Below are 72089 nucleotides of genomic sequence, written 5' to 3'. Positions count from 1 at the left end.
AGATTAAATATTTAAATAAATTAATATGTATTTAATTATTTTTATATATATAAGTGATTATATATATATATAATTATATATTAATATATTTAAATTTGTTTTTAAATAATTAAAATCTGGTTTTACCGGTTGGTCCTTTCAAACCGAAGTTGCTCACAAAACCGGGTGGATGACCGGAATGATTTTCAAAACAATGCTTAAAATATAACCAAAATATTATAGACTATTTTTAACCCTGAGACAAATAACAAGGTGATTTCTTACAAATAACCAAAACTGGAAATACTAATGAATTTCTTTTTCGATAACCTTATAGTTTTCATGCCAATTTTTTATTTTAAAATTTTATGATAAAAATTAGGTAGAAATGTTAGCACAAAACTGGGTTAGCCTTATGATTTAATTTAATTTAATTCAAAATATTCTAATAGTGATTTATATTTTATTTTATATTTATTTTAAATCAACCTAGTTTTGAGATAAAGGGATCATAGTTACGAGGTGAGGAATAACACCGAGCTATTTTAGTGTGGACTAAAATGTATATAGGTATGTTTGTTCATTTATTTTTATTAATGGATGGGCCTAAAACACATTTTGATTAATGTGCCTAAAACACATTTTCATTAATGGGCTAGAGTACAAATGTTGTCTTAGAAATTCAATTGATTTTATAATGTAAAATGTTATATTTAAAGTTTGATGAATTTTACAACTTTAAAATGTATTTTTAAAGTTTAAATCTTTTAGTAAAATTTATAATTTATAAAAAAAATTAAGGTTCAAATGATTTTGTAAACCTTAAATTGTAATAAACTTGATTTTATTTGTCAACCACAAAATTAAAAAAAACATTTTTTTAATCCAAGTGGTTTTATTAGTTTAAAATTTTATAATTTGGTATTTTAAAGTCTAACTATGTTAATAAATTTAAAATATTAAAAAATATTATTTTAAAATCCAAATGATTTTGTCAATTATAAAAAAAATGATATTTTAGTACAATTAATTTAATCAACCCTAAAATTATGGAAATGATTTTGTAAATTTTAAAATTGTTGAAAAACTATATTTTAAATTTTAAGGAATTAATCAATTTTAAATTAATTAATTGTAACTTTAGTTAATGAATTAATTAATTAATTATGAAAATGAGGTTATAAATTAATTATTTTTATAAATGAGGTTTATGAATTAATTTTTATCAAATAGATTTATAATTTAAATGAGCCAAGATGGACATGAGCTTAATGGCAAGAGTGGGTTAAGGAGTATAGTTAATAAGAAGATTTTAATGCAAGTGGACCCACATCAATAGATGTGTTGCATTTGCATGCGATTGAAGTCAAGCATGCAACAAGTGGTTGGCCCCATACTAGAGCTCGTTACATGATACAAAATACATTACAGTGTGAATACTAATGGAAGAAAAAAAATAATATAAAGTATGAGATATGAAAATGACCTAAGTTAAGTATACACAAAACCTATTTTCTCTACAATAAAGCCTAATATTATATAAATGCAAGAATGAGTAAATAAGCCTAAATTGTTATTGTTTTTTAACCAAATTTCTTGTTGACCACGGTGTCGTGTTCATCAGTCGGCGTGCCCAATTTCACTGCATAAAATATTTAATATTTAAAATATTATTTGCACGAGTGTCAAATTCACCTGAACTTATGATAGATATTCTCATATACCATACTTGTCAAAACTATATCCTTAAAACTTACTAACATATTTCATGAAGGGTGAAATCAAATATTCTGTGTAATACCATTAAGATCTTAAGAAATGTTTTTTCTTTCATTCTATGATTTAAGTAATTATGACATAGATTTATTGTTTAGGAACATATAAGAATAATATTCACTCATCTAATATAATTTTTCAATAACTTATTTATTTATTAAAAATATAAACATTTATGTTTCTATTTCATATCATTTATTGTGTGTTGTATACAACCAAACTCTATTAATCAACATTATTTTACTTTTGGAGCATTATTTTCAAAAAAGAATATTATGACACATGTCCAACTAAATTTTCTTACAAAGACAAAGTTTCTCGAAAATAAAAATAACATGACACATGGCGAAATAACTCTTATCATGTAAAGTTAAATATTATGCATGTATATCTTATCATTTCAAATTTCAAATTTCAAATTTCAAATTTCAAATTTCAAATTTTAAATTTCAAATTTCAAATTTGGAGGTATACTTGCCTCTCATTTTATTTTTATTACATTCTTTTTTTTTTAAATTAAAACTGAAATTTAAAATATTTAATTTGTAAAACATTTATAGTTTAAGATGGAATGTCAAATCCATACATGAACTTGTGCTGGGAATACAAATATTGGAAGCCTATTACTATTAATATTTAGTCACTTTAACTATTTTTTTTCTTTAGTGAGTTGTAAATAATAACTTAATAATACAATAATAAAATTACCAAAGTTAAAATTATTAAATACAAATTTGTAAAAACATTGGGAAATATTTAAAACCAATATATATATATATATTTTAAATAATTAAATAAAAATATTATATTTTTTAAAATGAAAAGATGTTCATACGTACAATAGTTTGTTTGTGCATGTCATATTGTTACTGAGTTTTTTTTTTAAGGGATTTATATTCTATATAATTAGATTTAAAATATTTAATTTGCATGATATTGTTTTAGTGAGCATCGGATTGTCAAATCCAATTCATGAATTTGTGCAAGATATTCCATATCAACTTATCATCAAACTTAAACTAACATAACTCTTGTAGGGTGAAATCAAACATTCTATAATCCCACTCAGAATCTTAAGAAAAGTTTTTATCTTTCTTTCTATGATTTAAGTAATTAGGACATAGATTTGCTCTTTAGAAACATTTAAGAATAATACTCACTAACTAATATAACTTCTTAATAACTTATTTATATATTATAGAAACATATATTTATGTTTATATTTGATATCATTTATTGTGTGTTATATACCACCAAACTCTGCAACATTGTTTTCTAGAAGAGAATAATACATCTTTAAAAAAAAATAAAAGTAACACAACACATATTAGTTAAATATTTATTATTATAATGTATCTTATAATTTGAAATTTGAAATTTGGATGTAAATTTGTATCTTATTTTGTTTTTTTACATTCTTTCTAAAAAATATTAAAATTTTATCAGAATTTTAAATTTTTTGATTTGTAAAACATTAATGGTTTAAGAAGTCATGTCAAATCCTCATATGAACAACAAAACTATATCCTTATACTTAACTTGAATACACCTACATAGCTTACTCTTTAACGTTTTTGGCACATCTAACCATTCAAACCATTTCATGTTTCATTGATTTTTTTTAATAATGTTTTGAATTTAATATGTTTACAAATATACTCAACTTTCTGATTAAAATTTAAAATTCAGGAGATAACTAAAATAAAAATGTTCAACATTGAAATACATTACCAGACTTAATTCAAATTTCAAATCCCTTCATAATGCCATACTACTAAACATAAAATTTTCAAAAGACTTAGACAACATAGACTTAAAAACTCACAGACTTGAAAACTCATACAACTTAAACTTGAAAACTCGATAAATCATACTTAAAGACTCACACAACTTAGACTTAAAAACTCGATAAATCAGACTTAAAGACACAGACAACTTAGACTTTAAAACTCGGTAAATCATACTTAAAGACTCAAACAACTTAGACTTTAAAACTCGATAAATCAAACTTAAAGACTCAGACAACTTAGACTTGAAAACTCACACAACTTAGACTTGAAAACTCGATAAACCAGACTTGAAAACTCGATAATTCTAGATTGGAGTTCCGCACGAACGCCTGCACAATGGGCATGAATCCTTATCTAACACCCACTCAATCAAGCATTTGCGGTGAAACTTGTGTGAACATCGCATAACCATGGCCACCTTATCAGTCATGTATCCTTCGAAACAAATGGAACATTCATCTTCATTTTGGTTATCATCTCCGCCACAGATCTCCACCTTCATGCACGGTTCAACACGTTCGATCGACCCTATAGTTCCTTTAACATGACTTGGGTTCAAGTTCATTACAGAGTCACCAATTACAATCAATAAATCATTTATCAAATCAATAAAGTGGTTAGTATCACCATAATATGACCTGAGACTGTCGACATCAGTTCCAACTTCATTAGGAGGACAGAAGACATCTATCACCACAACATGTGTGATGTTTTTGTCCACGTTTAAGGAATTGTACAACCAGAAGCAACTGAATAGAAAATCCGCAGCTTCTTTAGCCACACTCTCTGCGATTTCACCCTCCAAAAAATGTGCGCATTCATAGATTAATTCTTCCGTTTCCTCGCGGTCGTAGAAGAAGGAGAGGGAGTCCATCTGGTCGGTGACGATGGATTCAGTTGAATACTGCCCGAGATGTTCAAATTGATTCATGATCAAAAGACACTGAGTCTCCTTATCACTGGTTAGAATTTTGTTCCACTTGAAAAGACGAATTCGATGAAACATTGGTTTCTCCGTCGACACCGGATTCAGTGTAACCGGACGCATAAGCGAACGTCTCAGTATCACCGGCTGATAAATAAGACCATTCCTATCATTAGAATTTCTCATCCCGATAATAGGCGCAAACTCGTTCCTATTGTGTTCAGTCAACACTATAGTCGGAATAGACAACTCCACAGTCGGAATAGTCGGAGTTGTCGGAATAGTCGGAATCTCAGGCATGTTTGAATTTGATCAACAGTAAGAAAGCTGGATTAGGAATAGGGATGGAGAGAGAACAAGGTGCGGCAATAAAAAAACGGTGTTTTCTCGAAAATGTCATATTAGGTCTACGGAAGAATACATGGATATATACCAAGAGGCTCGGTTTGAAATTTAGGGTTTTTTAGGAATTGTCGCCCACAACCCAAACACCTGTCACATCTTATTTTCTCTTTTATTATTTTATTTTTAGGATCGGGTCGGGTACAAGTAATTTTAATCGGAAATGGTTGATCTCCGTCCTTAAAAAAATTAATATACTTTTTTTTCAAAAATAAAATTCAATCTTATCCTCTGATCTTAATTATAATTTGGGATGAATGTACAATTACTATCCTCTGATCTTAATTATAATTTGGGATGAATGTACTATTATATATCTTTCTAGAAAAAAAATTATAATTAAATCAATTTTATATTTAAATTTAATTTTTTTTTACCTTCCTCTTTAACTATATAATTTTAGGCCTTGTTTTCTTTGGGTTATTTAAAAAACCCAAACCAAATTACTTTTCTAATCAATTATTTCTCAATAATCACATCACTCATTTCATTAACTAAAATACTAAAATACTCTCTAATTTAAATTATTATTTTATATTTTATTTATATATATCAATACCCTTTAAGTCTTTTTACTCAAAATAATCATTACCTCCTCAAAATCATCACCCATCAATCAATTTTTCTCTCTCTTGGTTTTTAAAAAACCCCTACCTGAACAAGGCCTTAGTGTTTTTTTCTTATAATTTTTAAATATTTTTTATTTATTCTCTTTTATATATTTATTTTTCCTTTTAATCATTATATTTATTTTTATATATTTAATATATTTCTAATTATTTTATTTATTTTTCTGATCTATATCATTTATTTTAATCATTTATCATCAATTACATCTTTTTTAAATTATTTTATAATTATCTCTTAAATATTTTTATTTTTTTTATATATTAATATAAAATTATTATAATAATAATAAAACATAAATTTAAATATAAATATCTAATTTTTATCTCACGTTCTAAATTTATTATTATTAATATATATAATGTAATTTAATATAATGAATGTTGAATGGTAAAATTTAAATTATGAATATTTTGATAATAATTATTAATAATATTATGTTTTTATAAAATATTATTATTATTATTTAAATCACTGGCAACACATTTTTATAATATATAATTTTGCGTTATATATTTAAATTTTATTTCCTAAATATGAATATAAATAAATCATAATAAAAGTTTGCACAAATAGACACAAGAATTGTGCTTGCTTATTGTGTACTTGTGCTCCATTATAAATTTGTCAAGTCGCTTGTACCATTGTCTCGACGATTGCTTCAATCCGTACAATAATTTGTTCAACTTGTAAACTCAATTTTCTTTATCAGCAACTTTGAATTCATTTGGTTGATAAATGTGGATTTCTTCGTTCAAATGATTGTGTATGTCTACAGTCTTCACATCTAATTGATCTAGCTCCAAATTTATCTACGCTACTAAGGCCAACAAAATTCAATGGAAGAGTGTTTAATAACAAGAGAAAGTACATCATTATAATCAACTTCTTCCTTCTGAGCGTAGTCTTTAGCTACAAAATTTGCCTTACAGCGAACATCAAATTTTCCGGGATATCCTTCTTTCTTAGCAAAAATCCATTTACAACTAATAGCCTTCTTCCCTTTTGGTAGATGCGTCAACTAGCATATCTCATTCTTTTGAAGATATTGCATCTCATCTTCCATAACACCTTTTATTTTTCTATTTTCAGTACTTTGACTAACATCTGAAAAAGTGATGGAACATCATCTACGACTAGAAGTGCATAGGCCGTCATGTCAACAAACCGACCTGATTTTTGAATAACTTGTCTTGGTCTGTTCACAATAATTGATTCACGTTGTTGTGAAAGTTCTTGGGTCGGAACCTCTTCCTCATTTGACTATTCGTCTTTCGTCGGAAAGTCACTTGTAGGTGGGCTTATTTTTATCTGCTCAAACTCCACTTATTGCAGAGTACAATCAGTTTTGTCTAGTGTTACCTTATTCAACATTGAATAATCATCAAAAGTAACATTTATATTGATAATGGTTTTCTTTGCATCCAAACACCATAGACGATATTCTTTAACTCCCGTAGTAAATCCCATAAAAAAAGTCTTCTTTCCTCGTGCGTCTAACTTTGATTCAACTACAAGATAATATGCAGTAGAACCAAAAATATGCAAAAAATCATAATCAGTTGTAGGTTTTCCAAACCATGTCTCTAATGGAGTTTTGCTACCAAGTGTAGATGATGGTAGACGATTTACCAAATGTTGAGTGTATGACACAACTTCTGTCCAAAACTTTCTATCTAACCCAACATTAGACAACATACATCGAACTTTCTCCACCAATGTTTTGTTCATTTGTTCCGATACTCCATTCTGTTGTGGTGTTTTCTGACTGTGAAGTGTCAAACTATGTCACACTTTTGGCATAACTTCTAGAATGAATCATTCTTCTATTCTCCACTGTTATCAGTCTAGAGAATTTTGATCTTTCTTACTGTCTCGCTTTTAACTTGAGTTTTCCATTTAAGAAAAATCTCAAACACTTCACATTTGTTCTTCATAGTATACACCCATACTCTTCTGGAAAAATCATCAACAAAAATAACAAAATAATGTCTACCTCCAAAAGATGGAGTCTTGGCAGGTCCCCAGACATCTGAGTGCACATAGTCCAAAATACTCTTTGTGTTATGGATAGTAGTGTCAAATTTTACTCGCCTTTATTTTCCCAAAACACAATGTTCACAAAAATTTAATTTACAAACTTTTGTACCTTTCAACAATCCTTGTTTGACAAGAGTTTGCATAAATTTCTCACCAGCATGTCCCAATCGTATATACCATAGCTTTGTTGTCTATAATTCCTTACTACTCCCAGAAGTTGATACACTTATTGTCCCAATAACTATACTACCTTGATAGTAATACAAATTATTACTTTTCTTGATAGTTTTCAACATCACCAGCACTCAAGAGATTACCTTAAGAATTTCATTTTCCAATTTCATATGTAGGCCTTTTGACTCTAAGGTCCCCAAAGAAATGAGATTCTTTCTAATATTCGGTATGTACCAAACATCTCTGATAATTATGGTAAAACCGTTATCATTTCTTAGCTTGATTGAACCTATCTCTTTTATTTAAATGTATTGGCATCTTCTATATAAACAACTTCATCATCTAGTTCATTAAAGTCAAAGAACCACTTTCGAATTAGTGTCATATGATAAGTGCAGGATGAGTCCAATATCCACGCATCAAGATGTGATGTTGTGTGTGACATCAATAAAGAGTATTCTGAATCTGCATCATCTTTGTTTTCAACAACATCTGCATCTTCAGGATCATTCTCTTTCTTCTTCAACTTTGGGTAGTTAATCTTCCAATGTTCTTTCTCATGACAAAAATCACATTCATCTTTGGCAACTCTACTTTCGGATCTTCCTCATTTCCCTTTTGATTTACTTTGTTGATGACCCCTGACCATCAATGCTTCGTCTATTGTAGCTATTTTGTTTTTTCTTTTGTAATGTTTCTCAATTCATGACTATATAAAGCAAAACTTACATCATCAAAAGAAAAATTTCTCTTCCCATGAAGTAACGTTGTTTCTAAGTTTTCAAATTCATCAAGAAGGGACAATAACAACATCAAAACAAAATCTTCATCCTCAAACTTAACATCAAGGTTTAACAAATCTGCTACTAGTTTATTAAACTTAGTGATATGTCCATTCATAGTAGTACAGACTAGTAATCAAACCAGAACAACCGCTTTTTCATAATGAGCTTATTCAGACCATTATTTTTCAGAAATTTGTCCTCCAATGCTTGTCACAGTTTCTATGCAGAAGTTTCGTTCTTCACAGCATACTTCAACTCTCTAGACAGGCATGATCAAATTGTTCCGCAAGTCAATCGATTCATGATACTCTATTAATTTTCTTCTATACAATCTGGCTTTCCGACCTCAATAACAACATCTAGACCCTGTTGAAAAAGACAATTTAGAATCTCACATTGCCACATGCCGAAATGCTTAGTTCCATCAAAGAATTCCACCGCAAACTTCAAATTCGACATCGATGTCCTAGTCTAGGATGACGAAGGAGTTGAGGCCCCTTTTAAAAACTTAACTGCCATGCCAAGGACAAACCTTCGGCTCTAATATCACTTGTTGGAAAAACCTGATAGAAACAAAAAAAAATAAACAAAAGAACACACTAACATAATTTGATAACGGAGTTCGGCCAAAATGTTGTCTACGTCTCCGAGCACTAAAGCTATCAATTAATATGGAAGAAGAGATAAAAATATTAGGTGCAATAAACCAAAGAGGGGAGAGTATCTTTTATACACTAAGAAACTTCTCCAACTCCCATCATCTTTCAATGTGGGATTCTATTCTAATTGTGAAAAAAGTTTCTTTTATATACTAAGAAACTCCTCTCACTCCAATCATCTTTCGATGTGGGATTCTAATTATGTCAAAAACAATAAAGGATCCATCCTCAAGTGCGGAAGCCAAACACTTAAGCCAAGAGAGACTAGACCTGGGAGCGTACATGTGAAGAGCTTTAGGAATTGCTAAGTTGACCCAAGAGAGCTAGAGCAGGTTGGGGCGGTTCGACTCGGCGTCATCTTCTTCAAGCAAACTGGAGTAGTGAACACGAAGACAATTACAATGGTTAGTTTTGAAAAGAAAACTAATTTTCTCTAAGATACACCAAAAAATGGTGAATGATATATCAAAATTATCGAGGCAAGATAATGATTAGTTTATGACTATCCCGAAGCATTAACTCTCAGCGGAAATGTTTAATTTTTCCCAATGGTTTTAAAACCGAAAGGGAAAATTTGAAACTAGAGCTTCTTTTTTAGATTTAAATAGGGTAGTTAGTCTGATAAGATAGAGATTGGTTTTCTATAACTAAAGGGAGAGAAAAGAGTGCTTTTGAGAGGCCTTTAGATGAAACCATCAATTTTTTCTTAGAGGAGCTAGCCGGAATTTGGTAATTCATGACCAAACCTATAAAATTAGCATTTGACTGATAGAAAATATCCTTAGGTCCAGTACAAGCATTTCTAAGTATATGTAAGCCTCTATTTAGTTTGTAACATCAATTTATAATAAATTTTGATTTCGAACAATTTAAGTTTGTGTAATCTAATTTAGTTACTTATTCTTCGATTTCATTTGATATTTAAGTTCTCTAACTTGTTTACAAGATTATTGTCAAGTTAAATTTGATTGATTCGATCTAAATAGGAAACACCTAATTTCTATTTGAAGATTTTGGAATGTTGAGTTGTTTTTATTGAGCTTTAGCTCAAGAATGACTTGTGGATAATTAGACATAACGTATAATTGATTAGATTTATTTCTAAATGAAATCATCCCATAATGATTGATGTTTGAGAAAAAATGATCAAATTTTAGTTCACATTAGGTGATAGGTTGGTTTATGATGGTTCTATCTAGGGTAGAATAATTCATGCAAGCTTTAGGAAGATTTTGGTAGACTTCGTTTCCAATTTTGGTTCGAAATAGGCAAAATCATGATTTTCGGAATATGCTTCAACTCTCTAGCGTTATACCGTCGAGGACTTCCAAGTGATATTATCATAGTGAGAAGACATGTAAATGATCTATTCTCAATGATGAATGTTTGTGTCCATTTAGAATGATGAAATGTGGACAAGTTCAACTTGGCTAAAATTCCTGACCAATAGTCGAAAATCCTCTAGAGGTTGAAGACGATTGTGGCTTCATATTCGATCGAGGATAGCTACCTCATATTCCATCCGAGATGGCCTCAATTATGACAGAGGCATTGACACTGGTCATCATTCGAATCCCACGACCGAGGCGAGTAAGGGTGTAGCTCCCTTCCCGACCGAAATAACTTCTTTCGTGACCGAAGTACCTAATAAGATAAAGAGAAAGGCTATGGTTTCTTATTAGCAAACATGAATGTAAAGAAATACAATGAAAGAGTATATATAGTTACTAATTACAATAAACTACAAAAGACTAAAATATATTTAAGTGTTAATAGACTAAAATACTCTTACGCGCTAAGTATGATAATAAAAGTACTATATCTAACATCTCCTCTCAAACTCATGATGCAACAACAATAAGAATTAAGAGTTTGTTAGTCAAAAAACGAAAGCGCGAAGCCTAGTGCGTTTTTGTAAATATATCAGCAATTTATATCAATAAATAATGGGCGTAACTAAACAATTTCACAAGCAACAACAGCAAAAACAACAAGAAGGTACTCATCATTCTTAATCTTCTTCTCTTCCTTCTCTTCTCTTTTATGCCCAATCCATTGACCATCCACCTATAAAGCAACTCTTCTTCTATTTAGACTAACCAAATTCAACAACCCATAACAACCAAACCAAACTCATTAAACCATCCACCTTCTCCTCCAAAAACTAAATTAAATTCAACTCCTTATTCTCAACAACAACAACCAAAACCAATCAAACCAAGATTCACAAACTCACTTATGATTTCCTCTCCTCCAAGACTAGTAATAAATCAACATTCTTCTAAACCATCTAATTTAACCAAATCAACATTTGATCTGTCCAAGTTACCCTCCTCACCTAAGAACAAAACAACCAAACTCATTTCCAGTAAGCTACAAAAATCCTCAATCCAATTAGACAAAAACAAAATCCAAGACCCCGGATAAGCTACTTAAGACCACCGAAAAGAAACTCATTCCGATTAAATCACATAAAAAAGTACAACCTAGTTAGATTGATGAAGACGACATTATTTCGGGTCTTACATATCTACATTCCAAATTTCAAGAAACTATATACCCCGATTTTCAGAAAATCTCTTCAACAATATCCAAAGATGATCTAACGAAAGCAAATAAAGAGATCACAAAAGGAATGAAACCATTAGTTGAGAAGAAAATACGCACCATCAATTGCTTTCGCAATCTCCTTTTCCATAATTCATCCCGTTTTAGTGTTCTTTATTTGCAATTGCATCAAATCCTACTAATCCCTCTAGTCTAGAAATACAAATACAGCATCACGAATGTGCCACAACGTGACACAAATATAAATCTTCAAACAAAAATCAACTAGAACAACAACTAATCAAAAGGAAGTGAAAGCGAAAAATACCATTGACGATTGCAAACTCTAATACCAAATCCAATCGAAAGTTGTATATTGTAAGTTTTATGTTAAACAAAGAGAATCAATAAATGAAGGCTCTGATACCAAGAGAAGATAAAGAGAAAGACTAAGGTTTTTTTTATTAACAAGCATGGATGTAAATGAATACAATGAAAGAATATATACAGTTAGTGATTACAATAAACTACAAAGAGACTAAAATACCCTTAAATGCTTAAAGACTAAAATATTTTAAGTGTTAATTAAGATAATTTGTTGAGTTGTCTTGAATTGATGGTGCAAAGAAAGAGAATATTTAACAAAAGGAAAGTAAATACTTTTATGTATAATCTTAATTTAAAAGAAATAAGATTAACACAAAAAGAAACTTGATATTTTGTTTTGGTAATATAACTAGGAAAGTATTGTGATAATATTTTAGAGATTCTTTATAAAAATATTAGTCTTGACCTAGTTGAAACTTATTTAAATATGCATATATAGGAACATATTAGTAAAATCTTTAAATCTATGATAGTAATTAAATTACTACCTTACCTTAGACATGAAAATCATTTGGACAAAATTCAAAAAAAAGTGTAAAAATTATATTTTTCATAAAATGGTCAATCGTTTATAGTAGAGACCATTCATTCGAGTGAGCATGTGAGACATATCGTCGATGCTTTTTTGTAATGCGATAAAAAACGTTAAGATTTTTCTAGGAATTGGACTTCGCTTAAAGAATTTATTCTTGTTTGATAAATTGAATTATCAAAATTTGAAAAGTCTTATAAGGTTAATAAGTTAGACTTTATAGTCAAACCATATAACCTACATTTATGTCAAATCCCAATCAAGATTGATAATTAATGGTGGATTTAACATATGTCTTTTATCTTTTTAAATTTTTTTTAGAATAAATCTCACGACAAAGTGTCACCACCTAATTTTTCTTGCAAAATTGAGAAAATGTAATTTTGGTACATGAGCACCATGAATCGGAGATTCTATTTATGGGTTTGGTGTTTTGTTACGTATGAAAAAGGGAATATACGAAATACCTTACGCTTGTCTAATTAGATTGTCTTTATTAATATAATTTTGGTCTTTTTAGACAATGTTATTTTACACCTTACTTTTTATGCATTTTTAATTCTTGTTAAAATTTATTCTGACGTGTTAATCTTAGTGCTAAGGTTGATTCTCATGTATGCGGTCAGTCTTTTAACAAAGACGCTGATTAATTCCGAAATTCCTTGATAAAATGATTCAACTTCAGCATGGCTCTAGTGAGTATTTGTGAAACATTATAATATATATTGTTGAAATTTTAAACTAATTCATATATTTCATTAATGAATGTAAATAAGAATTTGGGTAGATAAAATTAAATGAAATTCAAACAAAATTCATACAAAATTCAAATGTAAATTAAAGTGAAATTTGATCCAAATAATTAAATTATTATAATTAATTTGTTAATTATTTAATTAACATTTAAAAGTTTAAGAATAAATTAACAAATTGAATGTATTTAATTTTATTAATTATCATTATAACCTTCATTAGATTATTGTTATCAATTTTTAGCAATTTAGAAAAAATATTGTAATGTATTTTTTCTAAACAAGAGGAAATGCGAAGGCAATGAAGAGACAATCAATGTCAAACGTTGGATCAATAATTAATGATTGATTTATTTTTATGACATTTTATTATTTCAATAGTATAAAGCTCTTATATCTAATTCTGGCATCTCAAAACACACATCATTTTATCATTTTCACTCTAAATTTCCAAAAGTTCTTTCCTTATCTTTTTTTTGTGTGTGTTTTCAAGTTTTTTGCTCAATATTTTTCGTTAAAACCTAGTGATAGTTCAGGTACGTTGGTCAAGTTCGATGCATAGTGATTTCAGTGTAGAATCATTACTATATTCGTTGTATTTTGGGAGACAGTCATATGTGATAAACTCCAATACAAACGGAGACGATAGAACTATTTTAAGGAAATATGTTTAACACATATTTCAAATCAACATCTCAAATCTGTGATTTTGTTCTGCGTATAATTTGTTTATAGTATTGTATTTTTTCTATTTTTTATTATTCAAGACAAGAATATCATACATATATAACAATATAAATATGAATGAAAATTACAAGAATAATGATACATAAAATTATATAAGCATGACAATTATGGATAATGAGTTTAATCAAATAAAAACCATGCCAAAAGATAGAAGCATAAGTAAAGATAGAAGCATAAGTAAATATCATGTGGGCATGCATGGACAAATATTTAAACATTCCAAACTATCATCGAGAAACATAAAATAATATCAAAAAGTGCCAAGATGTTTAGAGAAACATGAGATGCCGATTTCAAATTTCAAATATTTTGATGATCGTAAATATATCGATCTCATTTTTTTTGGACAAATAGTTTGAAAGTTATGACCAATAAAGTTAGGAATTTCGGCTAAACGAACCTTACTAGAAAATGTTTTTGATTTTTTGTAAAAATATTATTTTCAAGTGTGTATATTTTTTAATTTTTTAAAAAATAATTAAAACAAATAAATAAATGAAATACATAAAATAAATAAAATTACACGAAGCATGCAAACAAACCGACCTAAGAAAATAAAATCAGACCGGTTGAATCGTCTCGAATCGGGTTCATGGTTCTTGGCAGACCGACTGACAATTTTTGGTCTTTAAGATGTTTTTCGACCGTATGGGCTGAATTCCAGGTCGAAAACCATGTCATGAATGTTTTTCTTGGTCAAAGACTAAGAAAATACTGAAAAACTCGGTCGGATGTGAGGCCTGGCTAAAAAATATAGTCAGATTAGTTTGACTAATTTTCTTGGTCAAAATTTTAATTAAGCTAGTTTTCTCGGCTGACCTTCTAAAAATATGGTCAGAAATCTAGCCAGGTTAATTTTCTCTTTCGAAAACTTAGTAATGATTAATATTTTTGATCACTCCTTCATCAAAAACCTAGCCATGAGTCATGACTTTTTTTTTTGAAAACCAGGCCATGGCTACAAAAATCAATCCCTAACTATTTTTGTGGCCGAATGTTCTTGACTAAGAACAACAAGAACACTTACTATTCAAAATACCCTACAATCGAAATCTTTTTCACACAAACGTTAATATATATTATATAAACAATAATTCATAATCAAACTATCATTCATAACCTCAATAATAATAATAATAAAATTAAAGATCAGTATGATATTCTTTGAATAATTTTTTACTGTTTTAAAATAGATCTAGATGACATTTTTAGGGGCAATAAGCACCCCATTTACATAATGTATAACAACATACATGTTCTTAGCCCCTGTCCTCGAACAAAGCCCTAAGAACACGATTTTATCAAATCAAATATATTTCTTCAAATTGGCCATTTTTTTGGAAAACGATTAAAACCATTTTATTAAAATTTCAAAAGTGGAAGGGTCAAAATCAAAGCTAGACAAACCCTAGATATAGTTACAGAATAACAATCAAACGACCTTAAAGAACCTAATTGGTAGCAATCAAACATACAAATAGAATCCACTCTTCTAGCCTAGTGACAATAAAAGGTGGAACTCACCCTAAGGCCCTAGGTTCGAGTCCGTTAGGTGACAAGTTTTGCGCCTAGTTAAATGAATGTGTTTGTGGTCGGGAAATTTGATGAAATGGCCCCCATAACAGGCTAAAATCCAAAAATGGACCGTGCCTGCTAATGTTGGCAAAAAGGGCCCTTTTGCCCTACAAAATGTCAGAAATACCCCTCGCGCGCCAGATTTTACGCTCAATGACGCGAATTGCCATTCACGCGATTTAATCTAAATCGCTTGATTTCATTAACGCGTTTTAGATGAAACGCGTGAATGGCAATTCGCGTTTTTCAATTAACGTGAATTCCCATCCACGCGTTTCATCTAAATCGCGTTAATGAAATCACGCGATTTAGATTAAATCGCGTGAATGGCAATTCGCGTCTTTAGTCCTATATATAACTTTTTGGCCCTAATTTAAAACAAAACCTCCCCGATTCTCCCTCCCACCCCGACTTCCAAAACCACGTCTTCTCAACTGCCGACTTCCTTCAACATCGATCAAGATCATCGTTCCTCGTCCAACATCATCGACTTTCCACCGTCTATTCGACATCATCGTCTTTCCACCGTCTCTTCGACATATTCCGGTGAGTTTAGGGATTAAGGGTTAGGGTTAGGTTTTGATGTGTATTATGCCGTTTATATTGATTTATATTGATGTATTTAGGGTTTAGGGTTTGGTTCTGGTTTCGTTTATGTGTGTAAATGATTTTAGGGTATATGACGAGTATTGTATCAGTGTTCTTATTCTGCATGCATGCATTTCACGTTTATTCATTCATTTCTCGTTTAAGAAATGACATTTTCGTGTTTGTTATATGCTTGTGAAGAAATGGTATTTTTGTGTTTTCTTTGACTGTGTAGGCTTAGGTTTAACTTTTGCTGCTCTACTGCACCTTAATAGAATACTAATGAGACAGGTTTCGATGTTATATTAAGAAATTTAGAACTGTCCAATGAGAAATATATTTTACTGCACCTTTATTGTATTACTGTCCATTACTGCACCTTAATGTATTAAGAAATTTGCAAGCATTTCTCAATGGTTAATTCGATTTGCTTACTCCCATGTTGTTTCTTGTTTTATAGATGGAGTCCACTATAATACCCTAGTTTGTTGGGAGGGTATCTTGGAAAACCAATATGGGAAATATTGCGGCCAAGTTTGCGAAGATGAATCTAACTAAAAGGGTAGAGGAAACCCAATTCAGATTCTTATTCAAAGGGCACCCGTTACTGCGGTTCTTAGGAACGATTATACACCACATACTCCTCAGGAAGTCCAGCTCAAATTCTATGGAGATGAAGTTCCTTGTGAATGGAGAAGAGCTGTGCTTCGGGATGAGGGAGTTTGCATTGGTTACATGTCTCAATTTTGGAAGATTCCCTGTGGAGCAAACGATTTTCAATCAGGTTGAAGAATCTCCAACTTTGGTTCTTAAATATTTTAAAAGTATTTCACTTATTAGAATAGCAGACCTTCATTCAAAATTCCTGTCCTGCTTTGATAGGGAAGATGCATGGAAATTGGGGCTGGTATACCTTGTTTCCCATTATCTATTTGCCCTTGACCCGAAGAGGATAATAAATATGAAACTCTTCAGCATGGTCGATGACATCGACACCTTCCTCAATTTTCCATGGGGAAAGGTGTCCTTTAGAGCAACCTTGAAGGGTTTGACCAAGGACCTTAATCGCTACAGGAACCTATATTTGCAGAAGAAGAATGTCGCCTCGAGGAAGAAGAACAAAGACAAAGACAAAGATGTCGATGTTTCTTATACCGTATATGGGTTCGCACTAGCCTTACAAGTGTGGACTTATGAGGTGATCCAAACGTTTGACCCCAATCTTGCAATTAAAACGACGCTTCAAACGGAAGAGCCTGTCTGTCCAAGGATAATACAATACAAATCAAAGAGGAAGAGCACCGCCTCTGATCTTCACACTGCCCTGCAAGGCAAGATTGTTAAGAAAATGGAATTGTCTGAAGAAGAGAAGATCTTATATGCTGGGAATGACTTTGAAGATATGGGAGGTAATGTTTATGATGTCTTTTTTGATCTTGACTGCAGAAAGAGGAAATTTGGAGATATTGACGATGGAGTTCATCATAAAAAAACTGTCATGAGGAAGAAAAGACAAATTACTCCAGCCAAAGCCAAACCTTCCACGAGAAGAATAACCCGCAACCCTACCCCCAGCACCAGCACCAGCACCAGCAGCTCTTATTCTGTCGAGAACGCCACGAGTAGAAAAGACGAAGACGAAGAATCCTCTCCCCCGACTCCAACAACAACAACTCCCCATGATAGATGTAGATTGGATGAACTTTCGAAGGAGCTAAATGAATTCAAAACTGAAATGAGAAATGAAATAATTCTCATTAAATGGATGTTAAACCAACTACAACGAGAGTTTGACATATTATCAGCCACACTAGGGGTGAAAAAGAAGGAGAATAATGAAGAAAAGGACAAGGAAGATTTTGAGGTGAACACTGAGGTATGAGTTTAAATGATGATAAATTTCGTGCATTTGGCATATCTTGCATTTGACATTTCTTGCATTTGGTGCATTTCTTGCATTTGGTCTAATTAAAGGATTTTTTGTTTTTTGTAGGATGGGCAGGAAGACAATGTTGTGCTGATTTTGGAGAAAGACAATGTTGGGCTTGTGGAGGAGAATGAAGTTGAGGTATGTATTTCTTGCATTTTGGTGCATTTCTTGCATTTGGTGCATTTCTTGCATTTGGTGCATTTCTCGCAGTTTGCCTATTTCTTGCATTTGGACTAATTGAAGACTTTTCTGTTTTTGTAGGATGGACAGGAAGACATTGTTGGGCTATTGGAGAAAGACAAATTTGGGCTTGGGGAGGACAATGAAAATGAAGATCATGATTTGTTGAACGAACAAAATATTGAGGTATGCATTTCTTGCATTTGGACTAATTGAAGTCTTTTCTATTTTTTGTAGAATGGGACGTTGTTGGAGATAGACAATGTTGGGCCTGTGGAGGAGAAGACAGATGAAGATGGTGAATTGAATATTGAGGTATGCATTTGGTGCATTTCTCGCACTTTGCCTATTTCTTGCATTTGGACTAATTGAAGGCTTTTATGCTTTTTTTAGGATGGGCCATTGTTGGAGATAGAAAATGTTGGGCCTGTGGAGGAGAAGACAGATGAAGATGGTGAATTGAATATCGAGGTATGCATTTCTTGCATTTGGTGCATTTCTCGCACTTTGCCTATTTCTTGCATTTGGACTAATTGAAGGCTTTTCTGTTTTTTGTAGGATGGGCCGTTGTTGGAGATAGACAATGTTGGGCCTGTGGAGGAGAAGACAGTTGAAGATGGTGAATTGAATATTGAGGATGAGCTTTTGTTGGAGATAGACCTTGGGAATGTTGAGGAGGCTGATGTGGTTGATGGGAAATCCGATGGTGGGAATGTTGAGGAAGCTGTGGAGGAGAAGGTGGAAGATAATGAATATGAGGTATGCATTTCTTGCATTTGGTGCATTTCTCGCAGTTTGCCTATTTCTTGCATTTGGACTAATTGAAGACTTTTCTGTTTTTTGTAGGATGGGCTTTTGTTGGAGAAAGACCCTGGGAATGTTAAGGAGGCTGATGTGGTTGATGGGAAATCCGATGGTGGGAATGTTGAGGAAGTTGTGGAGGAGAAGGTGGAAGAGAAGGTGGAAGATAATGAAGATGAGGTATGCATTTCTTGCATTTGGTGCATTTCTCGCAGTTTGCCTATTTCTTGCATTTGGACTAATTGAAGACTTTTCTGTTTTTTGTAGGATGGAATTTTGTTGGAGAAAAACCCTGGGAATGTTGAGGAGGTTGATGGGAAATCCGATGTTGGGAATGTTGAGGAAGCTGTGGAGGAGAAGGTGGAAGAGAAGGAAGATGAGGTATGCATTTCTTGCATTTCTTGCATTTGGCCTATTTCTCGAGTCGCGAAGGGGCCTAATTCAATGATTTCGTTGTGCAGAGGGGTAGGAAGGGGGTGTAGAGGGGTAGGAAAACGGTGCAGAGGGGTAGGAAGGTGGTGCAGAAGAAGGTGGACGATCATTTCGTTGTGCAGAAGAAGGAAGAGAAGAAGGAGGACAAGAAGATAGATGAGGATGTGGTGGTACTGGAAGATGCATCCCACATCCAATTTAAGAGAAAGAGGACGGCGTCGAAAGCTGTACTTAGTCCCTACATCGTCCCTCGTCCAAGAAAGAAGACGATTGTTGTCGATTCTATGTCGAATTGTAATCAGCAACTAAGGATAGAGTTCAGGAAAGAATGTGCGAAAGGGGCTAAATTTGAGAACATCCAACTCTCTGACTGCACTAGAGACCTTAAGTTCTTCACTACAATTCTGAGGTTAAATAGGTGGCTAACTGATGTGGAGATGAATGCCGCAATTTGTCTACTAAGAGCAAGAGCATTCGCCTACCCTAAGGCGTACCCGCCGGATTTCACCATCTTAGATTGCTAGTTTGCCCCTCTAATTACTTCATACTATGATGATTTTGTTGCTGACTCGGTTGATCCAGAAAAACCAGCTGGCCATATTTTCGCTAAAATCATTTACCACTACTACTGGGATAGAGAAGATAAACATATGCCCAGTTGGAGCAGTGTTGATGATATTTACTTCCCCCTCAACCTCAACAACCTACACTGGGTTCTGTGTGTTATTCGATTGCAAGAATGGAGAATTGATGTTTATGATTGCGATCAGACAATTTTCAATGACGACGAATTTGGAAAATCCATGAAAGCCATTTGTGAGATGATGCTGCCCTTCCTTCAAAAAGCAATGTCTGAAGATGAAATGGCCAAGTATCCTAACATGAGAAATGAAACTTTTAGATTTCAGAGAATCCCACATCCTGAAGTACTAAAAGCAGAATGGAGTGGGGACTGTGGCATTTTTGTATTAATGTATTTAGAGTACTTGACTGCTAAACTTGGTCTAGAAAATTGCATATCAAACAATATGCAATTATATAGAGAAAAGTGGGCAGTCAGGTTGTACCACCAGATTTTAGAGCCATGAAGTTGTAAACACTGAATTATTGTGTAACATGTGTAAATACTGAATTATTGTTGTAACATGTTGTGTAAATACTGAATTATTGTTGTAACATGTTGTGTAATACTGAATATTGTTTATCATCATCATTACAGCCATGAATGTTGTAATAGATATCATAAAAATGTGTAGTAATATGCGTATGCGTGAGTTATGACTCACGCGTATTACAATATGCATCTTTTATGACTCACGCATATTCTGATATGACTCACGTGTATTGTAATACCCGTGAGTCATAACTCACGCGTATTACAATATGACTCACGTATATTGTAATACACGCCAGTTATGACTCACGCGTATTACAATATGACTCACGTATATTGTAATACATGTCAGTTATGACTCACGCGTATTACAATATGCGTGAGTTTAGGATTGTGCAATATATATGCGTGAGTCACTGTATGTCATTAGCATGGCCAACCTGGATGTATTATACAATCTGTATACAACTTTCAAATAAAAAACATAGACAATATTCATGTAATTGAAAACCAACAATCTGCATACAACTTTCAACTGAAAAACCATAGACAATATTCATGTAATTGAGAACCAACAATCAATCAGTATACAACTTTCAATTGAAAAACCATAGACAATATTCATGTTTGTGGCGGAGATGATGGCGGCTGAGATGATGATGCTCTTGCAGCTCTTGCAGTAGAGGGTGCAAGCATTACTGATTTGCATGTTACCCTGTTATGACCCTGACCACCACATGAGCTACATCTTCTCGGTACCTTACGAATTTCACCTTAGGATGACCTACGCTTTGTTTGAGGTCGCCCTTTCTTAACCTTAACAAGTGGTTTAAGGCACACTCGTTGCTTGATATGTTCTGGAATATCCTAATACTCTTCATGACAAACTGGATATATTGTTTCCGCATACGCATTGATCCACAATTCACTTGAGTAATACCTGAAAGATAACAATTGAACATGTGAGAAATAAAGTTAGTTAGATAGATTCAATAGCAAATAAAGTAAAGTAAACCCTAAACCTTGAGCAGAACTCATAGGCATCCAATCTATGGGTACGGGAAGTAGTTAGGGCATGAGTGCAAGGCAGACCAGATACATCAAATACCCTACAACTACAACTCATTCCTTTCAAGTCAACTTTATAATCAGATTCACTGTCATGGACATAAAACTCGAATCGGTTAAGTGGATGAACGTTATATAATCTGGCCTTCTCAGCTTGATCACGTAAGAACTTTTCATAATAAGAAGATAAACGTTCATTGTGATTGGACACTTTTTCTCTTCGACTATTAAACCAATCTTGTAATGTGAATCTTAAATAATCAGCTAAGATTGATATGGGATACTTTCTAGCTTCCCTACTTTGACTATTGAAGCTCTCAGTGTAATTGCTTGTCATTTGATTGTATCGTTTACCAGGAAAAAAGGCACGACTCCATCTCTCAAACCCAATATCTGCCAAATACATTGCAATACGAGGGTCCTTAGCATTGATCTTGTCAAAATGCTGATTAAACTTCAAGATTGTGTATGCTTGAGAAGCCAAACCAAACTCGGCGTGGCAGTGATCGGTTTTGAATTTGGCCATAATATTCATCTTGATGTGATATGTGCACGCACCGTGGTCAGCTTCTGGAAAAACAGCACACAAGGCATTGGCGATGCTTGGGTGTCTATCGGATACGAACACGAGATCATCAACCAATCCAATTGCATCTCTAAGTTTTTGCATGAAATAAGTCCAGGAGTTGTTATTCTCTGAATCAACAACGCCGAATGCAACAGGATAGAATTGTTCATTCGCATCTAATGCTATCGCCACCAATAGCTGACCTCCAACCTTGTGCTTAAGAAAACTGGCATCGACGCACAATATTGGACGACAACAGTTTTTGAAACCCCTAATTGAGTAGTCTAAAGACATGAACATATACCTGAAATGACCGTGCTCATCCGTCTGGATGTCTGTTATGGTACCTGGATTGTTCTTCTCCAACATGTACAGGTATGATGGCAATTTACCATAAGAATCTTCTACAGTTCCTCGCACCGCCATTAGGGCCTTTTCTCTAGACCGCCAAGCCTTATTATAAGACAACTTTATTCCATAAGTAGTCTATATGTCTTCCATTATTTTATTGGGCATCTGGTCATGGTGATGGTCCATGTACTTGCTCTTCATGCATTCCCCAAACACCCATGCTGGTGTTTTCCTTTGATTCTCTTGCCTCGTCACAATTGAACACGTATGATCTTTTACGAATTTACGAATCTCAAACATTTCCGAGGAATTTACTTTGACAGCACGCAGTCTCCACTTGCAATTCTTATCCAAACATTTCACAACCCAAAGTTCTTTTTTTGACTTCACCACTTTGAATTCAAAATGATTAGTCATGGCATATTTATATAACCTCAGTTGAAGTTCTTTTTTATTCTCAAACAAAGAACCGACTTCCAATCCGATTCCAGTACTTACTGCCTTATGTATAGGATTTTCACTACTTGGTATGTTACTAGCAACCCATTCACTGCAGCTTGGTTGAGTACGAACAACAACATTGTTTTGTTGTGTACCAGGAACCCAAGCACTGCTTGGATTTGGATTGGTACTAGGAACCCAATCAGAACTACTAGGTTGGGTAATAGGAACCCAATCATCATCAGCTTCATCCCCCACATTCAGACGTAAATGTTCATCTTCAATGTCATTTTCGAAGAAAACCTCACGCTGCTTCGAGAAGACGTTGGAGTCATCAATTTCTGGAACCGCTACACTTTCTTGGATTGGTAGTGACTTCTCTACTAAGGATACACACAATGGAGTGTGGTTGTGGACTGAAACTGCTTCATGTAAAAAGAACTCCACATCCACATCTTTTTTTATATCAGTTATATAAGAAAATTTGACAATCATGCCAGGAGCATTATACTTGGCTTGAAGCAATAAATCATATCTAGATTTGTCAACATCGGTAGCAGAATAAATTAGATCAACTAATTGGGCATAAGTAGAATTTTGGGGAAAAATCATACCGCTGTTTGACTTTGTAGAAAAATGAGTAAGATCATCCATAGTTTTCCACTCTCCATCAAAGTAAAGAAGTACAGGTATTTGAGCTGCAATTGAAAACAATTCAACAACATCACAAGAATTGAAAAAAGTTCAACAACATTACCATAACCGAGGAGAGTTTGCTCGTAGAGTTTCAGGAAATCCAATGCAATAACTTTTTTCATAAGTTTGCTTCAATGAATCTAATGGGATAAGAGCTCCCTATCCAATAGGTCCATTGAAGCAAACTTGTGGTTAATTCTTGGCACATTGTATCTCCACGAAACATACCAGTAAACTCTACCTCAAAGCTTAATTCGCGTGAGTGGGAATCAATAAGCGTGAGTGAAATACGCGTGAATCAGCTACACTATGCCAGCAAATCCTAAACCTTAATACTAGAATAACAACATAGTATTGATTCCCATTCATTCGAATACAACCTAGCTAAACTATAATTTAACTAACCTAGTGTTCATAATCACTAAAAACCATAAAATAAACATACCCATTTTGAGAACGAATAGTAGTGGGTCACGAATTCAAACGGAGAGGTCTCGTGGTGTCGTCGTAGTCGTCAGCTGTTGCTGCTCGTGGTCGAGTTCTTCAGGGGAGTACGGTTTGAGGGTCGAGTCGAAGTGGCGAAAGCGAGAGAAGAGAAAAGGGGAAATGAGTGATTCGTGGTTTTGTTATAAATTAGGGCACAAAAATATTATATACCATGAAAGACGAGAATTGCAATTCACGCAATTTCATCTAAAATGCGTCAATAAACTCACGCATTTTAGATGAAATGCGTGAATGTCATTTCACGTTAATTGAAAGACGAGAAATGTCATTCATGCATTTCATCTAAAATGCGTGAGTTTATTGACGCGTTTTACATGAAACGCGTGAATAACAACATTGTTCCTTGTTTGAGTTATGTTGTAAACCAAGAAAGAGAATATGCGTGATTATACACAATACACAATACACGTGAGTTATGTTGGATTGTTCTTAATAAGCATAAGTTATGATACTACATTTAAGCATTCTACTCAATATACGTGAGTTTGTAGTATGGTGTATCATCAAATCGATTAACTCACCTAAATTATAAGAAAGCCAACAAACCATATTGTTAACAAAAGTAATAAACCATAAATAGAAGAATATTCAGTAATACATTAATGATGATAAACCACCATAAATAGAAGAACAATAAGTATTGTTAACAAAAGTCTAAACAACTCCAAATTAAGTAAGTAAATGCTGCAAATCACAAGCAGCAACAGATTGAAGCAACCTTGTATGAGGAACAACATGTTCATCCAATATTGATGACATAGCAACCGCTGTCTCAAAAAGCCAATTGTCGGGAAAAACATCAAAATCTTTTTCAATTGGTCGATTCCTGCTGTCTATCTCGAAATATACTATTATAGTTTTTTCATCACTTGGCTCAGCAAATGGATAATCTGGATTATCCGATTCTTTAATACTACCACCTCTAGCAACTATTAACTTAATGAGATCCTGTTTGTAAAGTGGGAAGAAATTCCCTACAAATATAAAAATGTAACCGTCGAACAGTTTCGAACGCTGAAAAACAAACAAACAAAATAATTTCAGTTATCAAGCAAAATAATAAAAGTACAGATAGGAGGAATAAGACCAAACTCACATTATTCAACAACCGAAGTCTGCCATTTCTAGGACCATCTTGGGCTCCATGATTATCATGTTTAACCTCATAAGGTTCCTCATCAACATAGTTTTGGGTTTTCAATGATGATTTTATCCCTACATAAAACAATTTTTATTTTAATTTAACAGACATATGTATGAAACAAATCGTGTTAATAGAGACGACTCACAATCAATAGTAAAGACCCATTTCCCATTCATAATTGCCTTCAATACTTTTTGAGTTCGGCTGCATGCACCATTAGGATCAGTGTAAGCAATAACATGGGTTACATCTTCTCTCCACTTAGAAGACACCCTTGCACCAAAAGTGCGAGCAAATTCAACTATCAACAACTGTGTAAAACAATAATATAATGGTTATTACATTCAAAACTAGTTAATATGGACATATTAGAGAGAATAGAACATACATTATCTTCAGGTGATAATTGATTGGGACATAAGGTCATAACAGTGTTTGTTGCCTACATATTATAAAAAAAAAGAGTTTTGTTATTAAATACATAAATATGAACATTTCAATTCAATATAACAACCATTTTATTGAACGAACTAAGGTTTAAGGTTTGTGGTTTCCTAACTATGATTTTATTGTACGTACTATTTTGTTGAACAAACTGAGAAAACCGGTTGTGGTGGCGGTCGTGGCAGCTCCTGATCTAAATACTACAATATCCATCAATATAAACAACAGAATATACATCAATAGCGAACCATACTACAATATCCATGAATATAAATGGCAGAATATACATCGAAACCTAACCCTAAACTTAAATACATCAATATATATAGGAAACAACATAATATACATCAAAACCAAACCTTAAACCCTAAATACACCAATATCCATGAATAATAAATGGCAGAATATACATCGAAACCTAACCCTAAACCTAAATACATCAATATATATAGGAAACGACATAATATACATTAAAACCAAACCTTAAACCCTAAATACACCAATATCCATGAATATAAATGGCAGAATATACATCGAAACCTAACTCTAAACCTAAATACATCAATATATATAGGAAACGGCATAATATACATCAAAACCAAACCTTAAACCCTAAATACACCAATATCCATGAATATAAATGGCAGAATATACATCTAAACCTAACCCTAAACCTAAATACATCAATATATATAGGAAACGGCATAATATACATAAAAACCAAACCCTAAACCTAAATACATCCATATCCATGAATATAAACGGTATAATATAAATCGAAACCTAAACCTAAACTGTAAGCCCTAAACTGACCTGATGATGTTGAAGAATGATGATGTTGGAAGGATCCCGATGATGTTGGAGGAATCCCGTTGATGTTGAGGAACGATGATGTTGAGGAATGATGATCTTGATCGATGTTGAAGGAAGTCGGAATGGAAAGTCGGCAGTCGGGGTGGGAGGGAGAATCAATCGGGGAGGTTTTGTTTTAAATTAGGGCAAAAAGTTATATATAAGACTAAAGACGCGAATTTCCATTCACGCGATTTAATCTAAATCGCGTGATTTCATCAACGCGATTTAGATGAAATGCGTGGATGGGAATTCACGTTAATTGAAAAACGCGAAATGCCATTCACGCGTTTCATCTAAAACGCGTTAATGAAATCACGCGATTTAGATTAAATCGCGTGAATGGCAATTCGCGTCATTGAACGTAAAATCTGGCGCGCGAGGGGTATTTCTGACATTTCGCAGGGCAAAATGACCCTTTTTGCCAACATTAGCAGGCGCGGGCCTTTTTTAGATTTTAGCCTGTTATGGGGGCCATTTCATCAAATTTCCCTTGTGGTCTACATACCTTTAATTCCAAAAAAACATACAAATAGAGATTATAAATTGGACATTTTTAATTAGAGTTGAACTGGTGAATTCTATGAACATTTTTTATTATAGTTGAATTGGTGAATTCTATGAACATTTTTAATTATAGTTGATTTGGTGAGTTCTATGAACTTAGAAAGTTCTAATATTAATCCAATAGGCAAGAAATTAAAAAGAAATGATTCCTTACGAGTTTGTAGATATTCTTAAGATCAAAATTATTAAGACTTTTTTTTTTATTTTAAAAAAATTTAATCAAAATTAATTTTTCAATCAATCACTTCTTAACAATTTGATCACTCATTTATTAACTAAAATACTCTTTATTTTAAATTATTATTTTTTATTTTATTTATATATATTAATACATTTTAAGTCATTTTATTAAAAATAATTATCAGTTTTTCAAAATTATCACTAATCATTATTTTTTTATATTTTTAAATTTAAAAAAAATCTGAATAAAACCTAAGTTTCAAAGCAAACATTTTAGATTATAGTACCAAAAAGACCATCGTGATGTTTTTGCTTATAAATTCAAAATCTGGGGATTTAGAAAATGTAGGAAAAAAATTTCTAAGGTATGGTACAAGTAAGCTATTATAAAATTTTCAACTAAGATTTGAGCTATAAATGACTACTAGTTATTTTATGAATTTATTTTAAAATTCTCTTATACTTTAAAGGTGAATTTATATTGTTTATGTATTAAAATTAAATTGTTAATTTTAATTTGTAAAAATTTATAAAAATAACTCATGGTCAGGGCCTTTGGACAAGCCCTCATACTATGGCAGCCCACTTGTTAAAAATATTGAGGTATTTATTAAAATTTATTATAATTTTAAATGTAAAATGGTATAGCTTAGTTATTCAAAATGCAAGTTTAAATTTTATATGAATCTAGGTTAACAAAAAAAAATATATCTATTTTTTTCCTACTGAGGCAACCCAAACCTCGAAACTGAGCAGAGGCTGGTTATAAAGATTTTGGGTAATCTTTTTTTGTTTAACCTATCACTATATTAACTAGTTTTTATAAAATGAAATTATTCTTATAAATTGTAGATTAATATTTTTTATAATATATATATATATATATATATATATTTAATTTGTACTTTAATCAAATTAAAATAGTTTCTTAAAAAAAAAAAAATATTTGATCAATTTCAGGGATGAAGGAGTTTTCTCGCTTCTCACAGAGTATCTGACCTCGTAAGTATCGATCATTTCTTGCTTCAGCAGCGTCTTCGGAGATTCCAAAGCAAAACCATATAATTATGATTTGGGTATTTTCTATTTCTCAAACACTGCTAATCTTCTCTCTCCCCTTCCTCAAATTCCTCTCTTTTCATCAGCTTCCATGGCCACCTCTTCAGTCCCCGGATCGGCCTTCATTGCCTTCAGATCATCCCAGAATAGGACCTCCGCCACTAGCTTCCGGCAATGCCCTTCAATCTCCACTCGGTTCGGATCCCTAAAGTTTCCTCATTGCCTTGACATCAATTCTCGGTCAAGAAGCTCCTTTACTTCTTCAGGTATAGCTTCTTCGATTTACCTTCCATACATTAGAGTGAGGAAAACCATATACATTATATACATATATATATATATATGCAGGTGTAAAAGCCCAGATTGCGGCTGTTGAGCCGGCGGCAGTTGAAGCAAAAGCTCCAAACTTGGAAGCACCGGTGGTTGTGGTGACCGGAGCATCCAGAGGTATTGGTAAAGCAATTGCTCTGTCTCTAGGAAAAGCCGGTTGTAAGGTCTGTTAAGATATTATATAAATTAATGAAAAATGCACTGTTCTAGTTAATTATATGCTTACAGAATGAATCTTTAACGTTTCAGGTTCTTGTTAATTATGCAAGATCATCTAAAGAAGCTGAAGAAGTTTGCAAAGAGGTGTTTGCCGGAATGATCTAATGTAATTCCCCCCTATTTTGTGACTTTGACCTTCAATTGATTTGAATCATTGGTCTTGCAGATTGAAACATATGGTGGTCAAGCTCTCATCTTTGGAGGTGATGTTTCAAAAGAAGCAGATGTTGATGCCATGATTAAGACTGTTAGTACAAATCCATACCCTTAGATCATCAGTTTTTGTTTTTCCAGTTTGATTTTGTTGAATTGAATGGTTTGACTTTCATCAGGCGGTTGATGCTTGGGGAACAATTGATGTATTGATAAACAATGCAGGTTGGTTTGAGTTAATTTTGTTCTATGTTTCTATTATAAAGAAATCATTATATTACATGTGAATGATCAGGAATAACTAGAGACGGGTTATTGATGAGAATGAAGATGGCACAATGGCAGGATGTTATCAATCTGAATCTTACTGGCGTATACTTATGCACACAGGTGATTGATTGATTGATTATAAAATGTGAAATGCAAATTTGAAAGAAGATTGTTGTAATAATTGGAGTCTTTTCTCTCAGGCTGCTGCCAAGATCATGATGAAGAAGAAGAAGGTAATTCTGTTTTGGACAATAATGGGAAGTAATATGATCAAAAATAAATTTGACATGATTTAGTGGTTTGTTTGGTTCAGGGAAGGATCATTAACATAGCATCAGTTGTGGGTTTGGTTGGGAATGTAGGACAAGCCAATTACAGTGCTGCCAAAGCTGGTGTAATTGGTCTAACCAAAACTGTCGCAAAGGAATATGGAACTAGAGGCATAAACGTCAGTCAGTTTCTCTATTTTTGTTTCTGTTCATGTGAAAATTTTACTATTCGAAAACCCGGTGATGACTTTTTTCTTTATGAGACAGGTTAATGCAGTAGCTCCCGGTTTCATAGCTTCCGATATGACTGCCAAGCTTGGTGATGACATTGAGAAGAAAATATTGCAAACCATCCCATTAGGTAATGAAAAGAAACTAGAATTTCTTAAAAATTTTGTCACAATGACATTGAAAAATCGTAAAAAAGGAAAATTGAAAGTGATTTTCTTCCGCTTGGTATAAAAAGTGTGATCGAGGCAAATTTGACTAGTGTGGATTGTGATCAAGAAAATTTCATTAGAGGTTTATGATAAGTGAAAATTTTATTGGTTTTTTTTTTATCAAGTTTACAAAAGCAGTACATGGAGCTATCAAAGTGGATTTGATTTGATTCACATAGATGTTATCGGGTTTTACAGGAAGGTATGGTCAGCCTGAGGAGGTCGCTGGTCTGGTGGAATTCTTGGCACTCAATCCTGCAGGAAGTTACATCACCGGACAGGTGCTCACTATCGATGGAGGAATGGTGATGTAGACTGTTTCTTCTTATTGATCTTCTTGTAGTTGAATGAACTAAAGAAAGGGATAATTTTCTGCTAATAATGGTATGTGTAAGGTAAAATTTGAAGAAGTTCATTATGTCTCTTGATTAACATTACCATAAAAACTGTAGAATTTTGAAGATAACTGAGATTTCATATATTTTGTGATGTTTAATTGTTAAATTAGCCTTTTGTTGGAAGATAAACAACCCAATTGAGCCTTTTTTTTTCTAATTTTTTAAAACTATTTAAAGAACCCTAAAGAAACCTGCCTTTTGGTAGAGACCTAGAACTATGATAATACCATATAGAATAAATGCAAGTATAACTTCATAAGCATATAAATCAGTAGGAAGACAAAACATCCTCAACCATCTAGGTTAAATGATAAAAATGTGCTTTGAAAAACATGTGAAAGTTTGTTATTAAAAAAAGAATAAAAGAAAACAATGAGCAAAATGAGACTACCTAGAGTGTTAATTAAAACAAATTAAGATCATGAAAATAGCCTGTAGTTCTTGGCTGAAAGGATGATGTTCCTCAAGCCACCAATAGGAGCCACTATGTTTAAGAGCACCCCAATGACAATGCAAACCTGTCCAAAGAAAATTACCCATAATGTAATTTGTTTATTGACTGGATGGATTAACCACCTTCTAAATTTTTAACCATAGTAACTTACCCAGTTAGTCCACCAGGAAAGTCCAAATCTTTTGGGTTTCTTGACTATTAACCAGATTATGCATGGAAGCTGCATAACCACCAAATAAGAGACAAGAAAACAAAACAATCATTTTCAGATCGGAGAATGATTATGAATCAAGTTCGATTTGATCGATCGTTTACTCACATAGTATGAGGTTGGGGCCAAAGCAAATCCGCCAAAGAATCCAAGCAGTCCACCAAAGAAAGGTAGAACTATAGCAATCATCATTGTTATTGCTGCATTATAAACAAAACAAAACTGATCTTAAGTCAAACCAAATCCCACTTGAATCTCAATTCTCAAATGATATAGTTAGACACAAAAATAATTGTTCAGTTTCAGATATGAAAGGAAAATGGTATTTTTTGAACGTTGCTTACCAACGTAGGTTGTGCGGACAGAATACCGAAGGAAACCAGAAGGTTTCAACTTTATTTTCTTCACCATGAATGTCTCTATCATGTCGAATACCGGCATTGCGAATACCTGTCACTCAAAGCTCAAATAATAACTTCACCTTTTGGGGAATTTTCGATTGAAGATTAATGACTTTGTTTCATATCATCTTTCTTTTTGTTTATTAGTCTTTTGTATTCACATTTCAATTAATTAATTAAATACATAGGGCTGGACCATAGGTGAAATTAATTAATAGTTACACAAGATCATTTCCAAAAAAATTGAAACAAATGATTAAATAACCCCAATCAAACAAGCATTTAATAGACTTTCCCCACTTAAATCATGACATTCTTAATTATAACCAAATATGAAAATTTTGATATCTTAATTTTTCATTTTTTTACCTGATATGCGCCCATCACGTGGATAATGACAAAAATGTTGGCCGAAGCTATGATCCAAGAAGGTTTCTCGAGGGAGAGAAGGATATTGTCTTCGACATTGTTACCAAAAACATAGTACCCGATAATGGCAACAGGGAAGTAACAAAGGGCCACAATAATGTAAGCCACCACAACTCCCTTCCACATGGGACCTTTGGAAGGTTTTTCAGGCGTGGAAGGGATAGTGGCTTGGATCTCTAGAACAACATTGTGTGCAGCGTAAGAAAACGCAACATCACCAAGCGCGTTAAAGAAATTGAACACATTGTCGGTTGTTGTCTTCGACTTAAGGCAGTATTCAACCGGACCAACAGCGTTTTGAATCCCCATCCTCAATGATACAGCCCATGCTATCGTGGAGTACCTGCATGCAAGTATTGAGACACATTAATATTTTTTTTTTTTTTTTTGAAGGAAACTTATTTTTGCTTTGCTTTCTTAAATTGAATCAAAATATAGATAATGGTTAGTTAAAAATTATTCAAATTATTTTTGTTATTTTAATGATAAATTTGTTAATAATGTATTGAATTTGAAATGCCCTTTAAAAAGAAAAATATGTCTAAAGTATTAATTATGAGATGCAAATACTAGATAAAAATAATGATAATAAATAATTTTAATTATTTAAAAAAATAAAAAATCAATCTAATAATTAAAATATCAAACTAATCAGATTTTATCTTTATATAATTTAAATATTAAATACAAAATAATATTTAGTCAAATAATTTAAATAATTTATTATAGTTACCTAACTAGAAAAAGATTCAAAAATTAGAATTGGATAAACTTAAAAATAATGATGTGAGGACTAAAATAATAACAAAAAATTATTGATAAAAAGTTTTATCATTTTTTCTTAAAATTAGATAATAAAATAGTGAAATAAATTAAAAAATTATGTCACATTTTTACAGAGCTAAAGTCCACTTAAACCTTAATATCATATTGTACTCACAATTAATAATAAAACTTCAATTCTATAAATATATATATATATATATATATATATATATATATATATATATATATATATATATATATATATAATGATAATAATAATAATAATATTAAATCATTTAATTCAAATAATTCATTATTTTTTATTAAACAAGATTATCTCCATAGAATCAGATGATATGAAAACAATAAAATAAAACCCTAAATATTGAATTGATTAAAATGAAAACTTACGTGAGTGACATGACGGCGGCCAGTAAAGATACTGAGGAGATTGAATTAAAATTGGGTAAATGTGCTAAAAAGAATTGAACAGAAGCAAATATCATTATCCAATAAGTGAGTCTAATCGGTTGACAGTCATCACACAATATCTCATGGACCTTCATCAATGATCTTCCTCCAGTTACCATATAAACTATACACAAACTTACTTCAACCATTAATTGTTGAGGGACCACAATATATAGACCTAGTTTCTCCCCAAATGCGTATTGACCCAGTTCATGATATCGATCGAACCGTTTTCCAGGAACCATTTCATGCATCTGCACCATTTGCCATAATGTGTATAGTGTAATTACCCATGATAAGATCAATACAACTATCCCTGGTCCCCTGATAAAAAAAAAGATAAAAGATTTACATAAAAAGAATCAATGGGGGCAAAAAGAAAAAAATATAATACCAGCCCATATGTGACATTGCGTAGGGGAGGCTGAGGACGCCGGCGCCCACCATGGCGGTTACATTGTGGAAGGCGGAATAGTACCACTTTGCATTCCTAGAAGAGGTTATGGGAAGCCATTCTTCGATTGAGTTCTTCTTTGTAGAACCTTCCTTAGTCATCTTTAATCTTGAATCTGATTTTTAATTAGATGAATGTAGATATGATAAAGTTGATGAAATATATATAGAGAGAAAAGATATAGTATTCAAATTCAAATTATATATTTAAATTGCCTAGAAACATTCACTTTTGTTAATTTAGTGAATTTATAATTATTTCCTTAATATTCGCTATTTACTTTATAAACTATTTTTCAGAACTGAATTATTAAAATGTAGAGATATATAAGTTATACATATTTTAAAATTATTTATTAACCAATTAGTAATTCTATGTGATTTTTTTTATATGGAATTAATTCTCATTTAAATTAATTAAAAATTACATATACAAAATTAATAAGTAATACAAAATAACATTTACAAAATTTAAATAAAGATAATCTAGATATCAAATCATATAAACAATTTACAAAATAAAATTTATAATAGAAATATCAAAAGATTATGCAATTCATTGAGAATCTCATAAATAAACTCATTTGAGTTTTTAAATTATAACGGTTGAAATAGAGTAAATCAGCCAAATCAATAAAACGGAAAACTACGAAATATTCTTAGATCATTAGTCAAGTGTTGTAAACAATGTGATTTTTTTAAGAGGGTGTGTTTTTTTTTACTACTGACATGGGAACAGACAAAGACCAAAAAAAAATTGAGACGAAAAATCAATCTGATTAAACAGTAGTTGAACGGAGACACCTTCTATGCTTACCAAAAAAACTATTTAAGAAGGAAAAAACTTATAATAAAATTTAATTTTTTAGATAAAGAAATTAGAAAAATTAAAATTTCCTCTCCTTCAATATTTTTATCAATTTATATTGAGTTATTTAATTACATATTGAACTTTAAATATCCTTCAAATTTTTACAAAAATCTTTAATACTTTACAATACATTTAGAAAAGAAGATTTTGTAACAAAAAAAATTCAATATTTTTAGAATAAGAGTTATTTTGAGAATACAAGTTGATAAAAAGGGTTGATATAAGTGTTAAATTGCCATAACTTTTTTATATATATATAAAGGTAAGATGACTTCGTCCTTATCTTTAGAGCGAAGAATATTATGCGTCCCCCGGTTTGATTTATATTTATTTAGTAGTCATATTTTATAAAATAATATTAAATTATTTTTTATAATAATATAAATTTTCAAGTACAAATATTTTTTATAAATTTAATATAAAAATAAATTGTATGTGCTGAGGGTGAATGTGATTAAAGTTTGGCTCAGTTCCTCTTATTTATCGATTCCGTTACACCACTACCTCACAAAGGCGGCAACCCTTTCTTTAGTCTCCAAACACCAGCTTAACATATTTCTCTCACCAAGAGAGTAGTATCTATTTATATTATTAGGTCAAGTCCAATAAGCGGGTTACTAGAGATTGGGCCAACCAATACCCAACAATCTCCACTTTTTGCCCAAAACAGTACAAAACACAATTACGGAATCACAAGACACATCATCGTCAATTTATTACCACCGAGGCAACAAAGAGAATACCCAAGATAAACTCGTGTCACAAAGATCAGGGGTAAGAGCACAAAACATGCAAAAATCACAAAGATCAAACGCAAGAGCACAAAGCATGCGGAAATCACAAAGATCAAACACAAGAGCACAAGCATACGAAAATCACAAAGATCAAACGCAAGAGCACAAAGAATGGGAAAATCACAAAGATCTAACGCAAAAGCACAAAGCATGGGAAAATCACATAGATTGAAGGTAAAATCACAAAGCATGTCATGTCCACAAAGGACGAACCTCAGAGAGTTTTCCCTAAGTCAAAATTTAAAATCTGTTGACATGAAATAAATTTTTCAGCAGGTAAACACTTAGTACCCATATCAGCATGATTAAATTCTGAAGGAATTTTTTCTAACTTAACAATGCCCTTTTCAACAATATTTCGAATATAATGAAACCTAACATCAATGTGTTTAGTTCTATCATGAAAAACAATATTTTTACACAGTTGAATAGCAAATTGACTATCAGAAAACACAACCACATTTTTGTCAAGAAAACCAATTTTAGACAAAACAACCCTAAGCCAAATTGTTTCCTTAAAAACTTCAGTGACAGCTACATACTCAGATTCTGTAGTAGATAAAACAATAATGGGTTGAAGTTGAGACTTCCAACTTATGCAAGAGCCACACAAAGTAAACACATAGGAAGTAGTAGACTTTCTATTATCCCTATCATTAACATAATTGGAATCTACATAACTAACCAACTTTGTACCTACAGAACACTTAGAGAAAGTCAAGCCAACATCAATAGTGGTTTTTAGATATCTCAAAAGTCATTTCAAATCATTCCAATGAGACATACCAAGGTTAGACATAAATCTACTCAAGCAACTAACTGTATATGCAATATCAGGCCTAATACTAATCATGAGATACATAATATATCCTATAACATTGGAATAAGGCACATTCTTCATTTCGGTTATTTCAGTTTCAGTCTTAGGAGACTGATCCTTACTTAACACAAAGTGGGAAGCAAGAGGCACATTCACAGATTTAGCATCAGACATAGAAAATTTACTCAAAATTTTAGCAACATATGCACTTTGATTCAACACAAGAGAAAATTTTATTATATCTCTAATGATATTCATGCCCAAAATCTTCTTAGCATCACCTAAGTCTTTCATGTCTAAATTTTCACAAAACGATTTTTGCACATGCATAACAGACTTCAGACGTGGGCTAACAATCAACATGTCATCCACATACAATAAAAGAAATACAGGCATATAATATATATTCTTGAAGTAAAGACAATTATCAGAAGAATTTCTTTTAAACATCAAAGATTGCATGCACTTATCGAACTTGATATTTCACTGTCTAGGAGATTGTTTTACACCATATAAGGTTTTTTTAACAAACAAACATGATCAAACAACTTGGGGTCAACAAACCCCTCAAGTTGATGCATATAAATATTCTTATCAAGTTCACCATGTAAGAAAGCAGTAGTAACATCCATTTGCTTCAATTCCTAATCAAAGTGAGCAACTAAAACAATCATAATTCTAACAATAGTGAATTTGACAACAGGAGCGAAAATTTCAGCGCGCATAATCTATTCCCTCCTTTTGAGTAAATCCCTTGGCTACTAACCTAGCCTTGAATCTAACTTTTTCAGACTCTTGCTTCACCTTATACAACCACTTACAATCCACTAAGGAGCAATTATGAGGTTTAGAAACAAGTTTTCAAGTATCATTTATTCTCAGGGAATTCATCTCATTATTCATAGCAACAATTCATTCAGTAGAAAACTTAGACCTCAAAGCTTCTTTGTAAGAGCTAGGCTCATTACAGTCTAGGGATTCAAACATGTTAAAAGCAAATTCAGACATATTACAATTATTCAAATTATCATCCCTAAATTTAGCAGGCATTCTAACAGTTCTTCTACTTCTATCCCTAGCAAGTTGATAGTCATTTAATAATCAGATAAATCATGTAAATCAGACAACACATTTGAATCATTCAAATCATCAAGAAAATCATGTGAATCAGACAAAACATTTGAATCATGCAAATCATCAATATCATGCACATTATCATGCTCCACCTCATTGAGAACATTCACATCATGTTCAACAGGTTGATCAAAAACTACAGGTACATGCTCAACCTTATTAGGTGCATCATTAACAGGAGTGGGGGACATAGCGAAGCAAAGAAAATCATTCTCATTAAAGACAACATCTCTACTTATCACAATCCTAAGCCCATGTTCACTCCTATCCCAACGTCTATAACCTTTTACCCCTTCAGGGTAGCCTATGAACACACATTTCTTGGACCTAAGCTCCAACTTTTCAACCTTCTGATGCACATAGCCAACACAACCAAAACTTTTAAGTTGCTCAAATCAAGAGTTTACCTGAAAACACAGATTCAGGACATTTCCCTCCTAAGGGAACACTAGGAGACCTATTTATTAAATAAGCAACAGTATGCAAAGTATCCCCCCAAAACTTCTTAGACAAACCAGATGATGCTAACATAGCTCTCACCCTCTCTAGAAGTGTCCTATTCATCCTCTTAGCAACACCATTCTTTTGTGGTGTGTACGACACAGATCTATGTCTTTTAATACCCCATGTAACACATAAATCATTCATATGTTTATTACAGAACTCAAGACCATTATTTGTTCTAAGATTTTTGATTCTCTTACCGGTTTGATTCTCAATCAAAAATTTCCACTCCTTAAACTTTTCAAACACATCAGATTTATGTTTTAATAGTAACACCAAAACTTTCCTATAATAACCATCAATGATGGACATGAAATATTGGTTCCCCTCATTTGTAGAAACACTAGAGGGACCCCACACATCAGCATGCAAATATTCAAGGATATCAGTACACTTAGACACGTTTGGGTATGAGGTGATGGAAAAACTCACCTTATGTTGTTTTCCTAGCATACATGATTTACAGAAGGGGATGAGGGACAATTTATCACTGCCAAAGTGACCACCTTTATGCAAAATTTCTAGACCTTTGTTACTCATGTGACCTAATCTATTATGCTAAAAAATAGATTTATCACCAATCACAGAGTTCACAGAGTCATAAACAGTCTCAGCATGACACACATACAAATTGTTCATCTTTTTAGCAGTAAAGATAACAAGAGACCCACGCAAAATTTCATAACACCTTTCCCCCACTTTCTCTCCAAACCATCATTCTCAAGAGATGCACAAGACAACAAATTATAACACAAATCAGAAACATGCCTCACATTCTTCAAAGTAAACACAGGACAACAAGAAAACCTTAGGCATACATCACCTATTACTAACACATTGTAATTTTTCGAATTTGCCATAGACACAAAACGATGTTCAATATCTTTAAAGTTCGAAAACAAATCTTTAAATGGAGTCACATAGAAAGTAAAACCAGAGTCAACTAGCCAATCAGATTTGCACAAAAAATTAGATAACACAGAGTTCAAGCAAGCATAATCACATAGATTATTAATCATAAAAATATCACCCATATTGCCCTCACAAACAGCCACATTAGCATTTTCAACATGTTGATTTCTCTTAGACTTAAGACAGTCCTTGATAAAATGATCAGACTCATAACAATTATAACATTTTCTAGCACTAAACCTAGACTTAGATCTGTTTTTACTAAAAGGATGAGATTTCTTACTAGAACTCTCATTACTGACATTCTTTTGGGCACTCGACCTACCCTGAGATCTACCCCTCACATGCATGACTTTCCCACCAGACTGTTTACCCCTCTCAAAATGTCTCAAATCTAACTTCTTACTCTTAAGATCATTGACAACAATATCAAGAGTGACACTGTCTCTACCATACTTAATGGCAGACTTCACGTCATTAAAAGAATCAGGAATAGCATTCAACAAGACAATGGGGACTTACTCATTAATGTTCTTATCACCACACAACTTAATATCAGAAATAAGTTTAGTAAAAATATCTAGATTATCTTCAATGTCCTTGGACATATCCAATCTAAATTTAAAAAACTTTTCAAGTAAAAACATTTTATTAGGCAGAGAAGTTTCAGTATAAAATTCAGACAATTTATTCCACAAGGTTTTTGCACACTCTAAATTATCAATTTTTCTCATCGCAGAATCAGATAAGTTCAAGTACATAGAGGCACAAGCATTTTCATTCATTTCACTATTTTTCTCAACGCTATCAGAGACATCATAAACATGACTAACCACTTTAAAACATTTTTTCTAAATCAAAACACATTTCATTTTTTTGTTTTCAAATGCTAAAATTAGTTTTTCCATCAAAAGGAACCATATCATATTGATTAACAACAAACATGTTATACTATATAATAGTAGTTGAATACGACACTCAAAAATCCTAGAAAGAGATAAAAAAAAAGCTTTGGAGATTTTTAAGGAAACGTGATCGGCACAAGCGGCACATCACGGCACAATCGGCACGGCAGCACGATAGGCACATACGACACGATCGTCATAGGTGATATGATATTGTCTTGAGTCAGAAATTATCAAATCGGCACTGAAATCACCATTTATCAAAGGAAGCACGATCTGGCACCGGCGGCACGATTGGCATATACGGCACAGTCCGATCTTCACGAACGACACGATATTGTCTTACGTCATAAGTGAGTCATTAAGTTTCTCTAGTCTAGAGTTTCTTGTGCATTTGTAAACATCGCAGAAATTTGCCCTCGATTGCGGTTTATCTGTGATCATTTCTAAGGTTTCCTGCAATTACTCTGTTCTTATTCTCTGTTTCTACCATCACGGGGAAGAGAAAGAACAAAAGTAATAAATCTAAAAAAGATAGGGATTTTGTGCTGGAAGGAATCAAGCAGTCGTCAAAGAAATTGAAAGAATTGCTGAAGAAGTTATCAAAGAACAACAGGATACCAACACAAGTAAACAATCTACTCCAACTGCTACTGGAAAAATTCTTGTTGAAAATGATGCAGAAAAATAGGGGGATAATGAAGGAGCTTGGAAGATACGCTATAATGAAAAAGCTAATCTGTTTAGGCTCAAAAATCAGATTACAAAGCTCCTTATGCATGCCAAAAGGGGAGAAATTGTCATCAATAAGAAGAAAGCACAGAAGATTACATTTCAACTCAACATCCACTATCTTTAAGTCTGGAATTTGTTGAAAAAAGAAGAATATGAAGAAATTGTTCAATGGTCAGTTGCTACAATGAAGGAACTGATGAAGGCTCCCAAATCTAAGTCATATACTATCAGGAGCAACTCGACATGGAAAACTAATGAAGTCTAGAAGAACAACAATGCAAAAAAGTCAGAAGATCATGCCTATAAAGGGAATATCTACTTTGGCAATACAAAAATAAAAGTGGAGGTATTGAATTCTCAATTTGAATTTAAATTGTCTACTGAAGTAGAGGAAAACTGTATAAAGTAATAGGAAAATGTACTTGTGGGAAACTACATAGGAAAAAACAGAGTATCCTTCCCAATTACTAAAGATGCACTGTTGAAGCAATGGGAAGGAAAAGGGCTGGAGAAGATTTCAGCAAATGTCTATGATTTATATTTCCTTAAATTAAAGAAAGAATCTAATCTGGATTAAATTCTAGAAAATGGGCATACATATATAGGATCCAACTGTATGAAATTGGAAAAATGGTCTGAAGACTTGAACCTATTGAGTAAGCCAAAAGAAACTGCACAGATATGGTTCAAGCTCTGTAATATACTTGTACATATGTACAATTCTGAAGCACTTAGTCATTTTGCAGTTTTATTAGGTAGACCATTATACATGGATCCAATTACTGAATGAGGAGAGCACATATCATTTGCTAGAATTAGCATTGAGGTGCGTCCTAGAAGCACACTACCGAAAAGTATGACCGTAGTAGACAGAAAAGGAAACCTAATGTCATGGAAATCACTTATGAGTGGAGGCCAGACAGATGCTCTTTCTGTAATACCTTCCAACATGCAAGCCCAAAATGTGATTTGGCTAAGGAAGAAGATAAGAAAATTCATAAAGGCTAGAAAGTAAAGATGCATGTAAATGAAACAGAGGTGTCTATTTTCAAAGAGAAAAATATGGTTAAAGAACAGGAAACAGAAGATAAAGAAAACTCTATACAAGAAAAAAGCAGTACGAAGAAGGAGGTGAAACCTCAACCTAATCATGTTGAAGAGGTAGTTGAGGATTCTCAATCAAATCAAGTTAAAGTGATTGTTGATGAAAATAGAGAGGAAGATACTCAGGTTAATCAAGAGGAAGAAGAGAATTCTAAGGTGATATAGATGAATCCAAAATTGTTGAGAATTCTAAAGCTGAAGTTGAAGGAAATAAAGACAATGATCTCGAAATTCAAGTTGATAACAACAAGGTGAAGATCCCGGAAATTTTGAATAATAATTATTTCTATCAAATCAAAACAATTCATATAAAGAAAGAAATTAAAATGAGAATAGACAGTATTTATCAACATCTTAAGTTCATCCACCTTTCATTGTAAGAGGAGTGGGAAGGGGAAGAGGAAGGACAAGGGGAAGAGGAAGAAAACATGTTGAAACATCAGGTTGGTATGGAAATAAAAATCCTGATTGGGATAATTAGAATTTGATACAGTTTGTAATCTTTGTTTCTTGTATGTTTGATTGCTACTAATCAGGTTCTTTAGGGTCTTTTGATTGTCATCATTTAATCATAGCTAAAATTTGTCTAACTTTGATTCTTTACCCTCCCACTTTTGGGATTTTAATAAAATGATTATAACACCAGACATGCTATCAAACAAATTAAAAGCAATCACCAATCAATTGACAGAAATTAATAAGAGGGTTCAACCTATGATACCTTGCGAAACTCAAATAAAGTTTCGACTTACCCACCCCGTTCGGGGATTTGCTGCTTTGTCTTCTTAGCAACGACACGGCGGTGGCTTTGATTCTTAGCGATCGCAACAAACGCGACACCGACAACGGTTGAACAGGACAACAACAACTTCTTCTCTAGAGACGGCGGTGGTTTCTTCTTTCTCCAGTAACAGCAGAAGCAGAGAATAAAAGTAAGAGGGTTAAAAAAGAAACAGAAAAAAGATCTACGTTTATTGGTGAAGATAACTTATATCCTCCAACCCAATCTCAAATTTCAATTACAAACCCTAAACCCTAGCTCTGATACCAATGTTGGGTGTGAATGCGATTGAAGTTTGACTCAGTTCCTCTTGTTTATCGATTCCGTTGCACCACTACCTCACCAAAGGCGACAACCATTTCTCTAGTCTCCAAACACCACAAAAGAGTTTGACATATTTCTCCCACCAAGAGAATAATATCTATTTATATTATTAGGTCAAGTCCAATAAGCGGATTAGTAGAGATTGAACCACAATGTTGGGCCAACCAATACCCAACAGTTATGTGTTTTAGAATATGATATAATGGTGATTTCGAACGGTCATGACACCTAGTTTAATTTAAGACGTTATAGTCTTGAATTTCTTTTTTGTTATTAATTATACTCTTTAAAGTTGGAACTTAAAAATAAGTGAGAAACTTGTTAACTAAATATTTTATTTAAAAAAAAAAACAAAACTTATGTAATTGGATACTTAGCAAATTGCATCTAATTTAATAAATTGCAATTTCAATTGAAAATGTATATAAAAAAATTGTTAATATAACTTAAAAAATTAAAATAGTATGATGAAGAGATGTTTTAAAGAAATACAACTAAAGTTAATTTTAAAATGTGACTAAAAAATTAAATGTTCAAAATTTTATTCTCAAATAAGAATACCTTAACATATATGTGGAGTTAGTGTTAATTAGCATAGAATTGGTGAATGAATATACTCTGTTTACACAAACAAACAAACAAACATTATTTAAAACATAAATTGATACAAAATACATATGATCATCTTCTTCTAAAAGAATCTTAATTAGGGTAATGAATCATCATCCCCATGATTGATCAATATCTTGATGATTCAAGAAGAGAATGAAGAAGATGCAGTCTCTTTTAAAGCAACCCTACGCCAAGCAGCAGCATTCGAACCCCCAGTTCCAATTTCCTCATCCCATCCAACCAAATCATCGGTCCTCCTCAAACATCCGTGGACCACCACTAACACCGCCGCAATTACAACAGCCACGACAATATTCACCGTCGCGTCAGTCAAGAACAGCATCACCAACGTTAAAACAGACAGAATAAACAAGATAATTCGATCGTCAATCCTACGACCGAAGATCGAAATAGCCTCGTCGCGGAGAAAGTAAAGGAAGAACCAGGCAGACATCATTACGACGAATACAATTAACGATACAGGATGCCATAATAGGCTGAGGAAGAGGACGAACAACGCCTCGATCGCGTAATTCACGCGGAAATAAGCTGCGTTTGAACCGATTCGAGATAGAACGTCGCTGAAACTTGATGGAAATGAAATGGATTGAAACGCGAACATCTCTTTCCATGATCTACGACCGCTAAATCCAGATTGAATACGTCCGTTTCCATAGTAGAGATCGGATGTTCCTCTTGCCGGCGTTGATGTCGGAATTGTGCCATAGGTTGTCATTTCAGATGAAACTGGATCAGAGATTAGGTCGGTGATTACAGAGGATCATTACTGTACATTGATACAAGATAGAGGAAGGAGAAATGAAGGCGCACGGTTATCTACGATGCACCCTATCGCCAAAATGACTAACAGGTGTCAACCGATCATTAGCTGGAATAATCTACAACTTGTCCTTCGAACACGTGTCATGATTTATAGTTGATAAACTAAAATAAATGGTTTTATTTATCTATAATTAAAAGTATAAATTATTATTTATATTTTAAAATTAATAGTTTTATTTATTAATTAACTCGGTCAATTCAACGTTTGATTTATTAAAGGTGTAAAATGTATAAACATAGATGGAATTCAATATAGATCTTGTAAATTTGAAAGGTTAATACTTAATAATATATCCATTTAATATTTAACCATGCCAAACTATTATTTTTAATTTACTAACTTTCTAATCATAATATCTATAATATCATTTTTTTTCTCTAACATTGTTGTAGAATTGCACACGGTTTAAGCTATATTAGAAAGTAGATCAAATTTAAATACAATAGAAAAAATGATGGTAACTTGAGAAAATAACGTTTTTTTTTCTTCTCTTAATTTGTTGTAAGAATTCTAGACTTATATATATTTTGATATATATTTGTTGCAAAAGTTCATTTCAATAATAATAATAATCTTTATAATAAATAAAAATAAAAATAATAAAATGTTAGTAAATAAAGAGATGCGAAACAAAACTTTGGAATATACTTAAGTGAGAAAATGACTCCATAGTAAGATATTTTATGTTGGATTATTTGTGATTTTATTAGATTTTTTAAAGAAAAATTTTATTTGGTGAAAATATAAATTATTTGAGTTTTTATTAGTTGAGTTTATTTTAGAAAGATCAAGGTTTGAGCTAAAAAATTACCCAACAATAATAGTAAAAACTATTGATTTATCATTTTTTTTTTCAAAAATGAACTTTATTTGAAAATACTCCTATTTGGAGTTGAATATGGGTTTGAATAAAAATAATTATAAAGTTATATAAAAATATATAAATAATTTATTAAAATATTAATTTAGATAAGATAATATTATTTTATATTTTATATTTTCAAGACACCAACTTACACCTGTGTCATTCTAATAAATTAATTTATATTAATCAGTAAATTTTTTTTATGTGAAAATTTTAGGAATGGTTAGACTCAATTAGAAAAGATGGGTCCTTTGTTACCAAATCACGGTGAAATTCTAGGTTAAAGGATGATATGATTGTCTATTCTATGTTCCCTCGAGGCATAAAAGTATATATTACTTTTATGCCGTTTTATGTGCCTCTCACAAGGTAAAATTGTAAAAAAAAAAATCATTACATCATCTACATTTACTTTGAGAAAGTACAAGGTGATTCGCTCACATAGACCATGCCTCCTATTAGAAGCGCTTAAAAAAAAAAAATTATATATATATATATATATATATATATGATGTAAACTGAAAATTTTACGAAAGGGTCTTAAAGATAAACTTATTTTATTTTTTAATCAGCGCATAAAACTAAATGCGCGTGTGACATCTTTTTTTTTTGGACGATTTTGCCCATGTCGCGAGACGTCCACGTTCACGAGACGCAACCGGCAATCGCGATACGCAATTTTTTTATTTTTCCAAAAAGAAAAAATTCGTCTCGCGATTACCAGTTGCGTCTCGCAACGGAACATTTTCGTCCAAAAAAAATAAAAGTGTCACCAACGCATTTAATTTTATGAACGGGTCAAAATGTCAAATATGAACATCCGATATGAAGAAGAGTTAAAGATAACTCCAAATGTCATATGTGAAACCTAGAGTTTGAGCCATATCTAAGAAATTATGGATCAAATTCATGTATAATCTAAGCCCCAATTGTCACCCATAGATAAATGGTACAAATGATTCTAGATTTAACTATAGAGTTAATTCTCTTTATTATCAAGCACATTATTCTTGTTATATCATGTGACATTTGATGAACCTTCATTACTTCTATAAAACAAATCTTTCAAAGTTGTGTGACTGAATTTATGAAGAATGTCATTAAACTCATTCAAAAATTACAAAATACACAAATTTTATTGATAGTAGTGAAACAAGATGTTTGTTCAAAAGTGTAATTAATCTAAGCAAAGATTGGTAATTTAATGATTTTTGAGCAATAGTAGGTGGAATGTATATTGTTTCTTTTTACAACAAATGAAACAACTACATTAAGCCTAGACTACTCTTATCATTCTCAAATCTCATTCTTTTATTACTAATCAAACTTATTTTTTTTTTATCACTAAGTATTATATTCATTCTACTCTACTCTACTTGCATGTCAAAACCCTATTCTCCAATTTTGTTACTTGTTTGTTGTTGATGAAGATCTTCTTAAGAACTCCATTACCAACTTTGAGAAGGCAGACCTAGTATCCTTTAGCAACACATAAGGCCAATCAAACTCCAATATTTTACCTACACCATGCAAAAGAAGAAGATCAACCAACAAATCAATCTGTCATTAGAAAAAGTAATTAAACAATCACCTTCATCAAGAACCAAAACAAGATCATTATCAATCACAGTCGGAATCCGATGAGCAACAGTCAAGACAGTGCACCCGTTAGTCTCTTTCCTAATAGTCTTCTGAATAAGATTATCCGTTGCTGTATCAACAGAAGCAGTTGCTTCATCCATCACCAAAATCTTCCTCTTCTGTAACAAAACTCGAGCCAAACAAACCAACTGTCGCTGACCCATACTCCAGTTTTCACCATCTTCTGCAACTGGCATCTCAAGAAGCCGAGGATCCTGTTTCACTATATCCGCCAAATGACATTTACCAAGTACCTCCCAAATCTGTTCATCTTTGTATTCCTCCAACGGATCCACATTACTCCTCATTGTTCCATGGAATAAAGTTGGATCCTGTGGGATTATACTCAATCTGTTTCGTAAATCCTGCAATCCTAATTTCGTAATATCAACTCCATCAATTAGTATACGTCCTTCAGACGGCTCCACAACTCTGAACAGAGCTTGAATCAAGGTAGACTTCCCACTTCCAGTTCTTCCCACAATCCCGATCTTCTTATTTTCAGGGAATGTGCAGTTTATCCCTTTCAGAATTCTCGGAAGTGACGGCCCATACCGAAAATGGAGATTTTCAAATTCGATTCTCCCATTTGCAGGCCATTCTGGATCTGGTTTGCAGCTTTCAATAACGAGTGGAGCTTCATTCGGTATATTATCTGTGAATTTCATAATCCTCTCTACAGATATCATTTTGTTCTCCACATTGCATAAATTCCATATAACCCAAGCCTGAAGAACATTTAAGTTTAACCCATATGTAGCTACAAGTCCTGCCAAACCTGTAAATGTAAAATTCCCAATAGGTCAAAATCAGAAGAAAACAAGATGGTCAAAATCAAAATCCAAGCTTACTTGGGTCAATGGTTGATCTGGGCAAGTTAACCAAGATCACAAGAACAAGGAAGAACACAAGATTAAATAGAAAGTTGATCCGAAGACACAACCAATCCATTGCAGCAGCATTATGGAAGACAACACGAGAATAATCATCGACCAATCCCAAGTTCTTCTCGAAGAATCGTTCTTGCTGGTTGAAACAACGAATCGTAGCAGAACCCGAGATTGTTTCGGCAAAGTGGTGAAGAATCGGAGCCTTTCGAATACCGATCATCCTTGCTAATTCTCGAGCAGTTGAAATGTAGTAGCTCTGCCAAAATGTTCATCAATTAATCGATCAAGAATTAACAGAATTTCATCATATTTTAAACTCTTTTACATACCTGATACCAAACTGAGATTCCAATGATAATGATGAACATGAAGAACACAAGCCATGATGTCTGTGACATTAGAACAATAATGCTCATCAACTGGATTAAAGCAAATGCAAGTCCAGCCAATCTATGAGGAATGTCTGTATCCACTATGTTCTGATCTGTTGAAGACTGTAACCAAGAAAACAAACATTCTAAGATCAATCAATCAATCAATCACCCAAATCAACAAATGAAAAACAAATCATACTAATTCATTTACACACCCTGTTGATGATTTGGCTTGAAGGAATGGAATCAAAGAACATCAAAGGTGCACGAAAAACAGCTTCTATCATGCGACTGTAAACCCGTTGTCCAGTTTCAATGGCAATCGTCGAAAGCAGAAAAGCTCTCCCAAATATAAAAACAGAGCTTCCACCCGATAGTAAAACAAAAACAACGATCAAATTCTTGCGGCTTGTTCCTGTCTTCTCTTCATCGGCTCCCCAAGCTATCCAGTAGCTACTTAACATTTGTAATATCTGAAACATAACTTGACAAAGAAGCATAATCGGTACAAGTGCTCCTTTATAAGCACAAGTAACAAACGACGAATAAACATCCCATTTTACTCTCCCAGTCTCCATCTTGTCTTCCAAACTCCTCCCGGTTTTCATAGATTCTTTGAGTTTCTCTTCTATAACTTCAATCTGACTTTCGTTCGATTTCTCAATTTCTTCAACACGACAAGAAGAATGAGGTGGAGGATTAACTTGATCCAATGACTTATTATGTGCAGCCATTTGTTTGACGAGCTCACTGTCAGTATCCACAATCAAATCTCTGTATTTCCCCACCTGTTCTATCCTCCCATCTTTCATCACCTAAACATTTCGGCACAAGTCATGACTAATATTACTAAGAATTGAAAAGGAAGTGATTAGAACATACCAATACCAAATCTGCTGCATCCAAGAATTCCAATTGATGGGTAACATAAATGATGGTCTTCTGAGACAAGAGATCAAACAAACATTTCTGCAATATGAACAAAAACCCAAGTTAAGAAATTCATTTTCTTGTTAAAGATGATGATGAAGATGATGATGAAACTTGCCTTGAAGAGATGTGAACCAGTATGAGCATCAACAGCACTAAAAGGATCATCAAGAAAGTAAACATCTGAATTACTATAGATAGCTCTGGCCAACTGAATCCTTTGCTTTTGCCCGCCACTCAAATTGATTCCTCGTTCCCCAACCAAGCATAAATCACCGTCCCTCCACATTTCAATATCGCGATTCAGAGCGCATCCTTCCAAAACTTCCATGTAGAAAGCCTCGTCCATCTCCTTCCCAAAGAGTATATTCTCTCGGACTGTACCCGTTTGTAACCAAGCTCTCTGTGGAACAAACGCCTTCGAACCGTAAACCTTAATCCCCGACCCACAAATCTTAGGAATTTCGCCAAGCATACTATAAACAAGGCTAGTCTTTCCAGATCCAACCGAACCGCAGATCGCCACCTTCTGACCTTTCAAGATCCTCATTTTCTCAACTATTTTTATCGTCGGCTTCTTCAAAGAAGACTCGAACGCTTCCCAAGCGTAATCTCCTGTTTCAATCTCAACCGCGACCGAGACACCAGTTTTGTACGTTAACGACTTCAACTTGCTATCCTCCTTCACAAAATCCGATATCCTATCGATCGAGACTTTCGTTTGAGCGATCATGGAGATTAACTCTGGCAAATTGTAAATGGGTTCTTGAATGATCCTGAAAATCGCTAGAGTGGAGAGGACTGTCCCTGTTGTCAAAGGGGTCTTCAATAAGATACAAACGCCGAAAGTGAAAACCGAAATAACAGTCGGCGACGTCCAGAAGAGGGTCACGACGGCAGAGGATGTATAAAGATAGTTCTTCAATGAACGACGCTCGTTTTCCCTTAGTTTCAGCAGTTTCTTCAAGAAATTCTGCTCCCAAGCGTGCAATTTCAATACCCTGATGTTTTTTAAAATCTCTGAAGTTGCTTTTATCCTTACATCCTTAGCTTCCATGATCTTTTCATGGAGTCTCTCTTGTTTGCTAGCTAAAGGTGTATTACTAACCATTATAACTATAGTTGCTAACAAAGCTGCAAGAGAAGGTGCTAAACCAAGATTCACATACAGTATGATCAATGCTAAAGTTAGCTGAAATGGAAGCAACCAGACTCCATGAACGTTCCAACAGAAGTCACCGATCCTCTCAACGTCGAGCGAAACATAGTTTATCACTCTCCCATTGCTCACTCCTCCATACTTAATAGACAAAGATTTCTTGTAAATTAACGCCATTAGAGCCGCGCGAACGCTAACTCCGATTCGTTGAGCGCCGAAGTACCAATGTCTCTGAGATAGCGACTCGACCGTCTTGGAAAACAAGAAGACAGCTGCTATCATCAATCCATGACGATACCCTGAACTTTCATGGTTTTCCGATAGGAAGTTGACGAAGCTTGTGATCAACAGGGGACCCACGTATGCTGATATCGTACTGATCCCTGTAAACAGAATTCAAGTTTAGGTTTGGAAAATGGAAATCTATAGTTGGTTTGTAAATATTACCTGCAAATGCCGCATTAATAGCTAGTGATCTTCGGATTCCATGAAATATAGCTTCCGACAATGATGAAGATCTGGTTTTCTGTTTTCTGAGTGATTCCTCGAGTAAAGAGGCAGCCATGGAAGCAGTTTCAGATTCAGGAACTGAGGGTATATGGGTTAGTTCTATCTTTTGATTCCTTCCATTCTCAAATAATGGGTTGAGCCATGAAAATGTAACTTGGCTCCAAAATCCAGCAGTAGAGAAACCACCGGTTACTATTTCATCTTCTTCAACGAGTAATGGGGTTTCAAGATTATTATATCTACTGTTTGTTGTTCTAGAAAGAGATATTGAACAAAGAAGAATCAATAGAGGGGAGGACGCCATATCTGCAAAGTTTGCCACTGGAATATAATGGGGAATCTGGATTGACATGTATTTTGGAAGGAATTTGATGAAAATCAAACTTAAGTTGCTAATGCAAGAGAAGACCCACCAGATGATTAGAACTAAAGGAACCCTATTTCTATTCTTTGAATAGAAAGTGATAATACTAGCCAAAACCCACGTAAGTCCAGACCCAATAGATGCAACACTAATGTTGCTATGGCTAAGAAATTCTTGAATACAGATTCCTATATAACATAAGGTGATAGCCACATTCAATACAACAGTTATTATGGTGAAAATTGTAAATCTTCTTCTCTTATCGATTACTTCCTCAACTAATTGTCTCCTCCACCTCAATAAATCAACCAAAACCCATGTCAATAATACCAAGAGAAAACCCAGATTGAGAAGCTTTAGAGAAATATCCATTGAATTTGTAACAGAAGGGGAAATGCGAAAATAGAAAAACCCAAAAGGATTCAAACTAAGAACACATAGTTGAGATGAGATAGAACAAGAAATTCTCAAAGAATCTTGGCACAGGAGAAAGAACTTAAACTACGATAGGTAGTAGATATACATACGCACTGTACCGTGTCAATTTCTGCAAAAGCACGTGGAAGTGTGAAGGTGGTGGCGAGAGGTTGGTGGAGAGAGAGAGAGTGTGAGACCGCTTCATTGTTGCTAAGAATTGGTGTATTATTTTATAATGAAAAGAAAAACATTGAATGATCTTTAGAATCTTTATGTCTTCTTCTGTATGGTATTATTGTTATCCATTAAAAAGAAATCAAATATTTTGTACTGAATCTCATCAATCTTTTATCAACTTTTTTCCTTGTGTGTTTTCATATTTTTTTTAAATTTAGATAGTTAGCAGCACTAATCTCATAATTACATGTTTTATGGAAATGGTACATGAAATCTTTTTTATCAAGTTATACATGTAGATTTTAATAATATTAAAGGATTTTATAAGATAATCAGATATTAGTTTTACATTTCTTTTTTTATATTTACCTAATTCATGCACCAAAATTATGGTAAGTTTCCAATAAACTTGTTGAACGCTTTAATTTCTCATTATTCTTAAACTAACATAATTTATCGTTTAAATTTAATTTTTTATTTTTTTTATTATATTTAAAATTCATTTTATATACATATATAGACATATATATTTTTAAACCATTATTTTTATAAATTTAATATATTTAAATTATTATTTGTGTAAACTAAATTATTTATATTTGATATGTATTTTAACTTTTATAAATTTAATTATTTATATTTTCATATATAATTTAAATTTGATTATAAATTTGATAATTTATATTTTAATATATATATATATATATATATATATTTACATTTCAATTTATATAGTATAATAAATATTCCCTTAAATAAAAAATGAATTATTAACGAGATCAAGTCAAAGTCAGCGTATTCAAACCGAAAATGGATAACCCACAAAGGAACATCATTTTGTGGGAGGTGTGGTCAAAAGGTCAAAGAGATGTAGTCAACGTTGTTCTGAGCAAAAATCGTCAATAATTTAAATAAAAGATGATTGTAATCATACAATCATTTTTTATGAATAGTTAATTATTATATTGTTATGGTTAAAATATTTTAAATTTATTAGTATTTATCAATTATTTATTAGAATGTTTAAGAGAATATTTATTATCCTATATAAATAATAATTGAAATGTAAATATATATATATATTAAAATATAAATAATTAAATTTATAAAAAAAATAATAATTCAAATTATATATGAAAATATAAATAATTAAATTTATAAAAATTAAAATTAAAATATATATCAAAATATAAATAATTTAGTTTATATAAATAATAATTTAAATATATTAAATTTGTAAAAATAATAGTTTAAAAATATATATCTATAATGAATTTTAAATGTAATAAAAAAAATTAAATTTAAACAGTAAACTAGATTAATTTGGAAATTAATGAACAAAGTAAGGGAAGTTGAACGCTAAACAATATTACTTTGGAAAACATCCAAAATTATGGGTATTTTTTATTATAATTTCATACTTATCAATCCGTGGTAAAATATGATAAATCTTTTATTTGTAAAAAAAAGCATGAAATATAGCATTTTCTATTGAGAAAGTAAATCTAATTATGATATTATTAATAGCCTCTACTTAATTTCAATCCATTTCTTTATTAACAGTACAAAGCTAATTTAAGACGTTCCCACTCCCATAATACTATTGAGGTTTGAGATGTCCAAACATTTTAATTTATTGTTTTTTAATTCATTAGTTTTTCTTATTTTTGTTGTTAGTGTGGGAGGGCAGACATTATTACAGGAATCGATAATATTCGATTAAATGCAAATCGAAATGCAAATCGAACTAGTGATTTATAATTAAAAAAATTAATTTAAATAAAAAAATATTAATTTAACACTTAAAGCTTGTATTATCTAGATTATTTAGGAATTTTATTTTTAATTTTATCAATAACTCATATATCTCATTTTTTTTTTCTTAAAAAAAATCACCAATCAAAATATTAAATTATATTTACTTTATTTTTATAAAATTTTAAATATAAAAAATAATATAATAAGTTAACTAATTAAAATTTTAAATTTACTACATTTTCAACCAACAATAATTTTAATAAAAAAAACTTTTAAAAAATCTCCTAGATAATCCAGATCAAAGAAGCTCTAGATGCTCCAAACATCAAAAACATTGAAATATTATTACTAAAAATTTAGGAAGGTTTCAGATTGAGTTATTTTAATAACTTAAACAAAATCAAACATCATTTTACTTTCTTCGCATCCATCACGACAAACCCAGAATTAGATGGTGGGATGAGCTTAAAAAAATTTATGATAGGCTTAAATAAATAATAAAAAAAAATTAAATAAAATTAGTTAATAAAGGTAAGTTTTATTTTTAATGATGAAATAAACAAAATAATGAATTCTATTGAATTTTTTTTTTTTAAAATTAGTGACGTAATATTACATTTTAACTGTAAAAAGTTTTAAAAAAAATAAAAATAAAAAATAAAAGAATTTTCTCTTGCTTTATGATAGGCTAGAGTCAATGCATTTTCTTATGTTGTGTATATATATTAATTGTCTAGTAATTATGTTTATTATTAATATATTCAATTACCAACCATTAAATTACTTAAAGGATGATAAGTTGTAAGTATAAGACTAGTAGTGGGGCAGGACCATTTGGCCATTTTCTTTTCAAAAAGAGAAACTGATTGGCTAGTTAGGACCATGGTCCTATATATATATATATATATATATATATCAGTACTAATATTACTCTGCCCAATTATTTGTATGTATGTATAGTCCACGTGTAAAAAGTAATTAGGGTTTAATAGTTTTTGAAAAAATGAGAATTGTGGTAAGAGTGTGGAGAATGTGTGGTAAATATGTGACAAGGATGGTGAGAGTGTGCTTTGTAATAGAGGTGCGTGTGTATGCTAAATGTTAATCAAATTTAGAGTGTGCTCTTAATCTTAACTATTTAAATTTCTAATTAATTAATTAATCCCCTTTTAAAATATTATCTACATTAATTAATTTGAGTACTTAAATCCAAATGTTTGCATGAGAGAGTACTGTTATATGTTGCAGTGTACATATATACATGCGATGAGAAAGACAAAAAATGCCAGCAATATATGTAATTGCCTGTTGGTTGGAAAAGGGCTTGGAGTTTGTTTGGTGTAGATTTATTTTTATTTTTAAATAATTATTACTTATATTAAATAACTAAAATATTTTTCTTTTTTTTTAAGGGAGAATTTAATTCGTGAACTAAACTATTCTTTTATAAGTTGAATCTAAGAGATCATATATATATTTCTCTTCATCCACAACATGATGAGTATGAGATAGTGTCTCTCAATGAAATGATTCGAGTAAGAGTGTAATCTAGACTCTTCTTGGAATGTTCAGTGAATAATCACTTATTTGAGCGATATTAAAAAAAGTTGTATTATGGTAACACTTATTTTTATATTTTTAATATATGATTAGTATATTTTTAATTTTTAATTTTTGTTTTTTTAGAGTACGACAAGGATTCACTTTATGTCCAAATCATTAGATTATTATTGAGAAGTTTAGATTGTGACAATGGATACATTTGAGTTATCATTCCGATTATTTTCTTATAGACTATCTATTTAGAGAAAGGTCGTCGAGCATTCAATGATTGTAGTTAGAGATGGCAACGGGTACCCTACCCGTCGGGTAGTGGAGTACCCATCCCTATCCCCAAACCTGAACCTAACCCCGACAGGTATCTCTCTTTATATTCTTATCCCCGATTCTCCGAGTACACGATTCCTAACGGGTATTTCATCATTACCCGATTCGCCGAGTACCCGATTCCTGACGGGTATTTCATCATTATCCGATTAAATTTTTATAAGGTTATATAAGTTGAAGAATAAAAAACGTAACTTTATTAGTAAATTAAAATATTAAAAAAATAAATGAAAACATTACTTATCTTACATATATCTTTATATCTTTATGTTGTAAATGTTGAATATAATAAAACTTTATTGTATAACTGAAGAAAAATGTTAGAGTGAAGTTTGAAGAAAAAGTAAGAGAATGAAGATGAAGAAGTGAGAGAGAAATAATATTTTGTTATTTAAAAAAAATGAAAATGAGAATTAAAGAGTAATTAAGAGAATAATAACTTTTTTGGGAATATAAAAAAATAAATTTGAAGTGAAGTGTAGATACAAAATAAATGAGGTATTAAAAATAATATTTGTCATAATGAGTATTTGAAAGGTCACACTAATTCTTAATAAAAAAATATTTTATTTTTATTATTAATTTAAACGGGTATCGGGTTTGGGTTTCGCACACTCTCCATCCCCGAACTCGATCGGATACTTTTTTCCCTCCCCATGCCCGACCCCGACCCCGTACACGATTTAAATTACCCGAATCCGACCATCGAGAACTCACGTGTATCAGGTACACAGGTACCCATTGTCATCCTAATTGTAGTCATCAAATTCATATCATTCAAGACTTCAAGTATTATTATTATTATTATTATTATAAGGTTTTCGAGATTCGTTCCAAAAAATCGGGGAATTAATTATTGATTTAAAAATTTATGAGTTCGATTACATGTTTGATAACGTATTTGTATTATTATCTAATGTTCATGTATTGTCGAGCTTAAATGATTCTTATCATTTATAAATAAATATATAGCATTTTTTAAAATATTTGTATTGTTAAACAAAATGAATATATATATATATATATATATATATATATATATAAAATGAGGAGTAATATTGGGAGAGAATTTGAGCGAGAGAGAATGAAAGAGGAGTTGACGTGTCACCTAATAAATGTGAAAAGGGATAAAAGGGTGATGAGAAAGAGAAAATTTGTTATTTTTTCAGCGAATCAGATTGCGTCAAGTCATTTCTCTCAAATTCTCTCACAAATTCTCTCCCAAATCATTTCTCATATATCATTTATATTTTTAAAGATTTATATTCAATTAATTATTTTTTTCAATAGACCAACAACAAATATAAAAATATTTTGAATTTGGTTTATTTGATCTAATTACAAGTTACAACCTTATATATGATAGATATATGAGGACTAGTTACTAAGAGCTCCAATGTAGCTGCAAAATGAAACTCAAAATGGCCAAAATGGGATCAGCAGTTTCAATAGTACGCAAAACGTAAACCAAAAATGGGATATCCCATACTCCCTCTCTCCAAATATGCATATATGCGTTGCTCCTGTATCAGATAGCATATATATATTTTTTTTACTTTTTAACCTTTGAACTTTTATTTCATCAATTTTATATATTAAACTTATTTATATATTTTATTTATATTTTAATTTATTTATATTTTAATTTGTTTATATATTTTATTTATTTATATGTTTTATTAGTTTATACTTTATTTTTATCTTATATTTTATATTAATCTTATTTATATAATTATTAATTATCTCCTTTTTATTTGTACGAAATAATTTTTTATTTCAATCTCATATGTATTTTTTTGTGTTCGTGTATTGTAATTTTTAAATTTTTAATAAATTTTTATAATAAATTTATATTTAAGTTTAAAATATTTAGATGATATTATAATATTGTGGTGTAATTTATAAGTGTGTAAAATATATGGGTGATATTAAAAAGTTATAAAAGTTGATGTAAGAAAGAATATTATAAGAATATTCTTTTGGGTTTGAGAATGAGTTTTTCGGTTGGAGAAGAATTACTGTTTGATGTGACATTTACATCAAAATGAGTTTTTCGGTTGGAGATGGTCTAAGAGCCACAACCCAAAGCAGTCTATGTAATTTTTTTTTGTAATAAAAGTTTCTTTTATTACTATTTAAACTAATTGACTAAAAAAAATCATTTTATTAAAATAATATTTAAATAAAATTCAAATAATATTAGTTAAATCATGTTAAGAGTTAATAATTCATTTAGTTTAAAATATATAAAGTATATTTTATACATGTTAATATTTTTAATAAAATTAAGAATATGATATTGAAATAGATAGACTTTTTATTTTATTTTATTTTTGTCTATATTTATAATTTATTTAGTTTAAGATATAAAAATTATATTTTATACCTATCTATTTTCCCAAGAAAATTAAGACTTTATGATATTAAAATACGTTAACAATACTAATATTACTTTCTATATCTACTTGTGAATAGATTTTTTTTTTTTTTTATGTAAGTTTATAATTCATTTAGTTTAAGATATATAAATTATATTTTGTATTTATCTATTTTCCTAAAAAAATTAAGACTATATGATAGTAAAATACGCCCGACAAGTTATGGAAAATAATAATATTCGTATACTTACTAATGGACTTTTTTTTGATTTTCTATGTTTATAATTCATTTAATTTAAGATATATAAATTATATTTTGTATCTATCTAAGACTATATGATAGTGAAAAATTATATTTTGTACCTATCTATTTTCCTAAGAAAATACGCTATATAAAATACGCTATATAAAATACGCTTACTGAGTTATGGAAAATCATAATATTCATGTCTACTTGCCAATGGACTTTTTTTTTGTTTATGTTTATAATTCACCTAGTTTAAGATATATAAATTATATTTTGTACCTATCTATTTTTTCTAAGTAAATTAAGACGATATGATAATGAAATACGATGACTCTGAGTTATAGAAAATCATAATATTCTTATATCTACTTGTGAATTGACCTTTTTTTTAGTCTATGTTTAAAATTCATCTATCTATTTTCTTAAGAAAATTAAGACTATGATAGTAAAATACATGGAAAATCATAATATTCCTATGTCCAACTTGTGAATAAACTTTTTTTTTTGTCTATGTTTAAAATTTATATAGTTTAAGATATATAAATTATATTTTGTACCTATCTACTTCATTAAGAAAATTAAGACTATATAATAGTAAAAATTTATATTTTGTATATATCTATTTTCCTAAGAAAATTAAGACTATATAACTGTAAAATACGCCGCAAGTTATGAAAATCATAATATTCTTAGGTCTAAATGTGAATGAACATTTTTTTATTTTTTTATGTCTATTTTATAATTTATTTTGTTTAAGAAATATAAATTATATTTTATACTTATCTATTTTCCTAAGAAAATTAAGACTACGTGATAGTGAAATATGATGACGAGTTATGAAAAATCTTAATATTCGTATGTCTATTTGTGAATAGATTTTTTTTTGTCTATATTTATAATTTATTTAATTTAAGATATATAAATTATATCTTTTACTTGTCTATTTTCCTAAGAAAATTAAGTCTATATGATAGTGAAAAATTATATTTAGTACTTATTTATTTTTCTAAAGACTATATATATGATAGTAAATAAGTCGACGAGTTATGAAAAATCATAATATTCGTATGTACATTTTCGAATTGACTTATAATTCATTTAATTTAAGATATATAAATTATATTTGTACCTATCTATTCTTCCGAGAAAATTAAGACTATATGATAATGAATACGATGACTTAGTTATGGAAAATCATAATATTCCTATGTCTACCAGTGAATTGGACCATTTTATTTTTTATTTTTTATTATTATTTTTTGTCTATGTAACTATTTTTTCTTTCTTTCTTAATCAAACAAAAAAAAGAAAAAAAACTGCATTTGCATTGATTAATTTAGCCACCAACCTTGCTTTATTTCACTTTCCTCCTTAATTTCTTCAAACTTGGAGGGCTGTCTGTCTGCCTGTTGTTGGTGGTGGATTGGGCAAGGCTAACTTTCCAGCATTCATTCTTTTTTGTGGTTTATTATAGTTCTAATCAAATTAATATATATATATGACTTTTTAAGGAAAGATTTAATTCAAAATTAATATTGAATTACAATAACTATATATATATATATTTTAACTTTCGATAAAAAGATGAAAAGTTTTTTTTTTTATCACGTGGGAACCATATCCCCTCCCAGTTCCCACTCACATTCATATAATAAGATCAGAATGTTCGTCCCTTAATTTTCTATCCAAATTGTGTCTTGAATGTTTTTTTTTTCAGTTTTACCAATAGTTTATTGATCTAGAGTGGGGGGAATGATAGTTGTGTCCTTCTAATCTTTTTAAATTTAATTAAATATATAATATTATTAATAAATTTATTTATTATTTATATTTAATAAAATAAAATTTTAAATTTATTTCTTAATAATAATATGAATTTTAATATATATATTTAATAATTCATTAAATAATATACCTAATTGCCACGGAGGGAAGAAGTAGCCCGCATTAACAAAAAATTGAAGTGGTATGTGCATGTGGTAATAGTTTTTTTAATCTAAAAATATTTTTATTTAGATACATAATAAATTAATTTTAAAATATATCAAGTAAAAATAAAAATAAACGTTTTTATCTAAAATAACATAATTTAAAATTATGATAACTAACCCAAACTCGTTGTAACCTAGTTCAAAATTCAAATTCTAATATATATATATATATATATATATATATATATATATATATATATATATATATATAATATAATACTTATTTTTTAAAGTGTTCGAATTGTCGGGTTAAGAGCTGTGGTTAATTTGAATATATATGTGAGAGTAATGAATATTTTGGTCAGATTGTGGGTTGATCCACACATATATACTTAAAACAGTTAAAAATAAAATTGTAAATGCTATATTTGTGTTTCGAACTTTCACCCAAACAAAAATATTACAACATTTTAACCAACTAATCTAATAACACTTTATATTTTAAATTCAACACCAAATTTGATGAACGCAGGACATTTTAATATATATATATATATATTTTAATATATATATATATAAATAAAATGATGCTTAATTTTTAAAGTGCCCGGATTGTCGGGTCGAAAGTTGTGGTTAATTTGGATATATATGTGAGAGAAAATGGATACTTGGGTTGGATTGTAGGTTGACCTGCCCATATATACTTAAAACGGTTAAAAATAAAATTTAAAATGCTATATGTGTGTTTCGAATTTGCAACTTAACAAAACAAGTACAACCCTTTAATCAACTAGGCTAATAACACTTTATATTTTAAATTCAACACCAAATTTGATGAACACAGAATATTTTAATTTATATACATATAATGATGTTTAATTTTTAAAATGTTCGAATTTGGATATACATGTGAGAGTAAAAGGATACTTGGGTCGGATTGTGGGTTGACCCGCCCATATATACTTAAAACGGTTAAAAATAAAATTTAAAATGCTATATGTGTGTTTCGAACTTGCAACCTAACAAAACAAGTACAACCCTTTAATCAACTAGGTTAATAACACTTTATATTTTAAATTCAACACCAAATTTGATGAACGCGAGACATTTTAATCTATATATATATAATGATGCTTAATTTTTAAAGTGTCCGGAATGACGGGTTAAGAGCCGTGGTTAATTTGGATATACAGTATATGTGAGAGTCATGGATACTTGGGTCGGATTGTGGGTTGACCCACCCATATATACTTAAAACGATTATAAATAAAATTAAAATGTTATATGTGTGTTTTGAACTTATAATCTAACAAAATAAATACAACCCTTTAACCAACTAGACTAATAATACTTTATATTTTAAATTCAACACCAAATTTGATGAAAACGGAACATTTTAACAATATAAGTTCAACTTTTTAAATAACTAATGTACAATATGATTTATCAAAGTGAAAATGATCACGAGATTAAATATTCATTCAGAAAAAATATGTGAGAAAACAAGTTATTTTACCGAAGTAAATAAAATGTGGAATGCGAGAGAGTTTTATTTTTATTTATTATTAAATTTATTTTAACTAGTTAATAAAAATAATAGAAGTTTCAGCCTTAATTAACCACTGTTCTACTTCTTTTATATATATATATTTTATATTTGTCTCCATTATATTATTAAAATTCTAGAATTGTCTTTCTCATATCATGTTACTATATTCCACATCTTTAAAAATAAATATTGCTTATATTCCAACAATGATTCCAAAACGGGGATCAAGTTGGATAGTTAATGAAGTGATTGCCGGATACCTCAGTCAACTAACTACAATTTAATAATAATAATTCATTTTTGGTAATCTAATACTAATAATCTATATTTGAACATTCTTATTAATATTAATAATAATAATAATAATAATAATAATAATATCTATATTTGAACATTCTTATTATCAAACTGATTAATTAGTTCATCTAATTTTCTTTCTTACATTTCAATATAACACTACATCTTTATTATTTTAATAATGAAATCACATAATTTATTAATTAAAATATTTTTTTAATTCAATTTTAAAATTAGAAAAAATATTTTAATAATTTCTTATATAAAATTTAAATCATCCACATAATTTTCTTTTTGAAAAAAATCAACAAGAATCCTAAAAACAACAAAATCAAAATGTTGAGCTTTTGGGGATATTTTTAAAAAATAGTACTAATTTTAAAATGATTTATTTAAAATGATTGTAGTTAAATTAAGTTTATTTATTTATTTAATTTTAATATTTTATTAAAAAAATAAAATATGAATAATTTAAAGTATTATTTGATTATTATTATTAGAATCATATAATTATAATGAAATTGTCATTTATAAATAAATAAATAAAAAAAAGTTTGAAATAGTGATTGATTCATTTCACTTTCTTTTTTATTTATTACATCACTTAATTTATATCAAAATACTAAAATACTCTATATTTTAAATTATTATTTATATATAAATATACTTTTTAAGTCCTTTATAAAAAATAATATCATTATTAATTTTTTCTCCGAAACTCAATCCGAACTAGTCCTAAGCAATGAACCCAAAAATAAAACAAAACTCAAAATCTTACACTTAAAAATTATCTAACCTTGTCATTTCCAACAAGGCGTTCAAACCTATAAATAAAAAACAGTTAATGACAAGTTATTTTTGATTTATCATTAATTAATTAAAAATAACTTAAACTAAATCAAACAAATCACCAACATTTATAATAAATAGATAGAAACCAACTCATAATAATAATACAAAAAAAACATAATATACACTTACACCAAATAATATGTCCTTTTAAATATAGTTCACCTACCAAATCCTTAAATGTCATGCTCAAAAGTTATAGAATATATATTTGGATAATAGGTTACCTAGTTCATCCTAATGAATAGTAAATTAAGTTAAATATAATATTTTTGATCAAATCTCATACATAATTGCAGCAAGAAGAGTTGAGTATCTTGTTCTTAGATTCATTCCATAATGATATATTCTTTTACTATGCTCCACATTTTTGACCATAATTCTCATGATAGTACATTTAATAATATTCTTCCATAAATACTAGTCTCAAAGGATCGAGCATGTGCTTAATTATTAAAGATGTCCTATATTTTATTATTTCTCAGTGTATGGAACTCTTACTAACCATGTCCCATTCTCAAATCAATTCAAATTTGGCTATTGAAAAGCACTAGCCACTACCACTAGTGTGAGATGTCGGACTTATTGGAAATGATGGTTGTCTTATCTATCTTTATAGATGTTAGTTTGATTTGTCTTAGAGCGAATAAATCGCGATGGTGTAATAAGTTGTATCAATAATTGTGTATAAATAAGACCGGATCGTATTTAAATAAGTTACTAATACTTAAATTTCTTTTATTATCCATAATTTTTTTTTTATATATTCACATAACTTTCATTGAAGACATCTTACACAAGTTGTGGAGGTCTTTTATATGTACAAGTATTTTTTGGTTAAACTCATCTATTATAGTACTGTTACCCTAATTATAAAATCATTAACATTTTAAAAGTTCATACTAAAGAATTCTAAACATTTTTTCCCTAAAATATATCATAAGTTTTTTAAAAAAAAAATTAAACAAGCTATTAGTTAGTGTTTATCTTAGGTGATTATTCGATTTGATTTATTGAAATAACTCAAACTAATCAAATATCATTTGATCCTCTATCTCTATACTTCCCTCATGAACTACAATACTAAAATATTATATATTTTAAAATTTTCTACTATACAAAATTCTAAAAAATCATTAGTTTATTTCTTTACCTATTATTTTAAAAAAACTTCAATCCTCTCAAGGATGAGGCAAAGTGACAAATCCGGTCTCATAAATTATTTTTAATGTTTCTAATAAACTTGTTAAACAATTAGGCTGGTAATTTATTTACAAATTTTAACTCTATAATATTATATATCTCAAAAAATTCTTTAAAAAATAAAGACATATTAAAATTAGATAAATTTTAAAACAAATCAATTAGGATACCCAAATTATTATGACCCCAATACTGATCGTGGTGAGCACAGATTTTGAACATATATGACTTGTATCTGTCTCGCCCAAAGCTTGGAAGACCCACATAAAATAAATATTATATTTGTTTTCTTTCACTATCTTCCAAAGTAGGTAAAAATCAAAAATAAAACTCTATGACCCGAACTTCTGGGCCGACCCTACTAATAAGGAGGAGCTCCGATTTAATAAGAGAATGTGTTGTGATTGATATATGCTAATATTTAAGAAGATTGAGAAGCTCTTTAAAGTTTATAATTATATTAATCTTTGGAACCAGGTCACTAATTTGTTTATAAAAATATATTGGGGGTCTAAACTAATGAGAAAAATATTGTATTGAATGAATTGATAATACAAAGTTATTATATATATATATATATATATATATATATATATATATATATATATATATATATATATATATATAAAAGATTTATAATAGCGCCAAATTAGGGCAACTTTTAGATTGGCTGGAACTTTTAGATGGTCTGGGCCACATAATATATTCTAATATCTCTCCTCAAACTCAAGGTGGTAGACTAGAGATCAACTTGAGTTTGCTCAATAACATGTAAAAACGACCCGGCAAGAGAGACTTCGTGAAGACATATGTAATCTGTTGTTCGGTAGACATGTACCGTAATTGAATAGTACTAGCACTAACATGTTGCCGTACAAAGTGGCAATTGATCTCGATGTGTTTAGTGCGCTCATGAAACACATAATTCTGAGAAATGTGAATTGCACTCTGACTATCACAATGAAGATCGGTGGCTGACGGTTTAGGAACATCAAGATCAGAGAGAAGTCGTCGAATCCAAAGAAGCTCAGAACTAGAATCAACAAGCGCACGATACTCTGACTTAGCGCTGGAACGAGAAACAACAGTCTGTTTCTTGCTTCGCCAGGAAACAAGAGAATCACCCAAGAAGAAACAAGAACTAGTGATGGAGCGTCGATCAGTGGGATCGCCTGCCCAATCAGCATCTGAGTAACTAGTGAGTACTAATGATGAATCAGCGGAGAAGTGAAGACCATGTAAGAGAGTGCCCTTAATATAACGGAAAATACGTAACACAACAGAGTGATGAGCTGTATGAGGACTAGTCATGAATTGACTAACTATGTGAACTACACGAGTTATGTCAAGGCGAGTAACAATTAGATATATCAGGGAGCCCACTAACTGATGATAGAGTGTGAGGTCTTTAAGAGGCGTTCCATCGAGAGGAGTAAGACGACAATCTGCCTCAAGTGGAGTCGATGCAGTTTTGCTATCAGTCAAGGCAGCACATGAGATGAGGTCAGAAGCATACTTCGCCTAAGACAAGTAAAAACCATCTACTGTGTCAGAAATCTCAAGACCTAAAAAGTAACACAACTTACCAAGACTATTTATATCAAAATGTTGATGAAGATAAGTCTGTAAATCAGATATACCAAATGCATCATCGCCAATGATCACCATATCATCAACATATAATAATAGAATAATAATCCCAGATGAAGAGCGGCGAATGAATAAAGTAGAGTCATAAGGAGAGGTAGTCAACCCATACTGAATAAATGTTGAGCTGAATTTGGCAAACCAAGCTCGTGGTGCTTGCTTTAGATCGTAAAGAGCACTAAGTAGCTTACATACCTTCCCTAAAATGTCTAAACCCGACAGTGGACTCATATAAACCTCCTCAGAAAGATCTCCATGAAGAAAAACATTATTTACATCCAACTGGTGAAGACACCATCGACGAGCAACAACAATAGCCAAAAGACAACGAATAGAAGTCAAACGGGCAATGGGAGCAAAAGTCTCTTCAAAGTCAAGGCCATACTCCTGTAAGAAACCTCTGGCCACAAGACGAGCTTTATAACGCTCAACAAATTCATTAGAATTTGTTTTGATCTTGTAAATCTATTTGAAACTAATAGATTTATTTCCAGGTGGTAGATCAACGATATCCCAAGTCCTAGTCTTCTCAAGAGCTTGTAGTTTCTCCGACATAGCCTCACGTCACAATGGATCATAATTTGCCTCACGAAAGGTCTTAGGCTCATGGTTAGATAGAATGGTAGAGAAACAATGGTAATCTTGGAGATTATGAGGAAGACAATGTACCCAGGTAGAATATCGACCAGTGGCAGTAGGGACCTGAGATATTTGATCAGGTACTTGTTCAGGAGACGCATGTGGGTCAGGTACTTGTTCAGACGATACAGGTGGGTCAGCTGGGGGTGATGGGGGAAAAATGATAGTATCAACAGAATTTTGTGTGATCTCCGGACCTATAAAAGAAGGAGATGGATTCAAAAAAAAATGGGAAATTAGTCTAAAAAGGAGTGGCAAACTTGGACTCAGAATAGAACATCTTATGTTTCTAAAATATGACATGACGAGAAACAAGAATCCAATTTGACACATGATCCCAACAACGATAGCCCTTATACTCTACCCCATATCCCAAAAAACAACATAGACGATTCTGAGGCTCCAATTTGTTTCGTTCATGCGATGTGAGGTGGAAAAACTAACACAACTAAATGGTCGAAGAATGGAGTGATTTGGTGGCTGACCAAAGAGTTTTTGGTAAGGAGTGAAATCCTTAAGTACAGAAGATGGCATTCAGTTGATTGTATAGATATCAGTAATGACAGCTTCCCCCCAAAACTGATGGACATGAAGTATAAAGAAGCATGGCACGAATAGTATCTAGAATGTGTGTATGTTTACGTTCAGCCCTACCATTTTATTGTGAGGTGTAAGTACATGAGCGGTGAATAACATTACCCTAGGTAGAAAGAAAACTAAGAAAGGTAGAATCATTGTATTATAGAGCATTGTCAGTACAAATTGTTTTAATAGGGCATGAGAATTGTGTTTGAACCATTTTCGCAAAAATTGAATAAGTAGAGGCAAGTTCAGAACAATATTTCAAAAAATAAATTCAAGTAAAACGTGAATAATCATCAACAAATATCACAAAATATCAATAACCATGAAATGTACTAATAGGGGAGGGCCCCTAAATATTTGAGTGAACTAGCGAAAAAGGTTTATCAGCAATAGAATGATTATTCAAAAAGAAAGTGTTGATTATTTGTCAAGCTTATAATGCACACAATCAAATGACTCAAATTGAATAGGACCCAAACAACCTTTAACAACAAGAGACTGGATTTTATTTAATGAAGCATGTTTGAGTTTAAGATGCCACTAATAAATGGATGAAGGAGAAATAACAGTACAAATTAAAGGAAAATGTTGAAGGGAAGAAAGCTCAAACAGGTGACCCGTCTTGCATCCCGTCCCAAGAATCTGACCTATCTATGAATCCTGAACCTATACACTAGAAGATGTAAAAGTAATAGTAAGTCCTTGCTCAACCAACTAACCAACAAAAACAAGGTTTAATGTTAAACGGGGAATGTAGTAGATATCTTGGAGAGATTGTGAAGTGGCAAGACCAATATGTGTGATGTGCATAGTTGCACCATTTGCTGTGTGAATGGGAGGTGAGGTGGTGAGAGGTTTTAGGGAATGTAACAGATTAATGTTAGATGTCATATTGTTACAACAAGCAGAGTCTATGAACCATGGTTGATTACTTGATGTGGTGGTTAATGAAAAATTGACAAATAAAACCTGAATGATCAGTTTATGAATATCCATAAGGGTGGGAGTAGTGGATTGAGGCGACTACAAATCATTTATGGCGGCGGCTATGGAGGGGGAAGAGCCAACTAAAGAAGATGAATGGCCTAGTTTTTGGCATTTCTGAAGGACATGACCCTTTTGATGGCAATAACGACACTCAATGTTGGGGCAATGAGTGTAAATATGATCAGAATTCGGACAACGACGACATCTAGCAGACTTATCTGATTGAGCATCTTTCTGTGTATTCTTACAAGTAAACACGGGTAGAGAAGATGAAACAGCCATAACAGAATCAATAATAGGAGATCAAAGTATGGAAAGACGAGTAGCCTCAAAAGAGATCTCCTTCATAGTTATGTCTAACGAAGGCAATGGATGACGATGGAACAATGATTCACGAACAGACTCGTACTCAGGGACAAGCTTCATCAGTAGTTGAATGACCCTTAAGTATTTCTCATTAATGTTAGCCTCGTCAATGCGATCCCATAGTGACTAGATAGTAGAGAAGAAATCGTCTATGGATTGTCTTGGCTCATGTTTCAATGCATGTAACGAACTGAACAATTGATAGTGGTGCATTCCTCCGGTAGATTGGAATCAATCTTTCAAATAATCTCAAGCCTGCTTGGCTGTATCCGAAGCAGGATTTGGATATTCCTAGATGACGTATTTCGAATCCAGGTAAAAATAGTATGATTCTTACTATCCCAGTCATCAATAGTCACACAATAATCGTTAGTTTCTTTTGTAGTCGACGGAGTAGAAGAAGATCCAACATGTTTTATTGGTACATGAAATCTACAGTGACATATCGCCCCAACTTCTTACCAATCAAAAAACTCTTCATAGATACGGATCACAAATCATAGTTGTCTAATAACAACATAACCGCAATACCAGATGCCTCCATACGATCCATATTGAGAGACATAAAAGAAAAATCTAAAGTAGGAAAAAATACCAATAACTAACCAAAATATATCAAAATGTTCAATAAAATAATTCAGACTGCTCAGCGAATCAGAAAGCAGTAGATAATTCAGAAAACCAAATCAGATCTGGAAAAAAAAAATCGAAATCAAAATCCGACCACACTGGTGCGTCGATGATTGAAGCTAAACTGAATTGCGGCAGATGAAATCAAAATCTGACGGTAACGACTTTGATATCATGTAAAAATATAGAGAAAAATATTGTATTGAATAAATTTATAACATAAAGTTATAATATATATATATATATATATATAAAGATTTATCTTAACGTTCAAATTAGTATAACTTTTAGATGGGCTAAACCTTTAGACAAGCTAAACCACATAGTATATTCTAAAAGGATAAATATTTTTAAGATAATAAGTAATATAAATCACTTAAAGAACTCATTCAACATATAAAAGTTGAATTAAATTAATTAACCTTGTTGACTCCTGAGTCCTGACCCTCACAAAAGTTATATATTGATGACATCAATCACATGATGCATGCAATTTATATGATAAAAATGTAATAATTAATTTGTTGATATATATTTATTATTGTGGTTCCTATTTCACTGGACTTTTATTTACAGTACGAATAATAGTTTAAGTGGTCCTACTTCACAATTTTGTCCTTTCTAATTGTTTGCATGGAAATTAATTTGTATCACGGATACTAATTAAGAGAAAGTCATAATGAGCTCATTTACAAGAAATAATTGTCATTTCCTTCCATTTTCTAACTGACAAATCTTTTGTGCAGTAAAAAAAGATTTCCATATAAAATGTATACTATATCAAGCCTAGCTATTTGAACTTTACAAAATAAATTAATCTATTCCATAGAAAGGATTTTATTAAAAGAACAAGTTTATAACATTATCATTTTTATTCAAAAACTGTTTTATGGGATTATAATTATGATACAAAACATTAATTTTAAATAATGTTAATATGATTATGTCGACATTATGAGAGAAGAGAGGACCACTTGCTCTGCTCCAATACATTTTTGGTCTGTTCAAGATCGAGAGTCTTCCATGAATATTGCATACTAGCCTACCAGTTTGGAAATTGGAATCTTTACATTACAAATACATTCCTATCATATTTATATACTAGATTAAGATTGTGTTAATTAGTCGTGATTCTAGATAGGTTTTGGTCATTTTTTACATATTATTTCGATTTTATATCCGGTTGATTGAATGTATCAGATATTGTGTTAGTTTGACAATTCTTTAAACATTGGTTATATAGTTCTAATAATTAAACTAATTTTAAAAATTAACCAAAGTACAAAATTACCAATAGAGTAATAAAATCAAATAATTTTATATATTTCTATACAAATTTCTTTGTACGAATTCGATTATTTTTTACCACAAATGAATTTAGATTCTTTTCTGATCCAATTCATTTTGGGATCTTAGGTGTGGTTGAAGCTTTCACCCTCACCCACATAATTACAAAAGATATGGTTGGACCATTTTTATAATTAAACTCTCTATTTCATCACAGTTAGCCAAAATGAAATAGATATATATACTATCATCCCTATAAAATAATACTTATGCAACATTGTGTGTAAGTATTATCTTTACAGAAAAAATATATTTATTAAGTAATATTATTTTTTTAAATAAATTATTGATCATTATTAAGAAATAAAAAAATGACATGACAAAAATATATTAGAAATCATTTGATTCAAAATTTATTTATTTATTATTTCACCACCTATTATTTCTTTAAATTTGTAAAGGGAGATGAATTAAATAATATATCAAAAATAAATTAAATAAATATATAAAAATAATATACATATAAAAAATAAAAATAAAATGTATAACTAATTGGATTCTTTCTAAACCTTAACAATAATCCTATCAAAAAAAATAAAATAAGTTTTCAAACATATTTTCATTTTTCTTATTCAAGTACACTTTACCTATAACATACTAAACATAATAAAAAAAATACATCTAACTTATTTTTCTCAATTTCTCACTAGATAGTTGGTACTCATAATCAACTCAAATTTCAAATCAAAAGGTATTTCTAAATAATGTATTATGCTTCAATGTCAATGTTATCAAATGAGCATAAAACCATATAAATTGAGATTTCTCAAATGACCATCTTCACATTTATTGGAGCATTACATTCAAAAACTGTGAAATAACTCTACTTAATCCTTCATTTCTCTCACAAATATATATATAGAGATCTTTCGAAAATATATATATATAGATCTTTCGAAAAGATTGGAACTCCATAGTTGAATGCTCCATCACTCACCTTTCTCTCAATTGGCTCGACTAGGATTCAACTTTTAGTTTGTCGATTATTTGTACATATTGGGTTTTATTTAAAATCGTCCAAAATTTATTTATTTTGAAATTCGATTGATACAACATTGTTTCCAAACTAATTATTTATTTAGTATCGTCAAATGGGCCCATATATGAATTTTAAAAATAAATTGATTGTGTAGACACCCACATATTACCCTCAATTTATAATTTAAATTTGGGGCTCATTTTAATAAAATTAATAAATCAACAAATTAAAAATAACTTGAAATGATATTATCTATTTTGATTTGCTGGTTTTGTTTTGCAGATTTATGAAGAAGAAAAAAAAGCCTCAATCCAAAAGGGCCTAGGCAATGAGACAACAGCCCAGACCCCAAATCTTCAAATCAAATAAGGCTTGGACGTGCCAAGCATCCATTCCAAACAGAGTCGAAGATCCAGCCTTTGTTTTTCTTTTGCTCCTTTACGGAAGGATCCGATGAAGAGATAGAGGGATCAGTACAATTTCTTCTCTAGCGTATTGGGGAATGGATAAAGATGGAACTGATGATCACTAGAAGACTGAGGAAGGACTAATGAGAGGCTAATGAGTCACATGTACAAAAGGTGGAATCATGTTACAAGAACCTTTCACATCGGGGAAAGACAAATATGTCCCATTTTGGAGGAATTCCGAGCAATTTTTATGATTAAGAGAGTGGGCCTCTTCCACCTTAAGCCACTATCAGAATCCATGTCGTTGAGGAAGATCCTCCAGGAGGAGTTTGGTTACATGAAGACTATATTGGATAACTTGATCAAGAGAGGTGTCATCGATTTCAAGAAGTGACACGCGCTAGTGCCAATACGACGAGCGCCCTATTAACTTTGGGATGTTTGGGTTAGATAGAACGCTTAAGTTTATTGGAACTAAGGTCAATGAGAGGCTCGTGAGTCATATGTACAAAAGTTGGAATCTTGTTACAATAACCTTTCACATCGGGGAAAGACAAATATGTCCCATTTTGGAGGAATTCTGCGCAATTCTTATGATCAGAAGAGTGGGTCTCTTAAACTTTAATCCGCTAACAGAATCCATGTCGTTGAGAAAGGTCCTCTAGGAGGAATTTGGTTACACGAAGACTACATCGGATAACTTGATTAAGAGAGGTGTCATCGATTTCAAGAAGTGGCATGCGTTGGTGCCATTACGACGAGCACCCTCTTAACTTTGGAATGTTTGGGTTAGAAACGCTTAAGTTTATTGACATTAAGGTCAATAAGAGGCTCATGAGTCACATGTACTA

The 72089-nt window shown here is 31.3% G+C and overlaps 4 protein-coding genes across 4 annotated transcripts; 1 reads left to right on the top strand and 3 right to left on the bottom strand.

Moving 5' to 3' along the window:
* Window positions 1–28577: 28577 nt before the first annotated feature.
* Window positions 28578–30787, top strand: LOC124920627 (3-oxoacyl-[acyl-carrier-protein] reductase 4-like). Its single transcript, XM_047461155.1, has 10 exons — window positions 28578–28885; window positions 28968–29113; window positions 29199–29252; window positions 29335–29415; window positions 29501–29546; window positions 29617–29711; window positions 29792–29824; window positions 29905–30039; window positions 30128–30221; window positions 30499–30787. Exons 1-10 carry the CDS (start codon window positions 28711–28713, stop codon window positions 30612–30614), a joined length of 975 nt encoding a protein of 324 aa, XP_047317111.1. The 5' UTR covers window positions 28578–28710; the 3' UTR covers window positions 30615–30787.
* A 314-nt stretch (window positions 30788–31101) lies between these two features.
* On the bottom strand, window positions 31102–33891 carry LOC124921639 (lysine histidine transporter 1-like). Its single transcript, XM_047462316.1, has 7 exons — window positions 33824–33891; window positions 33370–33753; window positions 32134–32536; window positions 31708–31813; window positions 31472–31563; window positions 31304–31372; window positions 31102–31216 (listed from the first exon to the last, which is right to left on the bottom strand). The coding sequence occupies exons 1-7, from the start codon at window positions 33874–33876 to the stop codon at window positions 31118–31120; spliced, it is 1206 nt and encodes a 401-aa protein (XP_047318272.1). The 5' UTR covers window positions 33877–33891; the 3' UTR covers window positions 31102–31117.
* Window positions 33892–43370: 9479 nt separating this feature from the next.
* LOC124921528 (PRA1 family protein F3-like) lies at window positions 43371–44189 on the bottom strand. The gene has a single exon (XM_047462199.1). The coding sequence runs from the start codon at window positions 44112–44114 to the stop codon at window positions 43521–43523; it is 594 nt and encodes a 197-aa protein (XP_047318155.1). The 5' UTR covers window positions 44115–44189; the 3' UTR covers window positions 43371–43520.
* A 2090-nt stretch (window positions 44190–46279) lies between these two features.
* Window positions 46280–51562, bottom strand: LOC124922273 (putative ABC transporter C family member 15). The gene is made up of 8 exons (XM_047463008.1): window positions 50529–51562; window positions 49041–50464; window positions 48875–48961; window positions 48208–48807; window positions 47948–48112; window positions 47580–47874; window positions 46679–47506; window positions 46280–46607 (listed from the first exon to the last, which is right to left on the bottom strand). The coding sequence occupies exons 1-8, from the start codon at window positions 51325–51327 to the stop codon at window positions 46495–46497; spliced, it is 4311 nt and encodes a 1436-aa protein (XP_047318964.1). The 5' UTR covers window positions 51328–51562; the 3' UTR covers window positions 46280–46494.
* Window positions 51563–72089: the final 20527 nt, after the last annotated feature.

Source organism: Impatiens glandulifera, chromosome 1 (assembly GCF_907164915.1).
Source record: "Impatiens glandulifera chromosome 1, dImpGla2.1, whole genome shotgun sequence".
In the NCBI taxonomy this organism is placed as follows: Eukaryota; Viridiplantae; Streptophyta; class Magnoliopsida; order Ericales; family Balsaminaceae; genus Impatiens; species Impatiens glandulifera.
The sequence above is the reverse complement of the archived record's forward strand: the minus strand, read 5'-3'. Positions and strand labels throughout refer to the sequence as shown.

Excerpts from the sequence above, each read along its gene's own strand:
- LOC124922273 (XM_047463008.1), bottom strand. The coding sequence starts at position 51,327 with ATGGATATTTCTCTAAAGCTTCTCAATCTGGGTTTTCTCTTGGTATTA. Across the intron at positions 48,808-48,874 it reads ATGCAGCAGATTTGGTATTG|GTGATGAAAGATGGGAGGAT; the intron begins GTATGTTCTAAT and ends CGAAATGTTTAG. Across the intron at positions 46,608-46,678 it reads TGTTTTGGTTCTTGATGAAG|GTAAAATATTGGAGTTTGAT; the intron begins GTGATTGTTTAA and ends TGCATGGTGTAG.
- LOC124921528 (XM_047462199.1), bottom strand. The coding sequence starts at position 44,114 with ATGACAACCTATGGCACAATTCCGACATCAACGCCGGCAAGAGGAACA.
- LOC124920627 (XM_047461155.1), top strand. The coding sequence starts at position 28,711 with ATGGCCACCTCTTCAGTCCCCGGATCGGCCTTCATTGCCTTCAGATCA. Across the intron at positions 29,253-29,334 it reads CTGAAGAAGTTTGCAAAGAG|ATTGAAACATATGGTGGTCA; the intron begins GTGTTTGCCGGA and ends TTGGTCTTGCAG. Across the intron at positions 30,040-30,127 it reads ATGGAACTAGAGGCATAAAC|GTTAATGCAGTAGCTCCCGG; the intron begins GTCAGTCAGTTT and ends TTTATGAGACAG.
- LOC124921639 (XM_047462316.1), bottom strand. The coding sequence starts at position 33,876 with ATGGTGGGCGCCGGCGTCCTCAGCCTCCCCTACGCAATGTCACATATG. Across the intron at positions 33,754-33,823 it reads GCAATGTCACATATGGGCTG|GGGACCAGGGATAGTTGTAT; the intron begins GTATTATATTTT and ends TTTTTTTATCAG. Across the intron at positions 31,564-31,707 it reads TGTCCGCACAACCTACGTTG|CAATAACAATGATGATTGCT; the intron begins GTAAGCAACGTT and ends TTTATAATGCAG.